At 41.2% G+C, this 72,089-nt stretch overlaps 1 protein-coding gene across 1 annotated transcript; it reads right to left on the reverse strand.

Annotated features, from left to right (window-relative positions):
- Nucleotides 1-271: 271 nt before the first annotated feature.
- dcbld2.S (discoidin, CUB and LCCL domain containing 2 S homeolog) lies at nt 272-41,287 on the reverse strand. The gene is made up of 14 exons (XM_018248830.2): nt 40,722-41,287; nt 23,163-23,390; nt 20,885-21,022; nt 20,086-20,137; nt 17,778-17,850; nt 17,032-17,165; nt 13,849-13,889; nt 10,296-10,511; nt 9,308-9,432; nt 7,833-8,112; nt 7,168-7,261; nt 3,784-3,833; nt 2,430-2,567; nt 272-1,080 (listed from the first exon to the last, which is right to left on the reverse strand). Exons 1-14 carry the CDS (start codon nt 40,819-40,821, stop codon nt 638-640), a joined length of 2,112 nt encoding a protein of 703 aa, XP_018104319.1. The 5' UTR covers nt 40,822-41,287; the 3' UTR covers nt 272-637.
- Nucleotides 41,288-72,089: the final 30,802 nt, after the last annotated feature.

Consider the following 72,089-nt stretch of genomic DNA (forward strand, 5'->3'; position numbering starts at 1 on the left):
GCCATTCAAGCACAGGATACACAGTAGATAACAGATAAGTACTACTATAGTTTATATAAACAAGTTGCTGTGTAGCCATGGGGACAGCCATTCAAGCACAGGATACACAGTAGATAACAGATAAGCTCTGTGAGTATACAATGGGATTCTACAGAACGTATCTGTTATCTGCTGTGTAACCTGTGCCTTTTCTGTTTTCAGCTTTCAATGGCTGCCTACATGGCTACACAGAAATCTGTTTATATAAACTATTGTAGCGATTCTGAAGCAATCGCACCAGTTTTACCAGTGCAGCATGACAGTACATTATATTTTCATTACTTTAAAAGACTTTAATTTTGTGTTCTGTTAACAGTTTCTTTAAATTCCATATTGCTTCAGTCACAAAACAAACACAAGCACCTGCAGTGCACCAGCTAGTGTTGTACTGCAACTCCCAGCATCCTCAGTGTGTGAACTGAGCTTATTATGATGGAAAGCCAAAGGCAGTAGATACCCAGTGTACAAGAAGTGAACAGTGATTGGAATATTTGTTTCATGGTGAAATGGTTTCATCGATATGATTACAATGCAATGTGCTCATAGAAATAAAAGCCATTTTGTGGAACGTGGTTGAAGTCTGCAGTTGCCGTGTAGCTTAAGGGGGCACCTCCCTGTTTGTGGTTTGCAGTGGAACACTCTGTGGCACTTGGTACACCATTTCCTCCACGGCGCATACTCCCTGTGTCCCTTTAGGGGTGTCGTATAGTACCTGTGTGGAAGCTGAACTGGCCGTCCTAGATAAGAGCTTATTGTAAGTTCCCACTAATGGAGGGGCTTGGCTCCCTGGGACTTTAAATGTGGATGTGGAAGGCAAACCCATAGGTCCAATTGGATGGCCCGACATATCCATAATGATAGGGGTTGCATATTCCGGTCCGTTTGTCGGCAGCGGCTCTGCATAGGCATGATAAATGGCATCCTCTGGGTTGGTATAGGAATCCAGATCAGCGTAACCAGGTTCTTTGCATTCTTCTGGTTTGAAGGTTGATCTCTGATGTAGGGTGCCCACTGCTACCCCCACTAAAGGCTGGGCATATTCTGTCAACCAGAGAGCACAAAAGATCTGTCAGGTAACATTCAATCAACGTAAAAGCCATGTTTTATAGATCCTCTCTAGCTGTGATCCCTGCATCGGATTGGCCAATTAAAGGAACACCAAAAATGATAGTGTTTTAAAGTAATGGAAATATAATGTACGGTTGTACTGTACTGATACAACTGGTGTGTTTGCTTCAGAAACACTACTATAGTTTACATAAACAAGCTGATGTGTACCCATGGGGGCAGCCATTCAAGCACAGGATACACAGTAGATAACAGATAAGTACTACTATAGTTTATATAAACAATCTGCTGTGTAGCCATGGGGGCAGCCATTCAAGCACAGGATACACAGTAGATAACAGATAAGTACTAAAATAGTTTATATAAACAAGCTGCTGTGTAGCCATGGGGGCAGCCATTCAAGCACAGGATACACAGTTAAGTACTACTATAGTTTATATAAACAAGCTGCTGTGTAGACATGGGGGCAGCCATTCAAGCACAGGATACACAGTAGATAACAGATAAGTACTACTATAGTTTATATAAACAATCTGCTGTGTAGCCATGGGGGCAGCCATTCAAGCACAGGATACACAGTAGATAACAGATAAGTACTAAAATAGTTTATATAAACAAGCTGCTGTGTAGCCATGGGGGCAGCCATTCAAGCACAGGATACACAGTTAAGTACTACTATAGTTTATATAAACAAGCTGCTGTGTAGACATGGGGGCAGCCATTCAAGCACAGGATACACAGTAGGTAACAGATAAGTACTACTAGTTTATATAAACAAGCTGCTGTGTAGCCATGGGGGCAGCCATTCAAGCACAGGGTACACAGTAGATAACAGATAAGTACTACTATAGTTTATATAAACAAGCTGCTGTGTAGTCATGGGGGCAGCCATTCAAGCACAGGATACACAGTAGATAACAGATAAGTACTACTATAGTTTATATAAACAAGCTGCTGTGTAGCCATGGGGGCAGCCATTCAAGCACAGGATACACAGTAGATAACAGATAAGTACTACTATAGTTTATATAAACAAGCTGCTGTGTAGCCATGGGGGCAGCCATTCAAGCACAGGATACACAGTAGATAACAGATAAGTACTACTATAGTTTATATAAACAAGCTGCTATGTAGCCAATATTAGGAACGTGCAGACCTGAAGGGAAGGAATGGTTCAGGTTATGGAATATGTATGACCCCTCCTGGTAAAGATGCTGGCACGGTATTTCTCTGTACAGTCTATAGTTGTCCCTGCTATGGAGAATTCTACATCTAGTGGCAATAGCCCGAAATTCCACTATAAGTGGGGGACAAAACTGTACCTGCAGACTCTGCCTGCAACATGGTCGCCACCTCCCTGGGTCTCACTCGGCTCGATTCACAGCTGCTGTAGCGTACGGGGGTCTCCTCGTGTTCTGCTGATTTAGCCGGAAGAAACTGCTTCATTCCCTTCCACCAGCCTTAGGGAAAAGAAATACAGTACAATGTTGCATGGGAGAAAACGATTTTGCCAAATAAGCTGTACGAATCAACACAAACTGCAAGAAATGCAGGTACTGGGCAGGTATAGTAGATTCTGGTCCAACCCCCAATAAATGCATTTTTTTCTTTGGAGAGGTGCAGAACCACGAACTTGACCCTGGGCTGAATAGTGCTGAGGAGGACAGGGTATTCGGATACATAAGATATTGCACCCAGTTAGACGCACATAGTAGTGACCCCTCTCCGACCCCTCCCAAACTGCACCCGACCTGGGCCCACTACTGTCCTCTATTTATAGACCCACCCCGCAGTGACATCTGAATTCTGCACTGAAATCTATTTTTAAAAGAGCATAACAGATTTTTTTACATTTCATTTTGAAATTCGGAAAATTAGGTGTTAGTACAGGCATGGGACCTGTTATCCAGAATGCTCGGGACCGGGGTTTTCTGGATAACAAATCTCCGTAATTTGGATCTTTGTACCTTAAGTCTACTAGAAAATCATATAAACATTAAATAAAGCCAATAGGCTGGTTCTGCTTCCAATAAAGTTTAATTATATCTTAGTTGGGATCAAGTACTGGGCACTGATTTATTATTACAGACAAAAAGGAAATCTCAACTTGTTTTCATGTTTTGATTTGGAATAGAAAGTGCAGTGTTCCCAATGCATTCATGTGTATAGAAATAAAAGCTATTATAAGAATTTTGAGCTGCATTCACTTTTTTAAACACACTGCTATTATTCTGAACACAACTGTATATTATATAGAGCAGGGGTCCCCAACCTTTTTTACCCGTAAGCAACATTCAAATGTAAAGAGTTGGGGAGCAACACAAGCATGAAAAAATCCATTGGGGTTCCAAAAAAGGGCTGTGATTGGCTATTTTGTAGCCCCTATGTGGACTTGCAGCCTACAAGAGGCTCTACTTGGCACTATACTTAGTTTTTATGCAATTATCACTTGCCTCCAAGCCTGGAATTCAAAAATAAGCACCTGCTTAGAGGACACGGAGAGCAACATCCAAGGGTTAGGAAAACAACATGTTACTCAGAAGCTACTGGTTGGGGGTCACTGATATAGATATTTGTTATTCAAAAATCTGTATAGTGTAACAGAGTTCAAGATATTTAAAATCCATTTGCACATCTTCAGAACAATGTGAAATAAATGACAGTTTAGCTTTGTACCTGCGCGATCCCAGTAAGGCAAGTCGTATGTTCCTTCTGCCTTCTTCTTCCTGCAACGAAGCAGCAACAAAACATCACTTTTCCAGTCACTGCTGCATGACTCAAGGAGAGCACAATTTTAACAGTAACAGTGTAAGGATTCTGTATCATACTAAGATATAAGGGATTTCACAATATCCAAGCTCCTCCGGCTTTTAGTTTGTAATAAAATCCTGGATAGAAGAAAATTCTGTTTAGGAAAAGCAAAGCCAAAATACCAGCAGTGGAGCAAGATTGGTGTCTGGTATGTTTGGCAGCATCCCAGCTGGTGCTCAAATCCTCTGATTGTCATAGCTAAACATGAGCAGGTATTCTGGAAACCAGTTTGGTCCCGGGTTCTACTGCAACTACTTCTGGTTGTTAATCACTGCCATTTTACAGATGTGATGTTACCAAACAAATAGTACGGGAGGTGGTGCCTGAAGTAGCAGCTGTAGTAGTAGCAGCAGAGGGATAATAGTCTCTGGGAAGGGAGTGTGACTGTGGGATAGCAGGTATAGTAGGGAGAGATGGTGCCTATAGTAACAGTGGGATAATAGTCTCTGGGAAGGGAGTGTGACTGTGGGATAGCAGGTATAGTAGGGAGAGATGGTGTCTATAGTAACAGTGGATAATAGTCTCTTGGAAGGGAGTGTGACTGTGGGATAACAGGTATAGTAGGGAGAGATGGTGCCTATAGTAACAGTGGGATAATAGTCTCTGGGAAGGGAGTGTGACTGTGGGATAGCAGGTATAGTAGGGAGAGATGGTGTCTATAGTAACAGTGGGGATAATAGTCTCTGGGAAGGGAGTGTGACTGTGGCATAGCAGGTATAGTAGGGAGAGATGGTGCCTATAGTAACAGTGGGGATAATAGTCTCTGGGAAGGGAGTGTGACTGTGGGATAGCAGGTATAGTAGGGAGAGATGGTGCCTATAGTAACAGTGGATAATAGTCTCTGGGAAGGGAGTGTGACTGTGGGATAGCAGGTATAGTAGGGAGAGATGGTGCCTATAGTAACAGTGGATAATAGTCTCTGGGAAGGGAGTGTGACTGTGGGATAGCAGGTATAGTAGGGAGAGATGGTGCCTATAGTAACAGTGGATAATAGTCTCTGGGAAGGGAGTGTGACTGTTGGATAGCAGGTATAGTAGGGAGAGATGGTGTCTATAGTAACAGTGGGATAATAGTCTCTGGGAAGGCAGTGTGGCTGTGGGATAGCAGGTATAGTAGGGAGAGATGGTGCCTATAGTAACAGTGTATAATAGTCTCTGGGAAGGGAGTGTGGCTGTGGGATAGCAGGTATAGTAGGGAGAGATGGTGCCTATAGTAACAGTGGATAATAGTCTCTGGGAAGGGAGTGTGACTGTGGGATAGCAGGTATAGTAGGGAGAGATGGTGTCTATAGTAACAGTGGTTAATAGTCTCTGGGAAGGGAGTGTGACTGTGGGATAGCAGGTATAGTAGGGAGAGATGGTGTCTATAGTAACAGTGGGATAATAGTCTCTGGGAAGGGAGTGTGGCTGTGGGATAGCAGGTATAGTAGGGAGAGATGGTGCCTATAGTAACAGTGGATAATAGTCTCTGGGAAGGGAGTGTGGCTGTGGGATAGCAGGTATAGTAGGGAGAGATGGTGCCTATAGTAACAGTGGATAATAGTCTCTGGGAAGGGAGTGTGACTGTGGGATAGCAGGTATAGTAGGGAGAGATGGTGCCTATAGTAACAGTGGGGATAATAGTCTCTGGGAAGGGAGTGTGACTGTGGGATAGCAGGTATAGTAGGGAGAGATGGTGTCTATAGTAACAGTGGCTAATAGTCACTGGGAAGGGAGTGTGACTGTGGGATAGCAGGTATAGTAGGGAGAGATGGTGCCTATAGTAACAGTGGATAATAGTCTCTGGGAAGGGAGTGTGACTGTGGGATAGCAGGTATAGTAGGGAGAGATGGTGCCTATAGTAACAGTGGATAATAGTCTCTGGGAAGGGAGTGTGACTGTGGGATAGCAGGTATAGTAGGGAGAGATGGTGTCTATAGTAACAGTGGGATAATAGTCTCTAGGAAAGGAGTGTGACTTGGTATGATACAGAATCCTTACACTGTAACTGTTAAAATTGTGCTCTCCCTGAGTGCTTCAGCTCCTCTTCACAGCCAGCTATTCCGATTATTCATGTGGTTTGTCCATATGCTCGGAACAATAGAAAGTAGGCCGTCTGTCATAGAGTGTAGCCAATCGGTTTCTATATGGTTATATTGCAATCTTTTTTGGTGCCATATTACCACATCACCATAATGCACTTTTTGAAATCTCAAGAAGATTACATTAAACATTAAAATACACCCAGGGTGTCAATTTCTTGTTTTACTTGCCCTTTAATGGTTTAGCCTTAATTCTAATATAAGGAATTGTCAGATGGTCCCTAACTGCTCTGCAGCGAAACAATCATACTTATGAACAGCAGGGGGAGCCCCCGCCTTACTTCCCAGCCATGCAGAACTCAAGCGGCTTTGCTTGTTTGCCTGTAGAGCAGTCGGCGACTGTGTCGAGATTTGCATTGGATTTTATATTTGCCTTTACATCCCCTTTACTGTTTCCAACTCCAGCTGCAGGGACAAACATCATGGAGCCAGATTTAAACAGATAAATTGGGATTCTGTTTGGAGGATTATTTTGTGGCAGCCACTGGTTCTGCAGAGTTGGAGAAAGTTTGTATTAAATAGGGATGCACCGAATCCACTATTTAGGATTTGGCCGAACCCCCGAATCCTTCATGAAAGATTCGGCCGAATACCGAACCGAGCCCTAATTTGCATATTCAAATTAAGAGTGGGAAGGGGAAAACATTTTTTACTTCCTTGTTTTCTGTACGTGATCGGTGCATCCCTAGTATTAAACAATACAAAAACTATAAAATCCACATTAGATTACATAACAACACAGGACCCAGTGCAGTCTGTATATTCTGATTATTAATCAGTCTTGCTGTATCGGCTTCTGGCAGATATTATTTGACTTGTGCTGTTTTGATAATTGATGACAATCCCTAAGCAGCCCAGACCACACTGAGCATGTGCACAGTCTTGGTCTTGCAAAGATGTATAACAAGGTTACAAGATGGTGACCCCCTGTGGCCAACTTTGAAAGCATAAATCATTTGTTTGATTAGGCTTGTGGTGCAGTAAGTTCATGTTTATATTTAGGATACAAAATACAGCATTTCTAGCCTTATTCTATTTTAGGCTTTACTTCCCCTTTAAGTATTTTTAAGCCATAAAAAACAGAAACAATTCTGAATGTTCCAGCAAACACGTTGGCTTCCCCTTTAGAAAAGAGGGAGAATCCCAACACAATAAGGTTATAGACAGACCTGTTCCTGCAGTGCCAAGCGCAGACTAAGATCAGGATGATGCTGGTGAGAGACATGACTAACACAGGAACCAGGATGGTGACCAGAGGCAGATCTGTAAATCCATTAAAAGAAAAACACAACATTTACACGGCGATTAGTCAACACATTTTTGCGTAGGTGTTGGAAAGCTGTTTAAGTCAATTGGAGACATGCAGGGATCAATTTGGAGTTGTTTGCAGCCTTCCTGACAATGGATTTTTTCGGAGAAACAACTTGAATCGAGTTTTTAAAACTTGAATAGAATGCGATTCGAGTTTTCGGGTCGATCTAATTCATCAGAGTTTAAAAAATTAGATTTTATTAAAAACCATTTCAATTGGTCGAATTTCAAATTTATGGGAGTTTTAAAAACTCACATGAATTCGAAATTCGAGCTTTGATAAATGTGCCTCTAAGTGTTCTTGCCAGCAGGGATAGGGTTGTTAAAGGAGGCCCCTTTCCAAGCTCACAGCCTGAGTCAGGCCAATAGCTGTTGAGACGAGAATCGTCTGATGTCAAACCCAGAATTCCTGACCAGGCGCAGGCAGCTGATATAAGGCAGAGTCAGTATCTCTGCAAACAGAACAAGTCAGGATCCTTCCCCTCCTTCTTTATAAAGACTGCATTGCTCCAAGTCTCTGTACCTTTGCTTATAATTGGTGTAACGGTGGTATTCTTGATTTCGGGTGGGAAGGTGGTTTTGTCTATCCGTACACGGGAGTTGTTGTTGGCTCGCGGCTTCAGTACTGGACCCTCAGTCATCGTTAGCTTTGGAGGAGCATTAAACTGACATCCAAGCAGTTCAACTTTCATGGCAATTTTTTTATGCCACTGCAAAGGATGGATCTTAACGAAGCGGGCCACGATAGGCGGTATGAAGTTATTGCGAACCTCATGATTGTAATCTAAATTCCCCCGGAATATCTGAGAAAAAAGAAATAACATGTTTTTGTTAGTGTCCCATCAATATAATAATTCTCTAGCAACACTCATGGCAGTGCCCCGAAATCTGCCTTGCTCCCTCCATAACCCAATAAATATATACCTTCTCTGGCAATACTCCCACCAGAAACCCCAAAAATATCTGCTGTCTCTGGCAATATTTCCTCCGAAACGCCAGTAAATAATCAACATTCTCTGGCAATATTTCCTCCAGTACCCTCTTAAAGGGATGTTTCACCTTTAAAGCATGAGGAAAGGCTAAAAGTAAGTAAGCTTTATCAGAAAGTTCTATATAAATACACCAGTAAACCCTCAAAGTAATGCTGCTCTGAGTCCTCTGTCAAAAGAAACAGCACATTTCTTTCCTTCTATTGTGTACTCATGGGCTTCTGTATCAGACTTCCTGTTTTCAGCTTAAACCTCCTTGCCCTGGGCGTGAGCATGCTCAGTTTGCTCCTCTCCCCCCTCCCTTCTCTGCTGTAATCTGAGCCCAGAGTTATTAGTGAGCAGGGAGAGACTCAAACAGGAAGTGGTGTCGCACCAAGCTAATATGGCAGCTGCTATCCTAAACAAACAGAGAGAGATTCTAGAGCTGTTTACTCAGGTATGGTAAAGCATTTTACAGAATAAATATAACATTCTAGCTTGCACTATTGCAACTAATCTATCGGCAATAAAATGCCTCCGTAGCTTTCCTTCTCCTTTAAGGTAACCTTTAATATGTTATAGAGTAGCCAATTCTAAGCACCTTTTCAATTGGTTTTCATTATTTATTTTCTAATAGTTTTATAATTATTTGCATGTTTCTTCTGACTCTGTGTAGCTTTCAAATGGGCATCGCTGACCCCTTTTAAAAAGCAAATGCTCTGTAAGGCTACAAATGTATTGTTATTGCAAATTGTTATTATTCATTTTTGTAATCTGGCCTCTCCTATTCTTATTCCAGTCTCTTATTCAAGTTGGGACCCTAGCAACCAAATACAAATTGAAGAGCTGCTGAATAAAAAGCTAAATAACTCAAAAACCCCAAATAATAAAAAATGAAAACCAATTGCAAATTGTCTCAGAATATCCCTCTCTACATCATACAAAAAGTTTTCTCAAAGGTGAACAACCCCTTTAAAATGTAATACTGGGAAGCAGCTGCTGGTAGAGAAATATGGTTTGGTAGCGGTACCTTGTCTTGCCCCACATGAGGCTGCCTGTATACAGTCCATTTCATGCCATCTTCACTGTAGACAATCTTGTAAGAGGAAACATAGTAATTGAATTTGTCGATGGTTGAGCCTGTTGTTATAATGCCTAGAAAAGACATTTGCAAAATAGCGTTAGAATACAATTAACACTGACACTTCAATTGGCTATTCCAGGCCTAGAGTGTATTGGTGTTATTTTCTTTATAATTATACCAGTGAAGGAGATATATAGATATATATATATATATATATATTGTAAAAAATAAGGTTATATTCATATAATATTAGATCCATGACCAAATAAAGGCGCAAGGCTAAATGGTCTTATACAGTTCATGAACTCAAAGGTGGTGTTTATAGGAACAGTAACACCAAAAAATTAAATGTTTTAAAGTAAAATCTAATGTAGCGCAGTTGGGTGTCAGATATTCATTGACAGTTAGATCCAATATATCTTATAGGGGGCTCCTTTCCTAGCAGATGAATTAGAGCTCACTCAAATAACGGATTTCAGTAGAAACAAAATCTAACAAAATAACTGCCTTTTGCACAAATTCCTGCATGTAGAGAGACATGATGTCTCTAGGCAAAATCTTATAAGATATATTGGATCTAACTGTCAATGAATATCTGACACCCAACTGCTGCATGAAGACAGAATGAGAAGAAACAGATGCTGAGAGAGGAATAGTGAAGATAAACTTGATTATTTCATAAAGGATGCAGATTTTTTTTATTGATTGTATTTAGAAGGTTTCTTATTTCAGTATGCTGAAGCGTATATTAAATTTTCATTTTCACAAGAGTTGCCGTTTAAAGAAACGTTTCTATGTACTTTCACATAGAGAACTGTGTTCCAGGTCCAGTCCTGAGCTTGATCCTATTTAAATGGCAGGACATCATCATGCATAAATACATAATCATAACAGAGAAATGGGGCAGCGCCATCGGAAACCCATCAATACCTACCTGTTAATTTTTTTAATTTGCTAAGGTCGATTTGAAGCCACTGAAACTCATTACTGATCGAGGCCACCCAGGGGGGCCCTAGCTTCTTCAGTCGGGCCCTTTCAGATCTCCAAGCATTATTTTGCCCTGTGTTGTCCGTCCATTCCAGGAAAGATGAGGCATTTATCTGGGCATCTGGGATAACGCCAGATTCCATTCCCAGAGTTCCATAGCAGCCTAGCCAAGAGGAAGCAATAAAGTCATGTTATTCCACTAATTATGGATCTTGAAAACAATAGTCTATTGTATGTCTTTTCTAGCTCAGTAACAAAATACAGGCATTGTTCAGCCAGCAAACATTTAGCCACTGGGAAGAGAAGGGAAATCTGCAGCTCATACCACAATGTTAAAGGACCAGTAACAACAAAAAAATGTTGAAAAAATTTCGTTAGTATGCTACGAAAAAAAGACAGCAACACATATTAAACTTTAAAGTCGCTAAGTCTTTATTAAGTAATAACTTACCGAAACTCCGCTTGCGCTCCTCTTCAGAAAATGCGATCCATCGTGCAGCGCTCCATTCTCCTCCCTGCCTTCCTTATAGGAGATAGCCAGGGAGGATGAATCGAGTGTAGCGCGATGGATCGTTGCGCTGTCGAGCATAAGCGGAGTTTCGGTAAGTTATTTCTTAATATAGACTTAGCGATTTTAAAGTTTTTCTTTCGTAGCATACTAACAAATTTTTTTTTAGAAATTTTTTGCTGTTACTGGTCCTGTTACTGGTCCTTTAAGCACCATTCATGAGGATATATTTTACAGGTTATTCATGCCTCTTCTGTATTATGGTATAGGTATGGGGCCTGTTATCCAGAATGCTTGGGACCCGGGGCTTTCCGGATAACGGATCTTTCTGTAATTTGGATCGCCATACCTTTAGTCATGTAAACATTAAATAAAGCCAATAGGCTGGGTTTGCCTCCAATAAGGATTAATTATATCTTAGTTGGGATCAAGTACAAGCTACCGTTTTATTATTACACAGAAAAAGGAAATCATTTGGATAAAATGGAGTTTATGAGAGGTGGCCATTCCATAATTCTGAGCATTCTGGATAGCGGGTTCCTGGATAACAGATACCTGTATATGTTTAAATTGTAGAATATGGCTACCAGTTCAGAATAAAAGTAAAGCGACACTAAAGCCTATTAAAACGAGCTAAAAATAAAATTTTAACAGTTTTGTTTAACGAGAGGGGGGGGGAAAACGAGTGGTATCAGACAGCTACTCAGTTCCACACACATAACAAATGCTCAGTGTGAGAGATTCCAAGTGGCTGTCAGCACATTTGTAGCATGTCAGGAATCTGTGCCACTAATTGTATAGCGGAGATGATAAGACTGTAATTGTCTGGCTAAGGCTGGAAGCCTACCCTGCATTTATTTCATTCACTTGCTAAACCACATCTCGGATTTCATCCCGGAGTTGCCATACGCACAAGTGATCGGACCCCTGATATGTGGGACAGCTAAATACACAGTCTAAACCTTTACGATCCAAACTCTGCGGTCAAATACTGGATGACTGAGGTTTATAGCTGGAAGAGATGCAACTCCAGGGCTGGGTATGTTTAGTACAGAAAGGAATCATGTAACATAGTTAAAGGGATTGTTCAGTGTAAAAATAAAAACTGGGTAAATAGGCTCTGCAAAATAAAACATGTTTCTAGTAGGGATGCACCAAATCCAGGATTCGGCCTTTTTCAGTAGGATTCGGAAATCACGTGACTTTTCACCACAAAACAAGGAAGTGAAAAAATGTTCCCGCCCCTAATTTGAATATGCGAATTTGGATTCGGTTTGGCATTCGGCCGAATCTTTCACAAAGGATTCGGGAATTCAGCCTAATCCCAAATAGTGGATTCGGTGCACCCATATTTTCTAATATAGTAGCCAAAAATGTAATATATACAGGCTGGAGTGAGTGGATGTCTAACATAACAGCCAGAACACTACTTCCTGCTTTTCAGCTCTCTAACTCTGAGTTAGTCAGCGATTTGAAGGGAGCCCACATGGGACATAACTGTTGCTTTTCAATCTAAGCTGAATGCTGAGGATCAATTGCAAACTCACTGAACAGTTATGGCCTATGTGGCCCCCCTTATAGTCACTGACTAACTCAGAGTTAGAGAGCTGAAAAGCAGGAAGTAGTGTTCTGGCTATTATGTTACACATCCAGTCACTCCAGCCTTTATACATTACATTTTTGGCTAAATAACTATATTAGAAACATTTTTTTATTTTGCACAGCCTATCTATTTACCCAGTTTTTATTTTTATACTGAACTGGTCCTTTCAGCTACAAAATGAAATAATGGCTGGATAAGTTTCCTTTGCTGACTTGGTGCACTGGCAGATTCAATTTTCATACCTGCCCAAACCAAGTGCTACGCATAGAATATGGATGTCAAGATCAGCATGGTACTACACATGTACAGATATAGGACCTGTTATCCAGAATGCTCAGGACCTGGGGCTTTCCGGATAACGGATGTTTCTGAAATTTGGATCTTCATACCTTAAAGGAACAGTAACACTAAAACATTTTATGTAAAAAATTAATTCCACCCCCCTCAAATAAAAAATGTGTCTTGGACAAAGTTAATTATTTTTAATATCTAGGTAAAATCACTTCCGGTTGTGTGCTGCATTTCAAAAAAAGCGATAGGGCGACACGTATTTTAAGCTCTTCTGCTTGCTCCAAACTCTCTTGTTAAAACTGATAGTTGCTTCTGCTTCACAAAGGGTTTTATGCTGCTCTGTATCTTTCACCAGCTTCATTTACTTCAGTACCGGCTGCGAGAAGTAAGGCAGCGCACAGGTCAACCCTGTATCTTCCAAATTAGACCGGAAACTCAGACAGAGAGTGCAGATCGCGCTCTTTTCTTTACTATCTAACCCTTTTAGAAATAAATCTTGCTAAGGGTAGTGCTCCCACACACTCTCTCCCTGATACAAACAGTTTGATACAAACAGACTCGGAGAATAAGACAGGCAAATCCTTCCTGAAGCAGAAGCCACTAACTTCCGGTTTTAAAGATGGAGCGCATGCATAAGAAAATGTATGTCGCCTCATTGCCTTTTCAGAACACAAGCGGAAGAGGGATTTTATCTAGGTATGTATGTATAAAACAAAAAAACTAATTATCTTTGTCCAATATAGAGGAGTTATTTGAGAAGAGTGAAATTATTTTTTTTACATTAAAAAATTTAGTGTTACTAAATAAATCATCCCTTTAGTTCTGCAAAATACCATCTCCTAAAATTTGTTAAACCTAAATATTATTGGCCACGGTCACCTCATTTAATCCTATTTACAGCCCTATAAACCTGCCACATTTTGTTTATCCCAAAATTTACTAGATCCCTTTAATATACTTGTAAATTGCAAACTGTGCAGAGCCATTATTAAGATGAATTACAGCATTTCCTAATACGAATACATCAGTATTCTATTGGGGATTTTATATTATTAATGAATGCCCTTCATACAACAATATAACAGAAACATTACATACCGCTGGTCTTGAATGTAAACAGAGTTGTAGACAATGAGCCCCTGTAAAGATGAAAGATAAAACTGATGAAAACTGTTAAATAAAGCTGGTGAGAAAGAAAACATTACAACAAGGTGATGTTTAATGTTTACATTTGAATGTAATTTGTAAATTCAATATTCTAAAAAAAATTTTTGGGTTAAAGGAACAGTTCAGTGTAAAAATAAAAACTGGGTAAATAGACAATGTTTCTGATATAGTTAGTTAACCAAAAATGTAATGTATAAAGGCTGGAGTGAGTGGATTAGAGTCCCGCGCAGAAACAATTTCTAAGACCCGGACCCAAACTTGCTGCCCGCGACACGAACCACAACCCACATATTTACCAGCTTTGATCCCGGACCTGCAACTGCTTTATCCGCAACCGACCCACAACACACTGAACAACATCAAACAGGAAGTGATGTTGCTGCAAACCGGAAGGGATGTCATAAAAAGTGGGAGGGACAGAAACAAGTTGTGTAAAATTTTAAAAGGACTAAAAACTAGACAATATAACATAAGATAAGAAATTTAGATGAGACCCGCAACACGCATCTATACCCGCACCTGAAAATCTTACCCTCAATCTGCAGGGTACCCGACCTGCTGCAGGACTCTAGACTGGATGTCTAATATAACAGAACAGAACATTACTTCCTGTTTTTCAGCTCTCTAACTCCGAGTTAGTCAGTGACGTGGGGCATAACTGTTCAGTAAATTTGCAATTGATCATCAGAATGCAACTCAGATTTAAAAGCAAACGGCTATGAACCATATGACCCCACCCCCCTCGAGTCACTGATTGGTTACTGCCTGGTAGCCAATCAGTGGAAACCAAGAGAGCTGCAAAGCAGGAAGTAGTGCTCTGGCTATTATGTCAGACAACCAGTCACTCCAGCCTTTATACATTACATTTCTGGCTAACTAACTATATTAAAAACATTGTTTATTTTATAGAGCCTATTTACCCAGTTTTTTATTTTTACACTGAACTGTTCCTTTAAGTCAGTTTAATCATTGTTTCATTATATGTAAAGGAATGCATATACTATGAAATATGTGAAAAAAATCATATTCTATTTTCGAGATTTATCATACTCTAATTCGAATATTAGCCACCTAAAACCTGCTGAATTCCTGTATAAGTCAATGGGAGAGGTCCAGAGAACAATTTGTAGATGTTTGCAGCCTAGAGAAAAGAGAAAAAACTTGAATCAAATTCGATTCGAGTTTTCGGGTTGTTTAACTTCATCCCAGTTTTCAAAATTCGATGTTATTAATAAATTTCTAATTCAATCGAATTCACAAGAATTTCAAAATTCGACCCTTGGTAAATGTGCCTTACAGTGTATATAGAATATAAATGTCACAATATAAGGCTTATTAGTAATTAATACAGATAATTACTACATGGCAGCACAGAAACCAGTGCAATTAGCATCAGAATTTAACAATCAGCAAACCTGTAGCATCAGCTTATATTACAGACCAACCTTATTTTTTGCTTAGCTTCTCAACAGCTGCTAAAAGACATTGCTAAAAAATCCAAGCTGGAAACAATTTTGTGACAGCTTTGAATGCCTGGACTTGGATAGTAGTGGCCAGACTATTCTATAAGTTTTAGAAATTTCATGGTGAGCACAACATCCATCACGTAAAGGCAATTGTGGTGTGCCCCAACAGACTTGCGTTTCACAATCCTTTTGTGTCCTAATAAATGATTTTGTACTTTTAATCCACTCTGGTTTTTTTGGGGGGGGATGGGAAATCTCAGTATATACCCTTATTTTTCTGTTGTTTGGCATGCACCCTTACACTGGGGTGATAGTGGGATTTTCCTCAACTCTACTTTATAATTGTACTTCTGAATATAAACAGTGTGCTGCCCCTATTCAGGTTTTTGATGTGGGCTTTGTGCACCGTTCTTTATTTTTTTGCTCTTTAGATTCAATAATGGTGTGCCTATCATGACTTTTTTTTTTCTTGGTCTTTTTTTTTTTAACTTTTTATTGTTAATATAACATATTGTGAATAATAATATTCCACATAATATTGGCCTATGCATTGGCAAATGGAAAAAACAAAGATTATATTCTTTCAAACTATTTCCATGTCCCGTGTTTTCTTGATTTTCTGTTATCAAAAAGTTGTAATGAGAGGGAATAGCAGTTCAGTTGTTTCCAATGGTAAATTCATGGATTTCTTCCAGTTGAGTTTCCGGGATTTGTAAGGGAGGAACTCCACGGGCGATTTCAGCAAGATCCGACGGATGCGACAGAAATAAGGCAAGCAATGGGAACGTCGGATGGTGTCGCAGCATTCGTCCGGTGCAAAACGATGGTCGGATTCAGACCCTGTGTTTTTGCGCAGCGCGGAGGATCGCAGAGAAATCGCCCGTGGAGTTTCTCCCTAAGACTCGCATTTACCATTAGGACTATTATCAAGTCTATCTGTGCATGTTAAGTACAAAATATAAACAATATAGAACTATGCAATACAATATAATACGGTGCCTCCTACTTTTCTTCTCTCTGTCTCCGGCTTCTCTAGACGGGAAGCAGTAATTTTTCCATTTTGGTTACCAATTTATCATGACGTTTTACAGGAAATCACATGCAGGAAATAGATTGCAGGGGTATCAGGCAATTTGTAAATACTGTTAAAGAAAATTTTCCTCTTCGATACAATGCTAAAACTCAAGACACTGTAAGTTTGTTTTTTTTACATGATAAGGGCAGAGCCACATGAGGAGATTCGGGGAGATTAGTCGCCTGGCAACAAATTGCCTCTTCTTCGGGCGTCTAATATCTCCAAACTTCCTTCGCAACAGCTAGAATCTAAATCGGCGGGATGGCACTCGGAGTGCTTCAATTTCCGAAGTTATCTCTCGAGGAAACTTCAGGCGACTTCGGGAAAACAAATTGCTCCGAGTGCCATCCCTCTGCCGATTTCGATTCTAGCTGGCAGGAAGGCAGTTTGGGGAGATTAGTCGCCCGAAGAAGAGGATATTTGTCGCCAGGCAACTAAATCTCCCCAAATCTCCACGTGTGTCTCTGCCCAAAAACCACTGAAGTGAAAAAGTCATGACACTTTGCACTACAGGCTGAAGATCCGATACAGAGTAAGACAGGAGGTGTGTAATACAATAAGGCTAATACTTACACTTTTGACGTGATGTTGTTTGCCAGGGAGCCCTCATAAAAATCTATGCCTTTGCTGATAACGACATTAATCTGGCCACCGAGGATGTTGGACACTACTCCCGCATGCACCCCAGCCATGCACAACGAGGAAGACTGGATGGAAGAAAAGAGCAATCCTGTTGATGTCTTGCCATTTACTGCTGGAACTATTCATCAGCAGCAATAACCAGTTTTATGGCACACACTAGAATTCCCAAACCTACAGGATAACAAACTCATATAATGTATTAAATGTCCTTGGATCTTAATAGAAACCAGCAGCAGTGCTGCATTTATAGCCTCTTGGGCTTGAAGTAAAAAGAGACAATGGCCTATTTATTGACTTTTTAGAGACAAAGAACAAAGCTTTCATGCTAATAAAGTGTCATCTTGTAATTGGATGTAAGCAGAAACAAAGATGACAGCAAATCTGACATTGTTTGGCTAAAATGAACAAGGCATAGTAAATATAGTTACTGGATGTGTATGTATGTATGTATGTAGATACAGTTCTGTACTTTTTAGCAAGACGAGACTGTTGTTCAGACAGTGTGGGGGGGGGGGCAAGGAAAATGGCACCCTTGTTTGTTACAGGCACTATAGCTAACAAAACTCTCTGTATAGACGATAACAGTCTTGATATTAACATTCTGCTAAGGTTTCAGAAGCACGTCAAAACAAAAGATCCGTCAAAGACTTTCCCGCATAGCAATAAAGTGTACCTACGTCTCTATATCCCAGAGGAACGGTGCCTGAAATTTCCCCAAAAGGTGTCATGCATCCAGCTGGGCAGTATTTGCTGCAAAATAAAAATCCAATTAACCACAAGCCTTAACTTTTAGCTGATTAACAACTGTAATGTTTCCAAAATGCTCACTTGCCCATCACGGGTCACTAGATGCAAACGAATAAAAGTAGGGATGCACCAAATCTACTATTTTGGATTCGGGCGAACCCCCGAATCCTTTGTGAAAGATTCGGCCGAATACAGAACCCTAATTTGCATATGCAAATTAAGGGTGGGAAGGGGGAAAAAAATTCACTTCCTTGTTTTGTGACAAAAAGTCACGCAATTTCCCTCCCCCACCCCTAATTTGCATATGCAAATTAGGGTTTGGATTCGGTTTGGCCAGGCATAAGGATTAGCCCGAATCTGAATCCTGCTGAAAAAGGCCGAATCCCGATTTGAATCCTGGATTCAGTGCATCCCTAATTTAAAGATCAATGTTTTTAATTTTTCCAATACAGTATACTAAATGAAACCGTTAAAGGAGAGACAACAGATACAGTCATATGAAAAATTTTGGGAAACCCTCTTAATTCTTTGAATTTGAATATCATTGGCTGAGCTTTCAAAGTAGCAGCTTACTTTTAATATTTAACATGCCTTATGGAAACAGTAGTATTTCAGCAGTGACATAAAGTTTATTGGATTAACAGAAGATATGCATCATAACAAAATTAGACAGGTGCATAAATTTGGGCACGCCAACAGAGATATTACAACAATACTTTGTTGAGCCTTTTGCAAATGTAACAGCCTCTAGACTCCTCCTATAGCCTTTGATGAGTGTCTGGATTCTGGATGTGGGTATTTTTGACCATTCGTCCATATAAAATCTCTCCAGTTCAGTTAAATTTGATGGCTGCCGAGCATGGACAGTCTGCTTCAAAACATCCCATAGATTTTCCATGATATTCAAGTCGGGGGACTGTGACGGCCATTCCTGAATATTGTACTTCTCCCTCTGCATAAATGTCTTTGTAGATTTCCAAGTGTGTTAAGTGTCATTGTCTTGTTGGAATATACAACCCCTGCAGCATAACTTCAACTTTGTGACTGATGCTTGAACATTATCCTGAAGAATTTGTTGATATTGGATTGAATTCATCCAACCCTCGACTTTAACAAGGGCCCCAGTCCCTGAACTAGCCACACAGCCCCACAGCATGATGGAAACTCCACCAAATGTGACAGTAGGTAGCAGGTGTTTTTCTTGGAATGTGGTGTTCTTCTTCCGCCATGCAAAGCACTTTTTGTTATGATCAAATAACTCAATTTTTATCTCATCGGTCCAAAGCACTTTGTTCCAAAATGACTGTGACTTGTCTAAATGAGCTTTTCCATACAACAAGCGACTCTGTTTGTGTTTGTGTGAGTGCAGAAAGGGCTTCTTTCTCATCAACCTGCCAGAGATGTTCTTTGTGCAAATTGCACTGAAATGTAGAACGATGTACAGTCTTTGGAGGTGATCTTTGGGTTGTCTGTAACCATTCTCACAATCCTCCTCATATGCTGCTCCAGTATTTTTCTTGGCCTGCCAGACCTGGATTTTACATCAACTGTGCCTGTGGCCTTCCATTTCCTGATTACATTCCTTACAGTTGAAACTGACAGTTTAAACCTCTGAGATAGCTTTTTGTAGCCTTCCCCTAAACCATGATACTGAACAATCTTTGTTTTCAGATCTTTTGAGAGTTGCTTTGAGGATCCCATGCTGTCACTCTTCAGAGGAGTCAAACAGAAGCACAACTTGCAATTGGTCACCTTAAATACCTTTTCTCATGATTGGACACACCTGCCTATGAAGTTCAAGGCTTAACAAGCTAATCTAACCAATTTGGTGTTGCTAGTAATCAGTATTGAGCAGTTGCATGCATTCAAATTAGAAAAATTACCCAACTTTTTGCACAGCCAGTTTTTCACATTTGATTTTATTTTATACAACTGAATACTGCTTCACTAAAAATCTTTGTTTAGAAACAGCCCAGTACTCAGATGTTCCTGGGAAATGAAAGACATACCACTGTTATCTTTTTTGTTGAAAGTGAAGTAAATTATTATGCAGGTTGAAAGGGGTTCCCAAACTTTTTCATATGACAGTATTCTGACCTGCACTCCTCTAAATGTCGGCTACAACTAACCACAGGCTGTGTATTACACTATAGGAGACTACCTACACTAATGTACAAGTAAATGAGCAGACTGCAAATTCTCTGAATTTTATACCCTCCCAATCAGAGACCTTCTCACCTGTATTCAGGTTCAGAGAAATGGCTTGCTTTTTGCAAGCATGTAATAAGATCTAGGATAAAAGAAGAGAACAGAACATGGGTATGTGAGCAGTTGAAGGCACAAGATAAATGACATGTCAGTGTTCCTTTAAAGGCATGAACTTTTGATTACGATTATATATATATATATATATATATATATATATATATATATATATATATATATATATATATATATATATATATATATATATATATATATATATATATGTGTTTAGCACAAATTAATTTGTTGTATTAAATGCATTAGTGAACTTTTGGAGCATTGTACAATTTTTCATGCGTGATTTAAAGTGATCAATTTTTTCTTTTCTCTTACTACACTTTATTTACTTTAAACAGATGGTGCAACAATAATAAACTCTTCTGATAGTTCCTTCTTTTGGATAATTTAAAACTTCCATGGTAAAAACTTTGGGTACAGAAGAATGAAATCCAGCAAATCACATACGGTATTTGCTCTTCCCCAGAGCTCTTATAAATGTAGCCATCCCCCTGAGCGTTATGTAATCTCATCTACCAGGGAGAAATAAACATCTCTTCTTGGAACAGAAATAAGACATTTTTTTTGTCTTCTGCAAAAACACTGAAAAGGACTGCTTAGATAACATTCATATAATAAGAAACACACAGGGGCAGATAAAGGGGTAGAGCATAAATAGATAATTTAGAGCTGCGGCTAAGGATACAGAACACATGGGTATGATTATTACGGTGATCGATGCATTAGCATTAATAGAGGAAGTCTATACCTGTACCTGTTTTATTAGTGGTAGAATAGGAAGCCAGAAATCCACGCCCAGAAATGTGTGTCCCACTCATGAACTGGACCGTGACTTTGTTTGTCCTGGACTCGATGGGGCTTTCTAACTGCAAGGCTAAGCCACAATATTTAGCTGTGGAGAGAAAGCAAACATAGATATGATTTAATGTTGACAAACTAAAAATCTAAATTTTAGGGCATTCTGCCAGGATTCGGCCTTTTTCACCAGGATTCGGATTCAGCCGAATCCTTCTGCCTGGCCGAACGGAATTCTAATTTGCATATGCAAATTAGGGGCGGGAGGGAAATTTTGTGACTTTTTGTCACAAAACAAGGAAGTAAAATATGTTTTCCCCTTCCCGCAAATTCAGATTCGGTTTGGTATTAGGCTGAATCTTTCACAAAGGATTCGGGGGTTCGGCCGTATCCAAAATTGTTATTGTCACTTTTTATTACTCCTCTTTCTATTCAGGCCTCTCCTATTCATATTCTGGTCTCTTATTCAAATCAGTGTATGGTTGCTAGGGTAAATTGCACCCTGGAGAGCTTCTGAGCTAAATAACTCAAAAACATAAATTAAAAAAATTGTCCCAGAATATCACTCTTTCCATCATACTAAAAGTTAATTGAAAGTTGTACAACCCCTTTAATTTAATAATTCCCAACAGTAAGGCAACTATACAAATTTGGTAAGATGAAATAGTGGCACATCATTAGAGATTATTTGCTAAATAAAATATATATTTGTAGGGGGGATAGGTTGCATTTTATTGAGGCCCAATATAGCAATTCTATGGTATACATAAGATCATTACATTAGAATGTTAGTTACAACGTGTGCCATTCCCAAGTTCAGCATGGAGGCACAACAGCTATATGCAATGACAGTCTGGACAGCAGAGAGATAAAATGGGAAAACCCAAAGCCAGTATTTTGGTGCTGATCTTCCCACGCACCAAGCAGGGTTTTCCTTACATCGTAAATTTTTATGGAGAGCAATTTCAAGTGGTTTCAGTCGCATACACGGCAGATCCTTTATCTCTGAGTGAAGGCTGCAATGAGCAGATCAGATTTCGGAGTGACATTAATGGACGCATTTAAGAACTACGATTTATGGTGGAATTGAACACTCCTGGCACTGTCTGTGTGATCCTTCCCAGGAGATGTCACTCAAAACAACACAAGAAAGATAAATGTAGCGCTTGGAGGCTGAAGCAATAAGAACCAAATGTGGAATAAAAGGTAAAAAAGACTACTGTTTCATCAGTTTTTGGGTTTGTAAGGGCAGTGGTAGGCATAGCAATTCCAGGCCTTCACACTCGATTGATAACAAGGAATTCAGTACAAAAAAAAGAAAAGAAAATGGTGCAAAACACTATGCCTTTCAACAGAGACATAAAGATTTAGAGGAGGCCATAATAGTCTGTAGCTGACTCGCAGGGACCAAGGAACTCCCAGAATCCATCACTATAACAAGGAACAAGTGTTTCGTTTTTTAATAACAAACAATATTGTACTGCTGCTATCTCTGCTGATTAAAACGGTAGTTCACCTTTGACAACTTTTAGTATGATGTAGACTAGCGCTTTTCATCTGGCAGCCTCTGACCCCCCGTCTTGTGAGGCTCCTAGGGTTGCCACCTTGCCGGTATTTTACTGGCCTGGCCGGTAAAAATGATGGTTGATCCCAATGTTATTAATAGGGAAAAAAGAGAAATATATAGGAAGGCCGGTATTTTTTTTCCAGAAAAGATGGCAACCCTAGTGGCTCTCCACATGAAAGTTTGCCTGCTGTGCCTTTTGTAAACTTTAAAAGGTATCAGTACTGAGATTATCACTCTCTACGTCATAATAAAAGTTAACTCAAAAGGTGAACAACCCCTTTAATTCCTGCTTTACAAAATGTTGTATTTGCAGCTTCTAAAATGCTTCTCTACATTCTGATGGAAATAATTTCAATGGGTTATGTCACATGGTTTGGTCCTTTATGATTTTACCTTTTTTTCCCTAATGGAATAAATTGAGAACAGCAATGGTTTATTGTTTAGCCAAGGTGAACGAGAAATTCCGGAGACTGAACCTAAGCCTAAGTGTCAGTATCATCAACACTACATCCCTCTGTCGATCTTCCATGACAAAAAGCCGTTAAGAAGGGATTGTTTCAGACTATAAGCAGTGATCCCCAACCAGTAGCCCGTGAGTAACATGTTACTCTCCAACCCCTTGGAAAGTGCTCCCAGGGTCCTCAAAGCAGGTGCTTAAAAAAAATCCTACCAATCTCAGTGCGGGATTCCCGAACACCATCATAGATCCTCAAATAGCTTGAATGGCAAGAATCAGAATTTTCAATGTCGAAGTCTCCGAATTTGATCAGGATCCTCTCGCCAGGTTTAACATGGATGTCCCACTCGCACACAGTGTTATTGAGATAGGTCTTGGGATAGTTCATCGATGTCAACGTTCCACTTTCTGGCCCCATAACGGTGTAGCCACAACCATCACCTGTAACACAGAGAATAATTATGGGAATACCACGATGGGTTTAATAACAGAGAGACTCATCAAGAAATGTACCGTATACAAGAGTGTGGAAGTTTGCCAAATAGAGGGCTAACCCCATAGGAGGGCCCCATCTGTCAGAATAAAGAGAGACCAGGTTAAAGGGGAACTATCACGAAAATGAAAATTTAATATAAGCTTCAGCATACCGAAATAAGAGACTTTCTATATACAATTAAATATTCTGTACCGTTTCGGAAATAATCAAGTTTATCTTCACTATTCCTCTCTCAGCATTTGGTTTTCTTCTTTCTCTCTTCATGCAGCAGTTGGGTGTCAGATAATCATTTGACAGTTAGATCCAATATATCTTATAGGGGGCCTCCTTTTGCCTAGATGTATTAGAGCTCACTCTATTAAAATCATCAGACATCATGTCTCTCTACATGCAGAATTTGTGCAAAATTCAGTTATTTTGTTAGATTTTTGAGTGAGCTCTAATTCATAGGCTAGGAAATTAAGCCCCCCCCCCAAAGATAGATATTGGATCTAACTGTCAATGAAAATCTGACCCAACTGCTGCATGAAAACAGAATGAAGAGAATCAGATGCTGAGAGAGGGATAGTGAACATAAACTTGATTATTTCAGAAATGATGCAGAATATTGATTGTGTTTACAAAGTTTTCTATTTCAGTATGATGAAGCTTATATTAAATTTTCATCTATTAAGGTGGCCATACACGGGCCGATAAAAGCTGCCGACAGACCGAAGTCGGCAGCTTATTGGCCCGTGTATGGGGCCCCCCCGACGGGCTTCCCCGATCGAGATCTGGCCGACTTTCTCGATTGGATGGGATCTGTTAGTTGATGCGGTCCTGCGATCCGACCGCCCGTTCATTAGGATCCGATTGTTGGGCCCTAGGGCCCACGATCGGATCAGCCCGATATTGCCCACCTCAAGGTGGGCATATCGGAGAGAGATCCGCTCTTTTGGCGACATCGCCAAACGAGCGGATCTCTCAGTCTATGGCCACCTTTAGTTTCCCTTTAAGCATTTGTTTTTTTTGGGAAAGCTTCATCATACCTGCTTAACCAATACCTGTCATTTACACACAGTTTCTGGTAGCTAGAACATAACCAGTAAAGAAATGCTGTGACGGTTAAATATACAAATTGGCGTTTCCCCTGCTGATGAAAACATCTCCAGATTCATAAAATTTAATTGAATGGGCCCCAGCCTAGTAAGACCTAATAGAAAATGCCCGAACACCAGAGGATGAGATGTAAAATGAAAGTATAAACAAGAGAAGCAATAATTCATAACAGATGTTTGAGTGACCTGAAACTGGATATCCTTAAAGGACCAGCAAAACTGCCAGTTATTTATATCTTGTACATATAAAAATGTTGTATTTGCAGCAGAAGTATCGTTATGCAACTACTGAATTATGTGGAGCCTTAGATAATATATTCATGATGTGCCTTTGCAAAAATGAACTACAGGTAAATCACTCTCTCTCTCTCTCTCTAGAAATTATGTTTTTTTTAAAGTATAGATATTTAGGAGTGTATGTATCAAAATTTGCAAAAATTCTTTTCAGCTTTTTTGGCGGTGATGCAATACTTTTTATAAAGTTCGCTAATTTTCGCAACCATATTTATTTTTTGACGATTAAAAATATATAATGTGCCTAGAAAGACTTTTTAATAGAAAAAGAATTATATTAAAAATTGTCCTAAAGTCTGCTTTTATAACTAAATAAAACTACTCTAAAGGGCAGTGGCTGGCAGGGAGATTTGTCACAAGTGATTATTATTGCACAACTGCGGGCGACAAATCTCCTAAAAATACATCTTCATTGGAAATAAGTGAAATCAGCGATGGTAAAACTTACATATTGCAAAGTCGTCCCAAGTTTCCTCCCAAGGCAACTTCGGAAGAACAAAGCAATGGGTTGGTTTTACGTCAGCGATTTCAGTTATTTCCAATGAGACATATTTTTTAGAGATTTGTCAGAAATCTCCCGGTCAGCCATTGTGAAAAAAAAGACAATTTGAACTCAAATTTAGGTGTGAATGTACCCAATGTTACAGGCATCTTAACTTTTTGCTATTAGTCAGAATAATTGCAAGATAAGGAGAATGTAAATAGATTGCTGCCTAATGCATAAAAGCTAATGCAGAAGTATGAGATTTAAATTGGTATTCTTTATTTCTTTTTTAAACTTTTTTAATTATTTGCTAGAATACGACCGCAGGTCCTCAGAAACAGATATGAACGGATTACTTAATGATTTTCTTAAAGCGCAATGATTAGTTTTCCCATTAGCCCCACAGCAGAGTGCAGAATTCTCCATGGATCCTCCCGTTCTTATGCTATCAAACACTGCAGCAGTTACCAGGGAGAGGGCCCAAATACTGAGCAGTCACATGAGAAACGGAATGTTGGCTTAGGCCCAAGGCAAGGGTTTTCCTCAGGAAATGACATAAATGTATATATTTCAGGAGGCATGCTTTTCATCCTTTGAAAGAGAGTCGATTCACTTTCTTCTCTGCTCTTATTTATAGTCATTGTTTCTCTAGGGCTGCCTAATTATAGCAGCCACTGCATGTTCTTGAGGAGTATTTTCGGCGCAAGCCTGGCAGGAAGCTTCCCTTTCCATGCATTTAATAGATCAAAGCAAGTGTAATGCATAACTTCCTCCATAACTTCCCACAATTGCTATGACAGATGCCCCGAGCTGCCATCATAGGGCTGTTAAACAGACAGACGGCGACAGTACGGACATCTCTGATACAGACAAAGCTGCGGACGTGACTGTCACTGCAATTGGGCATTTATTAAACAGAGCTGCCTTGAAAACTGCATTGTAATTCAAGCAATGACCCTAGTAACACCACTTATCCCTCAAATCACAATAGCAAGGGCCAATAATTGTACCTTAACAGCCAAAGAGCTTTCAGCTTATGCCACATTGAGTGGCTTCTTGGCCGATGCTTCTCTGGCAGAGAAACCCACTGACCACTCCAGTCATCGGCAGTGTATCACTAACCTCACAGACCTGCACTCTGCCATATTTCTCTGCTCACTTTCTACTCTGAGTAAAGGGCCCCCCCATACACGGGCCGATAAAAGCTGCCGACTGAGTCAGCAGTTTATTGGCTCGTTTGTGGGGTCATCCAACAGGCTTCCCCGATCGATAGCTGGCCGAAAGTTAGCCAGATGTCGATCGGGCAGTTTAAAAAATCCCATCGGATGGTGGCCGCATCTGTGCGTTTATGTGGTCCAGCAATCTGACCGCCCGTATCGGATGCATGATGATCCGATCGCTGGGCTGCGCTAAAGCACACGTGGCGCTTCGTTTTTTAGAAGCCACCTGAAGTTTCCTTGTGAGGCAAATTCGGGCAACTTGGGAAAATGAAATGCCACATGTGCTTTAGCGCAGGCGACTTTTCATTATAGCGGATAGGAAGACGTGAAGGTAGTTCGAGGAGATTGTCGCCCAGAAGAAGAGGCGACTAAATCTTCCCAAATCTGCCCATATGTCACAAACCTAATAGTTGCCTGGTCATAACTTTGGACCAAGATGATTCACAAACATACAGCTAGTGTTCCCACCTGTAAGAAGTAGTATTGTACATAGGAAAGCCAAAACAATCAACTAAGACAAAGGTGTCCCTACTTAGCATTTATACAACCAAATTACTTTTATAGTGTAGGGCTAAATAATTCCAAGCAGCTGGATGCAATAAGAGCAGAAGTAAAGCTGGCCATAGACGCAAATAAAGTAAAAAAGAACAGATCAGCCGATGTTCTGCCCCTGACAGCAATCGTACAGAGTTATGTCCGTCCAAAGCTAGTGACAGTCTCCCTCTGAAAATCATATGATTGGCAATACATGCAGAGATATTATCGGCAGCCGTCAGAAATCTTTTATCCTGTCCGATCGACCAAACGACTGATCTCTGCCGGACGAAAAATGTCAGGGCTCACCACACACGGGCCGAAAATCGTACGAATCCTCGATTTGTACGATCAGATATTTGCGTCTATGGCCAGCTTTAGTCTGCCGCATCCCCTTAATCACTAAAGTATTATCAAAGTATCTTGTGCCTGTGTAAACCTGCATTCTGCATTACATGAACTTTACAGCATACATGTATCAATGTTGCTGATGATGTGTCAGAGGGAAAATGGCCGCCAGGTGAAAGCTGCAATTTGTTTTAGAAAATTGTGATGGTGCTGGCAAATGGAGGGGGTATATACAGTAAAAATGATGTGGCTTAGGTGGGGAAGATATGCCCAACTTATACAGTGCATCTACCCATGCACCAGCTAAAGCAAGAGAGGGGGCGGCCCAGTTGAAACTTTCAGTTTGAGAAGTCCAACTTCGACATGATTTGCTGCATTGCCTGTCGAAATAAACCCATCCCTATGTCCGTTCCCACACAATAACTGTAAAATCCCACTTTACACAAGCACAATCTAGTTTTCCCCTTTTTTTGTCCCCCGCCCAACCCAAAAGAGGGAAATAGGAGGTTGTTCCTATGACTTGTTTTCACAATTTGTTGTTAACCACTGCCACCCGCACCAGTGAAAGCCCATACCTCCAGACTCGGACCTCACCTCCATACGCGCACACTGCTAAACATATAATCAACCAACACCTACGTACACATACTCTGCGACAATATCAACACCAATAAATAACATCACCCAAACCCTATGAGACACACCACCTACACACTAACATCAAGCTCATACGTCAAACCGATCAACAACCCCACCCAACAAACCACAACGACCTCGGGACACCACCACAATAAACACAAGATCCCACAGAAAAAAATCCCGAACAAAAAAAAACACTAAGACAACCTAAAACACCAAGCCGCAAAAAAACCACACTAAGGCACAAGGACCGATCACAACCAATACAGAACATAACATGCCGCGCAATTCAACCCAAAATTCACCTCCGACGCATTAACCCCTCAACCACTCAACAAGGATGCGAGGAACCAAGCCCCACCTATTCGAATCCGTCTCCTCACCGATACTCCCTCCCGGAAACTGCTGTCCAATTGAGGAGACAGAGCTAGCAAAATATAAAGGATAGAGCTTCCACATAATGAGCAGGCAGTAACATAAGCCCCATCCTCAATACTAGGTAGAAAGAGAAAAAGAAATGCAGCAAAATATGTGCCAAATGCTTAGTTGAAAAGTGCAAAGTTCATCTTGTGATCACACAGGGAACGCAGCGGCAGAAACAAAGAAAACATTCTGTGGTACAATACATTTCCCTTTCATATGCTCGTTGCCTGCTGCCAAACCATGTCAAAATACGCATTCAGCTCACTTTGCCAATTGCGTGCCTTTTTGACCCTGCGAGGGTGTTTGCTGACTAAAGCTCTGCCGTTTCCCTCACAGACGGGAATGTTTTCATGCACAGTGGCGCTCTACTGAATCTACACGGCTGAGAAACAAGCGCGTTCTGCTTTAACATGACACCAGCAACCCAAAATTCCAACTTTATTCACTACTGTTAAGCAAAGCGGAGATTTCTGTTACTTAATAATGCTAGTGTATTCCTGCAGTGGACTTGTTTTTTAAACTTGCCATGGAGCTTTCTACTTATTATAATATTAGTTACTGCTGTGAAACATATAAACTTGCATTTTTGCCAATAAGTATCAGGAACATAATCAATGCTGCTGCTCCATAGAAGATGGATTTACTATGTACACTATATGGCAAAGGATGTCACACATGGGGGCAAATTCACTAACAATCGTAGTTTCGCCAGGCGCAACTTCGCCGCGCTTCGCCACACTTTGCCAGGCGTAGTTTCACCAGCGCTTCGCAAATTCACTAAAATCCGAAGTTGCGCACAGGGGTAGCGTAAGGTTGCGAAGTTGCGCTAGCGTTGATTCGCTAAGTAAAGCGAAGTTACGCTAGCAAAGGCTAATTTGCATAGGGCGCCAAATTCAAATTTCAATGGAGGAATACGTATCAGCACTACAAATGCCTAGAAAACCTTTAATTCATCAAATAAAATTTTTATTTTGCCCTACACATGTGCCCACTGTCTAGGTAAGTTGCCATGAGTCAGGAAATGTAGGGGGAAGGAGGGGAGCCCGAAAATTTTTTTCGATCTTTTTCAGCCTATCACCCATAATGTAGAAAACACGCCAGCGTTTTTTTGGACTTAGAAAAAATTTTGACTTTTTTTGAAACAATCCCTATCTACTCTATTGCGCTTTGCCAGGTCTGAGGTGGCGAAGGAAGTCTAGCGTAAAAGGTAGCGTTCACTACACTGCGCGCGTTTGTAAATTTGCGTAGTTAAGTCGCTAGCGAAACTTCGCCAGGCGTAAGGGTGCGAAGTAACACTAGCGAAACTACGCCAGCGTTCGTTAGTGAATTTGCGCAGTAACGAAAATGACAAACGCTAGCGAAGTAACGCTAGCGTTCGGCGCTTAGTGAATTTGCCCCATGGAGTTTTCACCACCATCCAAAAAAGACTAAAGTCAAAAATTGTCATTTAAACATTGTAAGGATTTAACAAAGACCTGCATGAATGTATCTGAGCTAGTATTTGGAAAGCAATTCTTCCCAACATTGGGTTCTTGGCCTGAGATTGAGAAGGGAATTAACGACCTGTGCCTGACTCGCCTTCTATGGTGACACCAGAGATGATGTCAGATGGGGCAAACTCGGAACAATGCTATCCCATGAATTAAGCTGCCCATAGACGTGCAGATTTACCTTCATATTGAACGAACTTGTTCGGTGCCATCTCCCGACCTGCCACTAACCATTCAGATCAAATAAAGTAGTAAAAGAACAGATCAGACAATGATTTGCCCCCGACAGCAATCGTACTAAAGTTATGTCCGACAAAAGCTGGAGACAGTCTCACATTGATATTGTCAGATAGGCAATACATGCAGAGATATTGGGGCAAATTCACTAAAGTGCGAAGCGCCTTATGCTAGCGCAAATTCGCTAACGGGCGCTGGCGTAAATTCGCTAGCGAAGTGGACCTACTCTAGCGCTACTTCGCACCCATACGCCAGGCGCCATGGCAAAGGGACATAACTATGCTAATTTACTAACTTGCGCATTTTACTGAACGTTACCTCTTGCGCCAGACTTGCCTTCGCCATTTCACGAAAAATGACGGGACACTGCACAAGGCCCAAAAATCGTACGAAACGGAGATTCATACAATCAAATCTTTGCGTCTATAGCAAGCTTAACTGGAAGAAGGTTGAGTATATGGCTAGAATCTGCAGATGGAATTCCACAGGTATTGGAGCCAGTCTGCACATTACTACCTACTAAACATAAAGCACAAAATCAAACTTCAGTTTTGCTAATGTGACACGGTATATTTTCTATAGGCATAATGTGAAGTGGCCATAAATTCCACGCTGCCTCCCTTTCAAGCCAAGAAAAGCTATATTTAATATGCTGTCTAAGACAAAGGCAGAAAAACAGTATGCAAAGCTACGGTATGTAGGATAAAATGGCGAATATATCAAGGTGTATGTTTTATTTAATGCTGCCCAAATGCTGGATTTTTAGGCTATTTGACACCACTTCAGACCTAGTGTAAAGTAAGTTCTGGTGTAAGGTGCTCTGGAATTAACATAAAAACGGATCAACGCCATGTTTTCCCCATAACATTTACAAGCAGCTGCTTACTTTAATGCCGGATTTTTACCCAGCCGTATGAGGTATGAGATCGCTGAAAATGTATACACAGCTTGATAAGTACATAATTCTTTATTCAGCAATGCCTTGCAATGTGTGGTCAGGGTTGCCAACTGGCCTGTACTTTATTGTCCTGCGTGGTAAAAATTATGTTTGATAAAGTTATTAATAGGGGAAAATGCATATAAAAATATAAAATAAAGGCTGGTGTTTTTTACTAGCAAAGATGACTACCCTATGTGTCGTGGTTGCTGTGTTTTGACACCGCATGTTAAATATTCCCTCATGTGTTTTTATGCTGACAAGAGCCAGTATAGTGGATGTCATATGAATGAAAAGGTGGAAGTGGTAGCTTTGGGTGCTTCTCCTCTCGAGTGATAATGCAGCCTGTCTGTCCTAGTTTTGGATTTCAAGTTGGTATGTCAGTCATGCACAGCTGGCCACATTTTTCAGAAGTACCTCAGACACAAGTTGTACAGAGCAGACAGAAAGAGTAGAGACTGTGCACTGCTGACAATCTACTGAGCTCTAGAATATCCAGAATCCCTTAGCAGGACAGCTGCTGCATACTGCAACAATATCCCAAACAGCAGGAGCAATAGGCTGTAATAGCTGGAGGCCCTATGACAACCAAACAGCTGCTGACGGTGCAGCAGCACAACTCCTAAAATGTTATTCCTTGTTCAGTGTTCCTTACCAATCAATAATTTTACTGAGGCACAGACTCCACCATGCGCTCGGGCACATCCAGCAGAGGTGTCATTCACACTGCTTAAAGGACATGTAAACCCGCTCAACAAAAATGTAATCAGTAAACAGCCTCTTTGAAATCTTTAGATAACTGCTACTCTGGTTGTTAAAAGGTTAACAGTAAGGGCTCTTACAGACGAGCGTTTTTACCTGCGCTCCCCTGCGTTCCGTTTTTCTGCGTTCAGCCACAGGGGAGCGCAGGAATAGACGCATTACATTTTTTCCAATGGAGCTGTACTCACACAGACGCGTGTAGGCGCCGAACGCAGGTTGAAACGCAACATGCTGCATTTTTCCTGCGTTCGGCGCCTAAATGCGTCTGTGTGAGTACAGCCCCATTGGAAAAAATGTAATACATCTATTCCTGCGCTCCCCTGCGGCTGAACGCAGAAAAATGGAACGCAGGGGAGCGCAGGTAAAAACGCTTGTCTGTAAGAGTCCTTAAGTTGGCCATAGACGCAAAGATCCTCGAACGATCGGACTTCCCCATCTCCCAACTTGCCACTAACCATTCAGATCAAATAAAGTAGAAAAGAACAGATCAGCCGATGTCCTGCCCCTGACAGCAATCGTACGAAAGTTATGTTCGACAAAAGCTGGTGACAGTCTCCCACTGAAAATCGTACGATCGGCAATACATGCAGAGAAATTATCGGCAGCAGAGAGAAATCTATTAACCTGTCCAATTGACCAAACGACCGATCTCCACCGGGCGAAAAATGTCGGCACTCTCCACACACGGTCTGAAAATCGTACGAATCCTCGATTCGTACGATCGGATCTTTGCGTCTATGGCCAGTTTTAGGCTGCCGCATCCCCTTAATCGCTTAGAACGTTTTATCAATGTATCTTGTGCCTGTGTAAACCTGCATTCTGCATTACATGAACTTTACAGCATACTTGTATCAATGTTGCTGATGATGTGTCAGAGGGAAAATGGCCGCCGGGTGAAAGCTGCAATTTGTTTTAGAAAAATGTGATGGTGCTGGCAAATGGAGGAGGTATATACAGTACAAATTATGTGGCTTGGGTGGGGAAGATATGCCCAACTTATACAGTGCATGGAAGCAAAATGTAGGCTTTACATGTCCTTAAACAAGATAATATTCTCTCACAGAATGGGGGGAATTAATAAGGCACATATACAGGCTGCCTCAGATTCCATAAGTCCTCTCCACAGACAGATTTATGAGGGAATAAAGCAAAGCTCTCTATGGTTATAAGACAGTTTCTTATATTGGAAAATTTGATTTAGAATAGTGCATTGAATAAAAGTGGCATAATCTTTTGAGCAACAGCTTTTTCACCATTACATAAACTTCCCTCCAAAAACACATTTACCTCAGAGAAATAAAGCTCCTCCCCCAACTACATGTGTACACAAAAGAGCAATCATGACACACACTAATCAGAAAACCTGTGCTATACTACAATAGCAGCCAAAGAAAGTGCGTCAGTCTGTGACCCCCTTGGCAATACCAGCAGGCCCGGAACAGGCAATCTGTAGATTCTGGAAAATGTATGATGTCTCTTTGTATTTAAAATGTCAGGGCTTGTTTTAAATCCCAGTCCAGGGGACCACCATTAACCTCTGTCAGGAAAAGTTAGTGAGGACAAGTAGTGGAATGTGGAAGGGTAAGAAAAGAAAAAGCTGCTGGTTAAAAAACATATGTTGCTGTGCATACTGCTGTAACTTCTGGAATTGCGCCACATGCCATTTACCAATATGGCTGACCTAGACAGGTTCTCCTATCCTCTACCCCTGGTTCCAGCTATGACATGAACAAAGGAAAGCCAGTCAGTAACTTCAAATAAATTGCTTTCCACAAGACATCATATAACTAAAAGCTGTACATTTTCAACACAAGGACCATTCTGACATTCACAAGTGAGAGGACAAATGGCCCAGTGCATTTAAAGGGCCCCTGCTGCAAAGACGTAAAAGGCAAATCTCATCTGCTTCCCAGAGGGACCCTGAAAAGACACATTATGTGTCGAAATCATGTGCCCACAGCTGTTAGCAGCATGGTGCAATATAACATGTGCCATAGACTGTCCCGTGGCATATGGTGTGTCCGATTCATGTATTGAAGGCCATTACAAATGAATGGCATGTGGAAATAAAAGAAAAAACAACAACACACATATGCCGCAAGAAAGCCCTTCCTTTGTGTGGAATTATTATCTACTACTTAAGGTGGCCATAGACGTAACAATTACGATCTTTCTTGGAAAAGATCTTTCCAATAAAGATTGTTCGTTTCAATACACACGTGTAGAGCTGAATCGTCAGATATACAGGTAGATAGATATAGAATTCTACCTGTATCTGAAGATTTAGCACTAACAATGGCTGATGTTTGGGTTCCTTCAAAGGCACCCGAACAGAATTTTAAGTCCAGCCTGATTGACAAGCCGATATTCTTCTGCCGATATCGGTCAGCTCTTTTCCCACCATACACGCACGGAATATCGTACGAAAATTAGTTTTGTACGATATTATCTTTGCGTCTATGGCCACCTTTAATCTCTCCTCGTATGCTCCTCACACCTGAAAAAAATTAAATGGTGGAATCTGCTTTTTTTAGGCAAAGAAATGGCAACGTGTTACCCTAGTGGGCAGTTTAAATGAGTTAAATGTGAGGATCAGTTTCTAAGGAGTCTTAGTGAAGTAATCATACTGTACTTACTTTCATGCTTGCACTCCCGGTGCATGTGTCCTAGTGCTGGCAGGGGGGCAATTTAAACAATAAAAATACTGTTACCCACAACCGGAGTGCCGGTTCTATTAGCCCACACCTTTGGTTGGGGATAATATAATTTGGCAAAAGGTGCCCTTTAACGATTAAATGTTAAACAGAAGCTAAAAATATTTCTAATCCTGCCATTCTGAAAATCCTACTAAAACGCTTGCACTACAGCTCACTTTTGGAATAAACAAAGCCTGGCTAGATTTAGCAAGCTGCAGCTCTAGGGGCCCATTCTCATCATTTCCATTATTTTGTTGCCTGTGGCAAAACATTGGTGATCCCCTTGTCCAGGGCCACATGAGAAGGAGACCCCGCTGCCCCACTGCTCCTCTTCTTTCTTTTCTAACTTCTTTCTTTTGAGTGCGAAATGTAAAAAAAAACAAAACAAAAAAAAAAACCACAATCTTGTACTTCATCTGTCAGTACCGGAGTGGAAGTAATGATTCTGGAAGCAGGCTGAGCAGCAGAGGAGAAGCAGCAGGGAAGCGGATTTTCAGCCTGCGTTTCTCGCAGGCTGAGATCCATGATAAACAGCCTGAGGCAGTTCTGCACGATAGCAGGAGGCCCCAGTTTAAAAACAAATGACCCAACACTAAAATGTGTGTTTTAATTTGTCCCTTGCATGGAACGCGATTACCATGGTCATTTAAATGCTCCAAAGGGCAGATCTCAGAATAAGAATGTCACACAGCTTACTTCTTGCAACTACTGCTGAACTGTGTCTTGTTTTATTATTACTATAGTAGTAGACTGGTCTAGTAACCTTTTGCAACCAAAGATAAGGTGGCATTTAATAGGCTTGGATCAGGGAATGGCATAAGCTCTTTTGGGACAGGGCCCCGCTTTACCTCTTGTACCGGATATCTCCTGTTTTTGTATGTAAATCTGTATGTATAATGCATATGGAAAACATTTACTCTATATAAATATACATGAATCATATTAAAAATGGTGCGGGGGAGGACAAAATCTGAAAGGTCTGTCAAAACTCAGCCCTAACCTAGCATACATGCCAAGATAGTTGGGGGCTGTGGTAGAAAAAGGCCAAATTGCCCAACCCAATCTGGTGCATGTAAGGTCTGATTAAACAATGAGCGAGGCAGGGATTGTGTTAAACCCCAGGAGAACAATGGTCTGAATGTGCTTATTGCAGATTTTAGCATTACTTGATTTAGAGTCCTGTCGGGGCCCATTTTTTTCAAAACCAAATCGTACCTGCAACCCACAACCCGAACCCGCAATTTGATCCGCATGTTCCCGCTACCCAACCCAACTTGCAATAGGCATACTAACCTTTCGACCCAGGGGGGATAAACAAAACCACAAGTGACATCACATTTGAGCGGAAGTGATGTCACTCCAGCACAGAATCTTCGCAAAAAATTTTTTTTACCTGCAGAGATTGTCATGATTTTTATGTTATTAGACCAGAAAAGAGGAGAGCACTCGGATGCAGATTTACTGCTGTGAATTAGTGTTTATTGCCGACTGACAAACACAACATGTTTCGGGCCCTCAGTGCCTTTTCTCAAGAAAGGGCACTGAGGGCCGGAAACCCCAGCAGGACCCTGTTGGGGAGGGGGGGGGCAAGTGTCTTTATGTCAGTGGGTAACAAGTTCTAAGAAAAAGGAGCACCTTAAGAACTAAGATTAACCCAATGGTGGCAGGAAAGCCTTCAATAAGCATCACGTGGGCACAGGTGGTACTGAGTACTAAACTGATGTGGAAAATAAGTATCCCCGGGGGAAGGGCAATATCAATGAATGAGAAATGGAGGAATTACAAGCAGCTTCCGTGTGCTAATGATCTGTCAATAAGAAACAGTGGTCAGTAAAGGTGGCCATAGATGCAAAGATCCGCTCGTTTGACAAACATGGCTATATCGGGGGTAATCTGATTGTTCGGCCGTATGGCGATTACGATGTGCCGTGGGCTCCGGCGGGATCGGTCGGGTCAAAATCAAACCTGACCGATCGACCAAACGACCGATCTCCGCCGGACGAAAGATGTCGGCACACGCCACACAAGATCCGAAAATCGTACGAATCCTCGATTCGTACAATAGGATCTGTGTGTCTATGGCCACCTTTAGTGTCTGGAGAGACTATCTATAGCAGGGGTCCCCAACCTTTTTTACCCGTGAGTCACATTCAAATGTAAAAAGAGTTGGGGAGCAATACAAGCATGAAAAAGTCCATTGAGGTGCCAAATAAGGGCTGTGATTGGCTATTTGATAGCCCCTGTGTGGACTGGCAGCCTACAAGAGGCGCTGCTTGGCCCTATACTTAGTTTTCATGCAATTAAAACTTGCTTCAAAGCCTGGAATTCAAAAATAAGCACCTGCTTTGAGGCCACTGGGAGCAACATCTAAGGGTTTGGAGAGCAACATGTTGCTCACAATCTACTGGTTGGGGATCACTGATCTATAGTAATACTGGCTGGAAGGATAAGAACATAAGTTCAATTCCCAAGGCAGCAATTTATGAGGTTGGATACAAAATAACACTAAACACTGTAGGGTAGAGATTACCTTTAAAACGTATTAGCAACCCTGATCCATAGTAGTTTATTAGAAAAGGAGGCGGTAAAAGATCTGCAGCCTCTATGCAGAAATACAGTCTGTGACAGCATATTTACACTCCTCCTGCTGTCAGTATAATGGGGTTCAGTTAATAACAGCTAAATGGCCACAAATTGGACAAACGTGCACTTATCTGGGCATCAAGCAGGTATCAGCTTACGGTGAATAGTATGCAAAGTATAATTGCTGCTGATACATATATGGGACCTGATATCCAGAATGTTCGGAACCTGGGGTTTTCCTGATAAACAGCTCTTTCTGTAATTTGGATCTTCATCCCTTAAGTCTACTAGAACATCATTCAAATAAGGACTAATTATATCTTAGTTGAGATCAAGCACAAGTTATTGCTTTATTATTACACAGAAAAAGGAAATCATTTTGGATTATTTGATTATAATGGAGACTATGGGATAACGGATCCCATACCTGTATTGCATACAAAAAGGTAAACATCAACAGAACACCCTGAATGCTGCTCTGATGAAGCAAATTATAAAGGCCGAACAGCAAAACCAGGAGCTGTCAAGCTTTTACACTACAATTCCCAGTACACAGCACTTTAGGGGGCAAATTTATTAACCTTCAAGGGACGGCTTAGCTCACATCGCAACAATTCGCCAGGACAATGCTAATTCACTAAAATCTGAAGTTGCATCCAGGGCGCCGAACGATGGCGAAGTTGCGCTAGCGTTACTGCGGCAAGCGAAGCAAAGTTGCGCTAGCATTGCCTCATTTGCATATGGCGGGAAGTTAAAGTTGAATGGACGTATATGTTGCAGCAAATACATTACATTACACAAGACAGGGAACCTTAATAAAATAAAATAAAGTTGTTATATTGCCCTACACATGAGCCCAGTGTATAGTTTATGTGCATATGTTAGGAAATGTAGGGGGAAGCCGGGTACCCCAGAAAATATTTACGCTCTATTGCAGCCTATCACCCTGAAAAACAAAAAGACGCCAGGATTTTTTGCCCCTAGGAATCTGCAGAGCATGTTTAGACCATTATAAATTCTAGTTTAATGCCTTGTTGTAGGTATAAAACATACAGTTTACATGCAAACACTGGCTGCTACACAAGCAAAGAAGGCAATGAGGGCCTTGCTCATAAGAGCTTACAATCTTGCCAATATACATGGGGAGGCACATTTATCAAATGTCGAATTTCAAATGTGATTTTTTAAAAATCCCTGAACGTCTTTTATTGACCCGAACAGCAATTCGGCAGGTTTTAGGTGGAGAATAGTCGCATTCCAGTTCTTAAAGGGCCAGAGTATGATAAATATTGAAAATCTATTTTTTTTTTTAAAAACTCAAAATGAATTTGAATAACTTCCTAGACGAATTTGACAGTTCTGACCATAAAAAACCCTTGATAAATCTGCCCCCTAGACTTTGCATATTCCAGCAATTAATACATGCCAGAGATCTGTTGGGAGCAGCACCCCAGCAGTCCAAGCTGCTTATGTCGGGCTTCTCCTTGGAAAAGGGCCAATAAGGGGAGAACAACACACCCTTTATAGCTACACGACCCAGTACGGAGCAATCATGTTCCTCAATCTGAGTTTGGCTTTACATGAACAATAACAGTTGTCCTTAGTGATGGCAGGACCCGGGGGAATGGCTCGGAGCTGCCAATTTTTATTTACACTTTAAAGAGCCAGTGATTCTGGGGGTGCAGAACACAACAGACAGTCAAGGTTAATATTGGGGAAATTTGGGTCTGAACCCTTATTTGCTGTTCTACATATGATTGGCATGATGCTAAGGTGTTGTATGTTAATGGGGCTTTAGCCAAATGCAGGATCTTAAAGATGGGGAGTGGGCAAATGATAAGATAGAGTGAGAAAGCCCTTCTGCTGCTAAACGACAACACTGGAACACAAAGGCAGCCACATGTGCTGGGAGTTGTACAACAACAAATACTACAGGAATTGCCGCCTGTGAGTCCTGTGCACTGCTGGGTACTGACTTTGTATGGACTCCCCACGTCTGGTCTGCTCAGCGCTGTCACCTGTTTATTTCTACATATTGTGTGCTACACTATGCACCTCTGCCCCACATACCCCCCAATTATCCACTGCTGCTCCAGTTACCCTCCAATTACCCCCTGCGGCCCCACATACCCCCCAATTCCCCATTGCTGCCCCAGTTACCCCCCAATTACCCACTGCTGCCCCAGTTACCCCCAATAACCCACTGCTGCCCCAGTTACCCCCAATAACCCACTGCTGCCCCAGTTACCCCCCAATTCCCCACTGCTGCCCCAGTTACCCCCCAATTACCCACTGCTGCCCCAGTTACCCCCCAATTACCGACTGCTTTCCCAGTTACCCCCAATAACCCACTGCTGGCCCAGTTACCCTGCCCCAGTTACCCCCAATAACCCACTGCTGCCACAGTTACCCCCCAATTACCCACTGCTGCCCCAGTTACCCCCAATAACCCACTGCTGCCCCAGTTACCCCCAATAACCCACTGCTGCCCCAGTTACCCCCCAATTACCCACTGCTGCCCCAGTTACCCCCAATTACCCACTGCTGCCCCAGTTACCCCCCAATTACCCACTGCTGCCCCAGTTACCCTGCCCCAGTTACCCCCAATAACCCACTGCTGCCCCAGTTACCCCCCAATTACCCACTGCTGCACCAGTTACCCCCCAATTACCCACTGCTGCCCCAGTTACCCCCCAATTACCCACTGCTGCCCCAGTTACCCCCCAATTACCCACTGCTGCCCCAGTTACCCCCCAATAACCCACTGCTGCCCCAGTTACCCCCAATAACCCACTGCTGCCCCAGTTACCCCCAATAACCCACTGCTGCCCCAGTTACCCCCCAATTACCCACTGCTGCCCCAGTTACCCCCCAATTACCCACTGCTGCCCCAGTTACCCCCCAATTACCCACTGCTGCCCCAGTTACCCCCAATTACCCACTGCTGCCCGTTACCCCCCCATTACCCACTGCTGCCCCAGTTACCCCCCAATTACCCACTGCTGCCCAGTTACCCCCAATAACCCACTGCTGCCCCAGTTACCCCCCAATAACCCACTGCTGCCCCGGTTACCCCCCAATAACCCACTGCTGCCCAGTTCCCCCCCCCAGTTACCCACTAATGCCAAGTTACCCCCCCAGTTACCCACTGCTGCCCCAGTTACCCCACAATTATCCTCCCCTGCCCCACATTAGATATATAAAACTGCCAGCCTGATTGATAGGGATAGTGATACCCCCAGGCCTGACTGTACTGCTCCCCAAACAAGTGAGAGTCAGGAGAGGAATATGGAGAGTGGACAGAGCGGTGGAACGTGACTTCAGGCCCCTCAGCACATCACTAGGCTACAGACAAAGCGGTGCGTCTGTCATTCAGTCACAGGAATATCTAGGGGAGCAAATACGTTTTCGTCCCAAACGTCACGCTTTACGCTGAGCTGCCACAGCCAATGTAACAGGCACCCTGGGGGCAGCCAACAGTCTGGAGTAGCCCAGCCAGTAGCCCAGCCAGTAGCCCAGCAAGCACACTTACCCTTCTGCGCCCCCGCGCCCCTGAGCAGCAGCAGGAGGGAGACAAGACAGCGGGACAGAAGCCAAGCGAGCCGCCCGCTCACCATCCCCCCGGTCTCCATCCCAGCCGCCAGTCCCAATGCATTATCCTGTGGGGGTGTCCGGGCCGCACTATTCCGCGCACTGGTGGGGGTGGGATAACAAAGTGCAGCAGAATAATCCAAGAAAAGCTCCAGCGGGATAAGGACTCTCAGCTCAGCACAGCGCTGCCCATCGGATCGTTCTGTACAGATGCCCCGAGGAACGCAAGACTTCCGGCGCCGGGATGCGGATCCCTGCGCGGCTCCAGTTAACTCCTAGAGGAGCGAGCGAGAGCGTCAGAGCCCAGAGTGGCAACTTGCTCCGCTCGGCGCACGCTTGGTTAAAGGGGAGTGACGCGAGAGTAAGAGAGGGGCGGCGCGAGCGCGAAACACCGCCCACCGTGTGAGGAGACTGTGCCTGGAAGAACTCCCTCCCGCCGGCCTTGAAGTAGTAATAGGAACAGTCAAAGCTTCTGCACCGATTTATCAACTTGTTATGTGTCTCCTGTACAAGTACAGTTCCCAGCAGCACCCGCGCCCCATTCCCTGAGCTTCCCCATGTGACAATACAATGCTGGGATACAAGCTGGGACAACACTTTTCTCTGGACTCACATTAAGCCTGGGAGTGAGTTTCATGGCAGATAATACAGTGACAGTTTTGGGAGTTAAAAGGATATTGAAAGTGGGACGTTTTTTTCAAAACATATCAGTTAATAGTGCTGCTCCAGCAGAATTCTGCACTGAAATCTATTTCTCAAAAGAGCAAACAGATTTTTTTATATTCAATATTGAAATCTGACATGGGGCTAGACATTTTGTCAATTTCCCAGCTGCCCCCAGTCATGTGACTTGTGCTCTGATAAACTTCAGTCACTCTTTACTGCTGTACTGCAAGTTGGACTGATATCACCTCCTCCCTCCCCCCCCAGCAGCCAAACAAAATAACAATGGGAAGGTAACCAGATAGCAGCTCCCTAACACAAGATAACAGCTGCCTGGTAGATCTAAGAACATCACTCAATAGTAAAATCCAGGTCCCACTGAGACACATTCAGTTACATTGAGTAGGAGAAATAACAGCCTGCCAGAAAGCAGTTCCATCCTAAAGTGCAGGCACAAGTCACATGACTGTGACTCCTATTAAAATACCAAAATCAAGACGGCTATTTCTTACAGGGGCAGTTTCTGCTGATTAGAGCACCGACCCGGGATATCAGGTAAGTGAATACAATCACTGTGGGGAGCCCTAACTTTTCATTTGTTTTCCTTCTCCATTACAGAGTAAATATTAAAATTGATATTAACGGCTTTCTACAAATAATAGTGGATTTTCCCAAATACAGTTTGTTCTGTTTATTTCTATTTATTATTTTAGAACTTTGTCTGTAATTAACGGCTCCTACTCTCTAAGACGGTCTCCCCCCTGTCAGTATACTAGAAACTAAACAATTATGGACTGAATGCATTTTTCTTGAAAAACAAAACCAAATAAATCAAATTAATACCAATAGTTTGTTACTTTTCAAACAAATAGATGTTATTCTTTCTTGGATTCCATATTTCTTTCTTGTAGGCTGCCATCGGGGAACAAGATGTTATACTGGGGCCCAAGATGACAAATGGGCCCCTTATGCCCCCGTCCCTCCCCCCAATGGTGCCTTAGTGCTTCAGTTCTTTAGTTCTTTCACCCTATGGAAAGAGAGTTCAGCGTCAGAGATGGAGTAGGAATGTGCAAAAGAATTCTGAAATTCATTTGCATTTACAATTTTGTCAATATCATGTTTTAAGTCCCATGCTTTTTTCTTCCAATTTAAAGGTCAACTATAACCATAATAACATTTTCTCCCATCTCTGCGTGTGGGTCTCTCTCCTACATTTATACATATATACCGTACATTGATATATAGATCTCTATAGATTATAATGGATCTTTATACCTTAAGTTTACTAGAAAATCACATTAAATAAACCCAATAGACTGGTTTTGCCTCCAATAAGGATTCATTATATCTAACAAGTACAAGAGACTGTTTTATTATTACAGAGAAAAAAGGAAATCAGTTTTAAAAACCTTGCCATAATTTTATAAATTATGGGTTTCTAGATAATAGATCCCATACCTGTAGTCTCCTAGACTTTATATATTGGGCTCAGTGCAGTTGTGGCCAAATAAAACCCACAGGAGATTTAGGGCTCAGCACTAATAATCATTAGCGAATATTCGCAAAAGGCTCGCAAATAAGACGGGCCTAAGGTGCAATGTTTTTGTGCGTGAAAATAGCAACGACAGTAATCTATATTCACAAAGTTTTTGTCGACTTACCCACTGGGTCTAAAAAGTCTGGGTCAGTTTGGACTTAGAACTATTCTTCATACCCTTTAAATTTCTTAGGGATTTCCTTCTTTTTCTCCTCCTCTACTCCCAGCTGGCTTGGGCCCCTGACTGTGAGATGTGGGGTGATTCTGGCAGGTCATTCACCTTATCAGAAGGAAAATGAACCATCATCAGGCTGAGGGAATGTCTAAGAGACCTCTTCGGGCACAGTCTATCCAGACATTTTAATTATTTGGAGATTCCTGCAAAGCCCAATATTTTTCTGTGGTCAGTGTGGCTGTTCCTGCTTGAATCCTATTCACTGAGAGTGGTTGTGCCCCCTCCAGTCACGAGTTCTGGCCATACAGAGGCCAACAAGTCGCAGCTTATTGGCCCCATGTATGGCCAGTTTAACCCAGAGAAGACTCAGATGGAGCAAATAAATGCACAATCTGGCAGATTTATCAAGGGTCTAATTAAAAATTTGAATTCGAGTTTTCTTATAACCAAAACTGTCCAATTTGACTAGGGAAGGGTTCAAATTAAATTCGAGTTTTTTAATTTTCTAAAGACTATGAGCAAACTTAGGGACTGTTCCTGCTGAATTGTGCTTAGTACAGAGGAATACCTAGGCTGCCATAGTTTTATGGGATCTCTCTGTACAGACTATGACCAAACCTAGGGGCTGTTCCTGCTGAATTGTGCTTAGTACAAGGGAATACCTATGCTGCCTTAGTTTTATGGGATCTCTCTGTACAGACTATGACCAAACCTAGGGGCTGTTCCTGCTGAATTGTGCTTAGTACAAGGGAATACCTATGCTGCCATAGTTTTATGGGATCTCTCTGTACAGACTATGAGCAAACTTAGGGGACTGTTCCTGCTGAATTGTGCTTAGTACCGGGGAATACCTATGCTGCCATAGTTTTATGGGATCTCTCGGTACAGACTATGAGCAAACTTAGGGACTGTTCCTGCTGAATTGTGCTTAGTACAGGGAATACCTATGCTGCCATAGTTTTATGGGATCTCTCTGTACAGACTATGAGCAAACTTAGGGACTGTTCCTGCTGAATTGTGCTTAGTACATGGGCAGAGGTACAGTTATGCTATTCTCTATGAACCATGTAAGAATTACAGGTGAGGGCTGGGGTAAGTAAAAAGTTAGGGGCATTTGCCGGGGTAGCAGCTAGGCTGGGGGGGGAAGGAGGGGGGTCTATGTGGGGTGGGGGTTAAGGGTTTTTAATAAGGGGTTTGTTTCTCCTTTAATGTCAAACCTGCAGCCCCCAGCTGTTCTATAGAAATTGCATACCGGTCGATTTCTGGAGTTTGGGCTACCAATGTAAAGCCCAGGCAGGTGTTGAAAGTACAAATTAGCCAAGGTACTGATTTTGGCTACTTTTTTGACCTTTGGCATGCTTTGTACTTTGGAAACCAGCCAAAGTATTTTCTTTCCCTAATGTGCCAAGCCTGCGTCTCCCAATGCATGCTGGGTAATGTCGTTTTTGTTTAACAATTTGCCGACTACCAAGTTTAATGTAAGGCTACAATACCCAGCATGCAATGGGACTGACTTGCGTAGAAGTCGGGCCCCCTCTGTAGTTACACCCCTGGTGACGGGCAAATCTGGCGTATTTTCACATATATTCACTTTACTTTTTTTTTCAGTGCCCATATTGTGCTATTTTTTGGGCTACTTTTGAAGGGCCTCTTGGGATGGTTTTGAAAATTAGACTGTTGCCTGTTGAGCAGGGGTTTAGGGAGTGGGTCTGGGTTTATTGGTGCTACTGGGTTTTTCCTGGTATCCTGCTAGCCCAATCCGACCCTGGTTTTGCCACCTGAGTGATTTCCATTAGAAGTCCTTGTGTGCCATAGACTGGCCTGGACTCAATTCAAAATAGGCCAAGGCATTTCAAGTATACAGAGGCCAACTTAGTAGTGACTGTCTTTGGCAGGGGTCCTGGGCCACAGCTTAGCTGAACTGGGCCACTGAACCGGGTCGGCTCTTCAAAGCTTCCCAGTGCACAGCATCTTGCAAAGGGTGCAGATGCGTCGCAACTTCAATCCATGCGTGAAGCTTTCTATGGATCCCCAAAAATGCAAGGAAACAATCTTGGGTCTCCCACTGATTCTCTTTTATAGTGAGTTGTATTATATTTTCTATATTTCAATATAATAATAATAGAAATGAAGTGCATAATATAAAATGTAATCATTACATTACAATCATTATATATATGTAATAATTAAATTATATATGCACTGTGACTAGTTTGTGTTTAAATATACAACTAGGGTTGCCACCTTTTCGCCCAGTGCAATCCACGCAGGGGGCGGGACCGTAATGCACAGGGGCGGGCTATGACACAGAGTTTGCCGAATGGCTGGTCGCCAAGTCAATCATAGGGAATCCTGCCCAGTTTTCCTAATTTGGAAAACCGGGCAGGCAATTTTGACCCAGGCAGCCCTTCGGAAAACCGGGCAGTCTGGCTCAAAACCGGGGCGGGTGGCAGCCCTAACCCAAATTTTTATTTTCCCAGGGACCGCTTTCAAGCAAGACCATTTTTATAAGTAATATACGACAACTCCCTTTCCCCCTGGGTCCTTATAAAAATGGTCTTGCTTGAAAGGCAGTCCCTGGTAAAAAAATTTGGGCATCTTACAGCAGCACTTCTGCCATTCGCCAAAGCCCATAGACCTGGCAATAAGTATGGAAAGTAAGAGTAATTTACCAATCTTGTGCCCAGGTTTGGACTGAGATTTAAAATTGGCCCATTTCAGGTGCACAGAGACCCTAACAGCCCGTAGAGGCCCAATAAATAGTGACTGTCTATGGCAACTTATGGCAGAATCTACAGATCGCCAGTCCAGGACTGCAACGTGACAAACTTTCAGCCTTCTTTTTATTAGATGACAGCTTTCACTATCCCCTGACTGCTCTGGAGGCTGAGAGTTGTAGTTTATTCGCTGGAATGCCATGCCTGGGTGTAAATATTTAGCTTGCTGTTCCAATGCACGGCTGTTCAAGTCCCCGGATTTCCCTGTGGGCTGGTGGTTTATGACATCTTTTCCAAGAAAGATCGTAATTGTTACGTCTATGGCCACCTCAAGCTATGGTAAAAACATGGTTCTCAAGATGTTTCCATATTCCAGAAAATAATAATCATACATATTGTTAAGTGAATTCAAACATTTCATGGACGTCAGTGTCTTCTATCACCATTATCAGGGGTACTATACTAACAAGGGTTACAGGATTACAGGCCTCTGCTCCCTAGATCAGATAATCTCAAAGGGTGAAACATGGGCTCCCAGAAATCAGCAAATGTTATCAATACTGAGGCTTCTTGAGAAGTTCTTGAGTAGATTCCCATCATCGTCATCCCTCAATGAACTAGGGGTTTATTTTTTTAGGGTTTTCCCCAATACATCACTTGAAGCTGTTCACATTCCAGGAAGAACTCAATTCGTTCTAGAGGGACACAAATAATTAGGACTATTATATTGACAGGTCTAGATTTTGAACTTTTCTTGCTGGGAAAAGGATGGGTACCCAGCCCTCAGCACGATTTGCAATTTGGTCAAATTGTACTAGTACTGGACCTATTATTATACATGTATGTGGGTTGTATATGTTGGAATTCTTCCCTGGCTGGCTGCCATTAATCAAGCTGCCTTTTATGCCAAGTTTATTGCTTCACCAAACTGATCAATGGCCTGGTGCCTGCCTCTAGTTACTTGCATACCAACTAAGGAGCATACAGTAGACATGGTAACAAAACTTGTTCTACTTGCTGTTTGTTTTCTTATTCTTGTGTATTGTAAGAGTAGGATGTAGACGTGGTTTATCATCAACCACACACACAGTTACTTCTGGTGTGCATGTACGCCAAGAAATTATACGCTTGACCACCGGGCCACAAGTCTGGACAGTTTGCTTTTGAGTCAACACCCAAAAAAAATGAGCACTGCATGACAGTTTGACTGCATTTGCCAAGATGTGTTTCCCTCTCTGGCCAAAGATATCGTATTTGCAGTTCATTAAACTCAAAGAGCCCCAGGCTGGATTCTTCCGTGTGTATGCAACCAGCTGGAACCTAGAAAGAATGCACAGTTACTGGATTTTCCCTGGGAATGCTCTTTGCAATGCATGACTGTGTGTTACGTTTAAAGGCCACATTTGGAATATTTATGAAAACGTACAATGCACTGTAAAAGCAGTTCCCAAGGTTACGTACGAGATAGGGTCTGTAGGTTTGTTCTTAAGTTGAATTTATATGTAAGTTGAAACATATACATTTACTTAATTAAATGCAACAAGACAGATGTTTGACTTAACATAGTATTTATTTTTACCTTTCTGTGCTCTGCAGTAGACGACACACGCCAGAGGGGATTGAGGCAGGAGGTTTATTAAAGCTAAATTCTAATAAAGGCCAAGTAAAGCACAGTATGTTGCTGTAATAGCCTCTGTTTGTAAGTATGGCTTGTATGTAAGTCGGGTGCAGTGTCGAACTGGGGGGCACAGGGCCCCCACACCATCCTCAGGGCCCCCCACACCATCCCCGGGGACCAGCCAAAACAACTCTGTGCTACTGCCGCCACACACCCCTGCACATGCACGCTTTTGTCAGAATGATGTTTCTCTAGAAAAGTAGTTGCAACAAAAACACTGGTGTCAGAGGCAGGCCGGGCGCCCTAGGCAGCCCAGCCAGCCTGATCGCCCCTTCCTTTTTCCCCGTCACTCGCGCATGCGCAGTAAAGGTGTCCCGGTGCGCATGCACAGTAAAGACGTTCCGGGAGCGCATGCGCAGTAAAGACTTTCCCGGCGCACATGCGCAATAAAGACGGTCACGTGAGCCGAAACACCACTGGAGCGTGCATCGCTTATTGCTAACAGATTCCCAGGTGGGTTCGATCTAGGGGTTGGCAGAAGAGGTAGCTGCCCAGCGCCCCCCAATCATTGCGCCCTAGGCAGCTGCCTCTTCTGCCTACCCCTAGTTCCGGCCCTGACTGGTATTGAGCAATACTTCTAGCAGCTGAGCCCTTGTGCCACTACACACTGTGTACCGCTAAAAGACTCCTCATCTACACTACTCATTTACGTGTTGACTTCCATGATTTTATTAGATTATAGTTTTGCTTTAACAACAGGGGCGAACAGACTATTAGTCTATTTTATAGGAGCCTATAAAGGAATATAAAGATTGCTTGGGGAGCAGAGGGAAGACTTTTATGTCCCTTTGGGAAACTACAGATTGAAGAGTTGTCTCTGTATTATCTCATTTATAATTGGGAGTGTGATGAGACATGTCACACATTTTGCAGACGCCTCTCTGTCTCCTCGAGGTCCCCACTTCACGGGCAAATTGTCTTGCGAGTTAATGCACTTCCTAATCTCTTGACAGGTCTCGTAGGCTTCTTATTGCATTACCTCATGCACTCTGCTATTTACTCTGCACTGTACACTACCATTCACCTACTATCAGTGTCCCTCAGGGGATGAAAAAATGATATTATATGCACAAGCGATGCCTGTAAATATTTCATGAGATAGATCTGACAGTTTAATGCTGTTGCAAATGAAAAACCTGCCCTTATCGGCGGCCCGAAGATATCCGTGTGGCTGCGCCAGCCATGTTAATCGCTCATTTAGCTTTACCTCACAGAGCATTTATAACAGAAAGTAGTTATTAAATTGCACTGACATGCATTAATGGTATCTATTGAGGAGAGTAAGACACATATAATGCTCACCGTTTTATTGAATTTAAGATTCATAGGATGATACATTCATTTATATTTTCTGGCATACAGTTAATAGTGCTTTGCTATAAATACATACAACACCTCCATTAGTATTATCATGCTTCATGAATATATATAGTGTCCCCTGTGCTTTAAGAAATTTTTTTTAAAAATTAAGTGTTTGTTATAATACTTCTTAAACCCCAAAAAATCAGAACAGAAAGGCTCCCACAGACTCCATTTTATCCAAATAATCCAAATTTTTAATAAGCATTTTTTTCCCCCTATAATAATAAAACAGTGCCTTGTACATGATCCAAACTAAGATATAATTAATCCTTATTGGAAGCAGAATCAGCCTATTGGGTTTATTTCATGTTTTCATGATTTTCTAGTAGACTTAAGGCATGAAGGTCCAAATTACGGAAAGACCCATTATCCAGAAAGCCCCAGTTCCCAAGCATTCTGGATAACAGGTCCCATACCTGTAGTAATAAATCAGTACCTTGTACTTACAAGAACTAAGATATAATCCATCCTTACGAGAAGCAAAGCCATTTAGCTAGGTTTATTTGATGTTTTAATTTTTTTCTAGTAGACTCGGGCACATTTACCTAGGGTTGAATATCGAGGGTTAATTAACCCTCGATATTCGACTGCCGAAGTCGAAGGATTTTGCGCAATCCATCGATCGAAGGATTATCCTTCGATCATAAAAACCTTGGAAAGCCTATGGGGACCTTCCCCATAGGCTAACATTGCACCTCGGTAGGTTTTAGGTGGCGAATAGGGGGTCGAAGTTTTTTTAAAGAGACAGTACTTCGATTATCGAATGGTCGAATAGTCAAACGATTTTTAGTTCGAATCGTTCGATTCGAAGTTGTAGCCGAAGGTCGAAGTAGCCAATTCGATGGTCGAAATTCAAAGTTTTTTTTATTCTATTCCTTCACTCGAGCTAAGTAAATGGGCCCCTTAATGTATGAAGATCTGTTATCCGGAAAACCCCATGTACCGCGCATTTTGGATAACAGATCCCATACCTGTACATTGCAACTCCATATAAATGGCCACCAAGTTAAAACCCAACCAGTTAATTTTTACTCCATTGCTGATTTATTTCAGCCATCTGAGAGTTAAATTATACATCACATCCTATTATCAAGCAGGGTTCTTACAGCGATCCCTTCCCAGTAAGGGCTCTACACACGGGCGTTTTTTCCTGCGATTTCTTCTGGTCAGCTGCAGGAGAGCGCAGGAGTAGGGAAGCAGCTGTGATGTGATAAGTCAAGCATTTCATTTGATACATTTGTGTAATTCTTGATGCAATTAGCAGGGTAACGTGATATTAATCTGGAACGAGTCCATAAAATAAAACATATCCTTCTGCTCTAATACTGGGGATGAATTCACGCAGCTCAATCTTTCCACAAACATTTAATTCTCGTGGCTACCGGCCAGATCTTCTGTCTATAAGCCTCATGCTGCCATAATTGCCTTTACATTTCTTTCAGCAGGATGTCGCTATCAATTTATTTCTGTGCATGTTTATTGTTTGCAAAGCATCCAAGGGTAAACAGATGAATGGTGGATATGTATATTCATATTAAAGAGATATCTTTATCACAACTTGTGCACTGTTTGCCAAGTATGTTGCTTTGGGTCAGCCTTATGACCTTTGTGTAATGCATTTGGTCATAAAATAAAATATTTGTTGATGGGAGTAGGTCACGGTATAGGATGGGTCAGGTTTTTAGCACAGATCTGCTTCTCTGGGAGCCCCAGAATGAATAGCTTAATGGACTTATTGGAATAATACTTAAGCTAATGTTACATGTTATGTTTCCTTCGCTAGAGCATTTCCATTGGCAAAGAAACACTTATAGTCACCTTCTGCAGTCAGTGTCGGACTGGGACACAAGGGGCCCACCAAAAACCTTAGACTAGGGGCCTACTTTCAGTACTATTACTCTTCCACTCCTCACTCAACCTCTATTCTTCTAGTCTCGTTTCTACTATAATCTATTATTCCATGCATTTAGCCTCTTTGTTGAAATATGGAATGGCCATGAAATAGGTCAAATGACACCTGGGCCCACCTGGAGTTTTGCTGGTATCCCTGTGGGCCAGTCCAACATGGGGTAAATTTACTAAAGGGTGAATTTTCACCAGTGAATGATCCACCACACTTTGCACCAGATGCAAATTCGTTACTAGTATGCTAATTCACCAAAAAAATGCGAAGTTGTCTCAGCAGCCAAACACTGGCGAAGTTTCAATAGCATTAATTCGTCAGCGCAAACATTTCATAGTGAACTTTCGCTAGCGTTCAATTATTAGAGATGTTGGTGGCCACTTATTATTACACATGTCCAAGGAAGCAAAATAAAGACAAAAGAGATCCTCTAATGCTCTAGACACGAGCCCACCCTAAAACAAATGTGGCATGCCCCTCAAATGGTTGTAAAAAAATATGAACACAAAAATATTTAATAGTTAGGACTTTTGAAGGCAATCCTGCTTTAAAATATGAAAAAACGGACTTTCCGGCGTACAGGATATGATGTCACTGACATAAGATTGAGGAGGATGTAGCTTCATCTTATCAGTTCACTAGATCTAAGGTGGCAAAGGAAACTCAGGTGAAAGAGAAAACGTTCTGTAAAATTCACACTTTAGTGAATTTGCGGAGTAACAAATGTGCATGGCGATAGGGCGCGAAACTACGCTAGCGACAGTGTCTTTTGCTAGCGAATTGTCCTCTACACCTGTTAGTAAACTGGCAATGTCCCTGCCGATGAGATTTTTGATTAATTTTTACTAGCGATGGCCACTTCGCCCTTTAGTAAATCTGCCCTATTGTCTGCAGTTCCCTGACATCTAGACATTGCAAGAAAGCATGGGGCTGCAACTCCATATCAAGTTTTTGGCCATCAATGAGTGTGGTCAAACTCTAGAATAAGGATCCCCGACCTTTTGAATCCTTGAGCAACATCGAGAAGTTAAAGAAGTTGGGGAGCAACACTAGCATGAAAAATGTTCTTGGGGTGCCAAATATGTGCTGTGATTGGTCATTTGGTAGCCCCTATGGGGATTTTCATACATTGAGACTCTGTTTGGCAGTACACCTGGTTTTTATAAAAGTAAAACCTGCCTCAAAAATAAACTCCTGCTTTGAGGCCACTGGGAGCAACATACAAGGGGTTGAAGAGCAAATATGTTGCTCATGAACTGGCTGTAAAATTGATGGCGTTATAAATCTCAGACAGCATTCGCTATTTCCAGGACTTTTGTTGTGCTCCATGTATATACCCCTTTAATCTAAAATCTACTACTGTGAAGAAAAAGTAATTCTGTGTATTTCTTACCATAACTGTCCATAGTGTTACAGTTGTTCCTGTAGTATATTTGTAAATGGCCCTTTTTTCATACCTACGGTTATTTTCCTTCTTAATGAACTAGTTGACATGGAGGCCAACACAAAATGCCCTAACCCTAATGCTTTATATCCATCTAAAATCAATATCATCTAGACATTAATGTGAAAATCATCTAGACACCTCGGTTTTTATGTCTAAGCTTCTCATTTAATTGCTTTATAGACTGGAGTTTCTACTCCCCCCCCCCCCCCCCGCTGATATAAATGAACTGTTGTCTTGTGATCCCTTGTCTCAGGTGTCTGGATTTTCAAATTATTCCGGTGAAGGCCCTGGGAAGGCACTTGTTCTCTCCCGGAGGAGGAAGCTGCTGATCATGAAGCAGACAAAATGCAAATAATGAGCTTAGCTTCAGCTGCAATTGCTTATAATATGGGATCCATAACAATAAAGGGGGATGGGTGGACAAAAATGAGTTGCAGGTGTTTTCCGATGTAATGCCTTATATCTGAACAGGGGGTCCTTTTACACTGGGTGGATGGGAGGAGGTTGATGAATTTCAGACAGGAAGAAGAAGTGCATGCACTTGGCAAAGAAGTTCCATTAGGGGTACCATTTATCAGATCCTGCAGATGTCTTCCTCAGTGAAATGGGAGTCATAGGGCAACTTCAACTACCCAGGCACACCTGGCACATGATGAAAACAATATCAATTAGGGATGCTCCGAATCCACTTTTTGGGATTCGGCCGAATCCTTAGTGAAAGATTCTGCTGAATACCGAATCAAAGGATTCGGTGCATCCCTAATTTCAATACAGGTATAAGACCTATTATTGCCGCCAGGGCTTTTTAATAAAATGTACCCTGTTTTGACATAGGGAAGTGTTGGACTGGGACACCAGAGGCCCACCAAAAGACCTTAGATCAGGGGCCCACTCTCAGTACTATTATAATCCCTCTCCTCACTCAACCTCTGCTAGTCTCTTTTCTTTACATGCTATAATCTATTATTCAGTCTATTTAGTCTCTTTGTTCTCATAGAAATATGGAATAGCCACCAAATAGGCCAAACGGATTGAAGCAAGAGGCCCACTGGGAGTTTTCCTGGAATCCCAGTGGGCCAGTCCAACATTGACATAGGGTTTTTATCTTGTCATTATTTTACCTTACTGGTATATACAGCTGATTACAGGTATGGAACCTATTATCTAGAATGCTCCGGACCTGGGATTTTCTGGATCTTTTCATAATTTGGATCTTTGTACCTTCAGTCTATGAAAAAATCATTTAAACATGAATTCAATCCAAAATGCTGGTTTTGCCTCTAATAAGGATTAATACATCTCAGTTGGGATCCAGTGCATGGTATTGTTCTATTATTACAGACAAAAGGGAAATCTTTTTTAAAAACTCTAATTATTTGGATAGAACGGAGTCTATGGGAGACAGCCATTCCGTAATTCGGAGCTTTCTGGATAATGGGTTTCCTAATAATGGATCCCATAATGGGATCTATAATGTGCTGAAAGTGCTATGTATTTAATGGAAAAACAGTCTTCATGCAGCATGTTGTAAGTTTATTTTATGGAAGTTTATTACACATAGGTTGCCTCCATCATACCAGGATGCACCTATTCAATCCAAAAGGTAGGTAAGACATATGAGTCAGTTCATTATATTAGCAGCCTTCCTTTAGCTCAAGAACCTGCTGAGTGCCATTATTTATTCCCTTTTTCTATCTCCCTTGCAGGTTTACTGACAGTGGTTACATGTATAGTATTAAGTCAGGTGTAATCATTTGACACTAATGACAGCCCAGTTTCTAAATCACAACACACTCATTTTTTTTCATCTTTTTATAAAAATGTTCTTTCCCAGTGTTTCTGCTTTCTGAGGAAAGAAAAGATGGAGGGTTGGACACTTGCCATTCATTTCTACTCTGAGTAATTTCTGTCTGAGAAAACGCTGCCCGATTGAGTTAAAATATAATTGTTTTAATTGTTATTTTTCTACTTCATGTGCAAAATAAGAATAACATTGATTCAGCCCTTTTTTCCTTGGATAGATATGGCTATGCAATTTGGACTGTCAGATGCCAGGCTAGTCACTCTCTAATGTCTTCCCAAACATTATTATCCATAGTAACATAAATAACATTGTAAAACACCCACTCACATTCCTATGTAGCATCTAGCTCATTCTGCTTGCAAGAAACTAAAGAGAAAATAGCAATAAATCTGTATTCAATTACAACACCCCATGATCCCCAACACCCTTATTTTTGGTTTAGAATGATTATTATGAGCTGAGTGGTTTCCTTAGAGAAACTCTCAAATAAAAACCGCCTTATGGTGGCCATACACAGGCCTATTTACACTGCCGATTCAGGCCCTTCACACCAAGTCAGCATCTTATCTGCCCTTTGTATGGGGCCCTCAGAGGTTCCTTGATCCGACTCATATTTGGCCAAAAAATGGTCATATATCAATTGGGCAGGTTTAAAAATTCTGTTCCCTCCCAGACCTACTTCCTTCCGGGAACTTAGGCAAAGGAGAGAAGTTAAAGGAACACATTGGGCAAGGGAGGGGTGAGGGATGTGGTGTGGGGTACGGCCTGTGGAAGAGCTCATGACTGGGGTGTAGGGACCCCTGAAGTGGCAGCCCAAGTGGGCCCTGTACACCCCAGTCTGACGCTGGGGGGCGAGCAAAGTCAGCATAGTGTCTCAGTATCCCAGTGCAGAAATCATGCAGGGGGACCTCTTGTCATTGACTTTGGGGCAATATTTATGTGATTATCACATATATAATCTTGGAAAAGCAGTCAGCACATCGATTATCTCTCCTTTAGAATAACCGTGAGTAACCTGCATTAAATATAAAAGGAATGCCTGTGAGTTTGTCTATAGTAGAGAAAACATCTTCTCGTTGCCACTTGGGACCATATATCCATCCTTTTTAAGTGCAAATATGACTTCCAGTCATCACACTCTTTGTTCACTGGATGTAAGTGTAGGCCCTTTGTTCCGGAAAGTCCCAGGCTAGCATCAGATGGATGTATTTAGCATTGATTGATGGAAAGGGATCATGCTTTATTCATCTCAACAAACCACAAGAAATCAATACATGAGATATATTACGCAAGGCTGCATATTAGTCTAATCTCAGCTTGATCAAAACAAACCATTCAGAATACAAGGTCATGGGCTATTCTCGGCAATAAGCAATTCATCTATTTGATTGTCCTTCAGGATGGAGTTGATTCTGCAGTGCCCAATGGATTGAATTCCTGCCTGACAGCGCTGGGGTTTCACATTTACTTCCAGTCAGGGCTCTATGGGAATGGAGTTTGCTTGTTCACCCCTTGCTTGCAGGGTGCTCCAAATGTGTCCCACTCTCTAAAAACATACACACTTAATTGGCTCCAGAACTAAATTACCATAGTGTATGCTGTAAGAATGTGGAAGCTCCACTAAGCAGTTACTGATGTTTAATTTACTTGTTTGGTTATTGTTTAAAAATGTTGGATAAGCCCAGTTTTCAAATATGTTTAAATACCAGTAAAGGGTGAATTTCTATAGGCTCCTTGAACTGTAGAGAAGGTAACTCATTTGATTGTATGGGGCAGATTTACTAAACGACGAAGTTACCACCTGCAGGGACATCAGCAATTTACTAACGGGTGCAGGCACCAATTCGCTAACGAAATAGATAGGCACTAGCGCTCATTCGGACTCTATCGATAGTCGACAATTCGCTCTGGCAAATGAACATTACTCCACAAATTCACTAAGATGCGGATTTTACTCAACGTTACCTCTTTCGCCAGACTTGCCTTCACCAGCTCAGACCAGGTGAAGTGCACTGGAGTGCATGGGGCTTCCTCATTCTTCTGTTACTTACATCATATTCAGTGAGTGGAAAAAGCATCAAAGTTCAAAAGACATTCCTTTTTTCAGAGTGATAGCCTGCAAAAGTCCTAAAAAATTTTTTTTGGGTAACCGGGGTCCCCCCTACAATTTCTAACATATGGAACATTAACTATACATTGGGCTCATGTGTAGGGAATTATAATAACTCTATTGTCTATCAGTGGAAATTTAATGTATTTGCTGCAATATATAACATCCAATTTCCTGCCATATGCAAATTAACCTGAGCACAAGACCTCTAGCGAATTTGCACTAGGCAGAAATGAACGCTAGTGCATCTTCGCTTTGAATTGCTCGCAGTAACGCTAGCGAAAAGTCACGAGCATTCGGTGCCCACGATGAAACTCTGCATTATAGTGAATTAGTGTTACGTGCTACGTAATATGTTGGCGCTATATAAATACATGTTAATAAAATAATAATAGTGTTGTCCGAGCGAATTTTCACCTGGCGAAGTGTAGCGATTGGTGCGAAGGGGGGTGCTGGTGACTTTTCGCCGGTTAGTGAATCTGTCCCATTCCTCGGTCAATAATGCAAAAATCGTTCACAATGCGAATAAATGTTTTGCAAAGTGAAAAAATGTCGCCTTTGCAAACCCTTTGCCCCTCACACGACAGAAGGATATCGACTGTGAATTTTATAGTTTACGATAGTGCGCATGTATGTAATAAAACAAGAGTGTAATGAAACAAGCCATGGTGGGTACCTCAGAGTTACTACCATCTTCAAGTTGACTGCAGCATGACTGCAACTTCATTAGCACTTTACAAATATTGGTTCAAAATCACACAGACCTTTGAGATGAAAGTAGTGGAACGGGGGTTCCTCAAAGATGTCATATCAAAGATGCCCATATGTGAGAAGTCAACAGCTATTAGGTAATGCTTGAGGTTGTTCCACCCAACATAACTCTAATGGGAGCCTATTGGTCTAGTGCAGGGGTCCCCAACCTTTTTCACCCATGAGCCACATTCAGATTTAAAAGAGTTGGGGAGCAACACAAGCATGACATATGTTCCTGGGTGGTGTCAAATAAGGGTTGTGATTGGCTATTGGTAGCCCCTATGTGGACTGGTAGCCTACAGGAGACTCTGTTTGGCAGTACATCTGGTTTTTATTCAACCAAAACTTGCCTCCAAGCCTGGGAATAAAAAATAAGCACCTGCTATGAGACAATTGAGAGCAACATCCAAGGGGTTGGGGAGCAACATGTTACTCATGAGCTACTGGTTGGGGATCACTGGTCTAGTGCCAAATGTGAATGTTACAATTCAGTCATCTATGTGTGCTGCTAATAACAATATGACCACTAACTTTATTGTACACATTTTTGGTTAAAGTAGATTTTTTTTTATATCTGTGGAGTCAACAAGGTACAGTACCAATGACACTATTAATACATTCATACAGTTATTAGGATCAGTAACACATAGGAATGTTTGTATAGTATTTGCTCATTCTTCCTTTCCCTTTGACATTACATTCTTTTCATTGACCTTCACCCTGTGTTCCAAGAGATATGGAGATTTCAGAGTTGTCATATTCATTACTTTGTGTGTTGCATGACTATGAGCGGGCTGTGGTTAGGCACATATCATTGTGAATCATTTAAGCGACTGGATATTATTTTCATCTGCCCTGTTTATTTTACACGCACACTTCCCATTCCCATTAAATTTGGCGCTCCCTTGATTACCGTGACCGGTGGCTGAGGTTTTTCCTGCATATTTTTGCCAGCTCATAACCTTTATTGGAAAACATTTTTGCAGTGGAAAAAGATACTGCTCCAAACAAGGCTGTAAATCATGAATCAAAGACTAAGGGGCCTATTTATCAAGCCTCGAATTTTTCTGGTCGAGTTTTAAAAAAGTCTGACTTTTTAGAGGAAAAAAAAAACCTAGATATTTTTGAGATTTATTATGCTCCTAAACTGCAAAAAATCAAAAAAAACCACTCCAGATAAAACCTGTTGAAATCATTTAGAAGTCAATGGCAGATGGTCCCTTATTAGAACATGCATTTTACCTTAAGGATTCTCAATAGTTTTGGGCTGTTTGCGCTGGTTTTGGTTCAATAATACGATAAATTCAAGTTTTTGGAGAGACAATTTGAAAAAAGTTGCAGAATTAGATGCTCAGTTTTGTCACAACTTTTTCTCCCACTGATTTTTATCGAGAATAATTATTGCTGAATTAAGGTTAGGACAAGTGATAGCCTCCCCAGACCACACCAAGATCACACTAAGGGGCAGATTTATCAAGGGTCGAATTTCGAAGTAAAAAATACTATGAAATTCGACCATCGAATTAAAATACTTCGACTTCGAATATTGAAGTCGAAGGATTTTCCACCGAATTTGGCAATCGAACGATCAAAGTAAAAACGTTTGATCGGACTATTAAATCGTTCGAATCGAACGATTAGAACAATTTTAGCGTCCGATCGAACGATATACTTCGAGGTGTAAAGACTTAGAAAAATTTTTTAGAAGTTTTTTTAAAGAGACAGTACTTCGATTATCAAATATTCGAATATTCAAACTATTTTTACTTCAAATTTGAAGTAAATTCGAAGTCGTAGTATCCTATTCGATGGTCCAAGTATCCAAATAATTACTTCGAATTTTGAATTTTTTTATTTCTAAAATTCCCTCAAATTCACTTCGACCCTTGATAAATCTGCCCCTAAGAGAAAAGCGTGTAATATTCCAGAAGATTTCAAAGGGCCTCTTTTGTATTTGTCAGTATCAGGACCCCCAACATTCAAACTCCAGTGTATCGGGGATATGTAATAAAAGTCACTAAGTTTGCCCAGGTGCAGTAACCCATAGCAACGAATCAGCAGGTAGCATTTACTGATCACCTGCTTTAAAGCAAACATCCCATTGGTTGCTATGGGCTACTGCTCTTGGGCAAACCTAGTGCTTTTTATATATAGGGGTATGTCTTCTATGCCCTTCTGGATGCCCTCTGGCATCATTCTGACATATGAAAGCAATTTGGCACCCAGACCCATCACTCGATTTGACCAAAATGCAGATTTCAGCATTCTATAGAGTGCAACTTAATGCAGAAAAACATGGAGTTTTTGAAGGTGCTGGGTTTCAACCTGCACTCTATTTTTATAGAGATAAAATTGGAATATTTGGATCTGTTCTGGAAAACAGATCCCATACCTGTACTTGATCCAGACTAAGATATTATTAACTCTTATTGAATGCAAAACCAACCTATTTGGTTTATTTTATGTTTACATGATTTTCTAGTAGACTTAAGGAATAAAAATCCAAATTACAGAAAGCTCCGTTATCCAGATCCCGAACATTCTGGTAACAGGTCCCATACCTGTACTTATTATTTCACCTTACACCCTTTGCAGCTGTTATTGTTTTTTCCTGCAAAATAGCACATTGTTGTCTTTTCTCATAGAATATACTGATGTGCCAGACCCTGTCATCTCTCTGTGCCAGACAGAAGTGCTCAGGAATGCGAATCACGTAAAGCTACTTAAGTTGTGATTTCTAGGCAGTAGCTGTCAGTCTGCAGTGAATCTTCTGCTGGTTGCTTTCAAAGATTTAATGGTGCCCAAGGTAATTACACATCTTCCTTCGCCTGTCTCTGATTATTGTTATGCCGAGTTATCATTCATCTTTCCATTTTGTTCGGAGCACTATAATTCCTCAAGTGGAAAGCACTGCATTAAGGACTTCATTAAAATCTCACTCAGAAGAGAATTAGCCAGTGCACAGTTATGCCGGCTTTCAAGGCCAGTGTAAATTCTGTAGAGTAGTCTGTATAAACTGCTTTTTTTTCCCACTCTTGTACCTGTAAGGGCAGAGACACACAGGCAGATTCGGGGAGATTAGTCCCCGGCGACAAATCTCCTCTTCTTCGGGCGACTAATCTACCCGAAGTGCCTTCCCTGCCTTCCCGCCGGCTAGAATGAAAATCGCTGGCGGGAAGGCACTTTGGGGAGATTAGTCGCCCCAATGAAAAGGAGATTTATCGCCGGGCGACTAATCTCCCTGAATCTGCCCGTGTGTCTCTGCCCTAAAGATCCACAGGATTTTTTTCTGAAAAACAATAAAAACCAAAGAAGAAACAATAGGCCAAGAATGCCTGCTGCAATGTGTAGAGATAAGCTGCATGATAAACTAGAGATCAGCACTAGTCAGACCAGTGGTAAACTAAACAGCATTGGATTGGGGGCCCGGAGCCGCAGCGACGACTTGGAGCACGCATGCACAAATGGACGCTAGCGTGTATGGATGATGGCGCGCATGCGCCAATGGATGTGCAAGCGCGAGCCGACAGTCTAGAGAAGAGAGGGAACTGGACTAGGGGTATGCATGCGGCAGAGAAGGTAAGTGCCTGGTGCCCCCCAGGCACTTAGGCATGTGCCTACTCTGCCTACCCCTAGGCACTTAGGCATGTGCCTACTCTGCCTACCCCTAGTTCCGGCCCTGCCGGACCCATTGTGGCTGCAACCACAGGGCCCCACATAGTGCCTAAAACCACTTTAATTCCTTGTAGCAATATCCACTCTCCACACTTCCATTTATTTTCACTCAGTTCTTCCAACCTTTGTTCTGAATCAGGCACCTCTGCACCTAATGACGTAGAAAAACTCTGGAACTACCACCACCTCCTGACCAGTCAGTAGCTCCCATATCCCTTCTCCCCCAGCATCAATAGATATAGCACACTTGCACCTAAAGAAGCAGACGTCACATGCGGAGCACCGGAAATTATGCCAGGCAGACTTCCTGGTTGCAACTGCATCTGCGTTGTAATGTAGCACATGTTATTGCGGTAGGTGCAGCATCATTGCAGCATGAGAATTGCATATATGTGTCCGTAATGATGTCAAAATTCAGAGATAAAAACGGTGTAGGAAAAAAACATGTCAATTGTGTTTGAAATTGCAATCTCACGGGGTACAGGCAAGCAGGTGGTGAGATTGTCTATTGCCGTTTCAGACCGGCTTTTTTCTTCGACAACCGGAAGTCATGTCTGCCTACCCTTAATGGCGTTCTGCATGTTTGCTTCGCACGCACGTGTTTGAAATTGCACAGTGTGTCTCCAAGTGAATGCTCCATGATTTTTCTGATTTTTTTTGTGAATCTAACACAGATTCCTATATATCGGGCCCTCAGTAAGCAGTGGGTCTGCTGCCTGTAATTTTGCCCCCATAATAGCAACTTTTTACTCCATGTCCCATGCAGCCATCCCTGGCATTTCTATCAGTCGATAAACCCAACGAACTTGTGTGCCATAGCCATTTCTCCTGTTCCTTAGCCTGACCCTGGTCTATCTTTATCTCCTCAGTGATGGTGCATAGCTCTAGGGTGAGTCGATTGGAGAAGCAGTGAGTGATTCATAGTGTGTCATACTAGTTCCCATTGCATCACTGACAGGAAAAGTCAGTTCCAGGTTTAGATTCCATGTTGCTTTGGTAATGCAAATCTTATTATATGGACATACAGCTGGTGGGCTTCCCAAAGTGACCCCCTTCCACTCCTCCTGTCTGAGATTCTGTGGGTAAAACACAGCACAACTTGCATTTCCCATCTGAATATCTCACCCCACACAATCTCTCACCCATTCTGCATGCCCCATGCTATTTGGTTTATCTGATCATTTGAAATATACAGGCTGACCTTTGGGCTATCCCACTAATTGGACCACAGATAGATATAGTGCAGCTTATCTATCCTTTAAGTCTTTTGTGTAGGATGACAGGAAACTATGGGGAATTGTGGTTCCTTCCACTTCTGTATCTGTAGACACACCATCCACCTTCAGCGAAGGTCATTGCAGATGATATTCTCAGTCTTACTGAAATCCTATAAACTACTCCCTAAGTGCAGCCACAGCAGGCTTAGGGTAAGGTCGAGAGTACAATTGGCCTTAGTCATTAGCATCAGCAGCACCCATTGGGGTAACTCACCATAAAAAAAGAAAAGAAAATATTAAGGGGCAATACCTCTTTAATTTGTTTTGAACAGTCTACTACAAAGTAGAATATGAAAACAAATATATAATTGGTTGTTAATGGCAATTTCACTTAAAGACGCCATTATATAAAGGCTGGATAAACCAACCCCATTCTCTGTTACTTACTTACTAAGGGGGTGATTTATTAAAGTCTGAATGCCAAAAACTCAAAAAATGCATGTTTTTTTACTATAAAATCAAAATTTTTAGTGAATCTTGAATTTTTAGAGATTTATTATAAATATATTATTATGGAAAAAGTCTGAAACAAAGTCTGAATCATAAAATCAGGCATTTCAGACCTACTGAGGTCCCTATCCTATTTGGAGGTTTTAATGGTCTGCACTGGAATTAGCCCAAAAATCTGACTATTTTGGACGTTTTGGGCAAAAATCCCAAAAATGTGGGCTTTTCTGGAAAAAGCACGATTTGGATTTTCGCAAAATTTTTTCGTGTTTGCCCCTGATCTGATTAAATCATGCTTTTTTTTAAAATAATAAATAAGGTCTAGTTGTAGATTCTAGTTTGGTCAGACTTTTTTAATTGAAAAATTCAGATTGTGATAAATAAGGCAACAACTCAGGGGCAGATTTATCAAGGGTCGAATTTTGAATTACAAAAACTTCGAAATTCAAATAAAAAAAGACCAACCGAAATGTATTAAAAATAAAATCTAAGTTTTTTTTCTGGGTGAATAGGCCGTTTTTGGTCTTACAAATGGAAGTAACATGGTTTTCAATCGAATTCGATTCAAAGTTGCCTCTCATTCCTATAGCAAGCTATTAGACATCTTTCCTGACACTAAATTCTCCTACTGAGACCTACCTCCAACTCAGGCTCTGACACCAACCATCCCTTCCAGCAAGTGGGGTACAAAGAGACACATGGTGAATTCCGTTTTTAAAGACTATGAAAACCAGACACCCCATACCAACTATAGAACTGCCAGGAAAACAGGTTGACCTGTATAGGGAAAGAGCTCCCCTCCCAACTGCAATACAGAAGCAGCTCTCAGCTGGCTTAACCCTTATGCAAACTGCCTAAAGTATAGGTGTGCAAAACATTTACCCACCTGCAGATATTTCCAGTATATACTGTAGGTAAGGTTTGTCCAACCTGGTGCCACACAGACTCCAATGGCCACACACACCTGATGAATACTTGTCATAGGTGTTTAACCACCAATGTCTTTAATCAAAATTCTGAATAATGTCTGGGGCATGCTGGGGGTTACAGTTTTCTTTTTAGGTATCAAGTAATGTAAAATCACAAAACTGATTCACATTGGGATTGGTCATTTCCTTATAAATAAACAGCTATATGTCAATATAATCTTTGGAGTCGGACTCTAGATTGGGTGCATCCTGAACAGCTACACCCTTATGTATTGTATAGTGTAAGGCTATGGCAACATCACGTGACTCAAGGCAATAACACAGCAGTGTCTCACTATACTATTGTCACAGAAGTTCAGCTTTAGAACATCATCCACAAACACCAGCCTGTGACAATATGTAAGTGAATGATGAATTTGTTAATAGGATAACCCATTAGTTCTGCCTCGCGTGGTAGTGTTTTCTTACAACAGACAGACTGTTGGTAATAGCACTGTTTTCGATATGAGATTAATGAGCAGAATATTATTCTGGCACTGCAGACATATATCATGATAACAACAACAACTGTTAAAAGCAGTAAATTCTGAAAGATGGATATTTCTCTCTGCTGCTGGAGGAGGTGAGGGCTGCATTAACCCAAACATATACAGTCAGAGGCAATGCAAACAGTTTTGGGGTTAGGATAGTGCAATTAATATATTTTTAAGTGGACCTTTCCATCACACCGGGCCCTTAGGCATAAAATGTCCTTGGTAAAATTGCCAAAAAAAATTTGCATTGTGCAATAATTATGTTTTTTTATTATTTTTGTATAAATGTCCAATTGTCAAGCTACCACTCTTATTACATACAGCAGGAGGCTGTCAATTAGTGGCGAGACTTGCAGACTTGCAATAACTAGGCTGAAGAACAACTATTTTTCATAATTCTCTCATTGGGGCCCAGAAAGCAAGTTCTAGATACTTCAGTACTACACATCGAGTTTTGACAACCTTTATATCAGGTAATCTCCTAGAAGATTTCTGGCAAGCTAAGAGTTGTTGCCTTTTTCCAGGTCAAAGTATTTCCCTGGCAGGTCAGTATTTGGCCAGTGGGTATCAGAATTTCCTAGTCTTGAAGAACGTGGAGGGTAGGGGTTTCATTAGTTTGGGGTTTAGTTCTCTTTTAAGTCTACTAGAAAACCATGTAAACATTAAATGAAACCAATGGGCTGGTTTTACTTCCAATAAGGATTAATTATATCTTAGTTTGGATAAAGTACAAGCTACTCTTTTATTATTACAGAGAAAAATGTGGATTATTTGATTATAATGGAGACTATTGGAGATGGCCTTTCAGTAATTCAGAGCTTTACCGGACAATAGGTTTCCAGATAACGTATCCCATACCCAGGGTCGGACTGGAGGGCCCAGGGCCCACCAGGGCTCCTGTCCAGGGCCCCCCTGCTGACCCTCCAGCACCCCTGCACACAGGTTCGCGCAACCGTCACTGCAGGAAGTAGCCGCTAAATCTGGATCTGGGTGCGGATCTGGGCCCAATCCAACCCTGCCCATTCCTGTATATATATTAAAGCACTCACGGCATATATCAGGAAAACTCGACAAAACGCATCATGGTCATTGACACGTTGCAAACCCTCCACTATTTAAATGAGAAAACTAAGCACTGAGCAAAGCTGCTGGACATTCCAGTTTGCAGGGTGACGCATGATTCTGTGGGTTGCCTTTATCCAGCAGGATGGAGAACAATGTGGCACAGTCATGTCACGAATGATGATTAATTGTGCAGGCTTTAGTGAATCACAGACCCATATCTGCAGGATGGTTTGTCTTTTGTGCTTTTTCTCTCCACAAATGGATTCCAGGCCCCTTGCTTACTCCCACAATAGCCTGCTCACATTCCCCATCATCCTCCCGCATGACACATACACAGCAGAACTATGCTAGGAATAAAACAGGGCAACTTGTTGGCAGTAAATGCATTACCCTTGTGATTATTATCCCTTATTTGTATAGAGCCAACATGTTGGCTGTGAAATTTTGTCTTGGTCAGATTTAGCTTTCCTGGCACCCAAAGCCACTTATGATGTGGTACATTATGTCCCTCAGCTCTAATCCAATAGGTCATCTTATTTATACAAAATAAAATAAATTATTTACAACATCCCATTGCCCCAGCAACACCCTACAGAGCAGATTTAAATAGGAATATTCCTTTCTGGATTTTCCATGGAGGGTACGCTTTCAAGAAACAAAACGTGTGTTTATCCCTTTTTACTTTTTTTTTCAGTTTTCCTCAGGGTTTTTTCTTTGCCAAAATTGTCACTAACTTGTCATAATAATAATATGATTGTGAAGTCTTTGCTGCAATGGTGAGAACAGTTGTAATACCCATCTGGTGACAGAGTTTAGTGCTGTGTTTTTGAATGGAGAAAATAATTTGTTGGAGATCTGAGCCATGGAACCAATAAAGACTTTTATTCTTATTTCTATGGACGGTGCTGTGATTCCTTTTTCTAATGGAGAAAATAATTTCTAGTAATAGTATATTTGTTTATTTCCCCTCCAATTAATGGTTAATGTAACTTTTTTCATTTAGTTAACTTTAAAATCTGGCATGGGGCTAGATATATTGTCAGTTTCCCAATTGCCCCCATTCATGTGACTTGTGCTCTGATAAACTTCAATCACTCTTTACTGCTGTACTGCAAGTTGGAGTGATATCACCCCCTCCCTTCCCCCCCCCCAGCAGCCTAACAATAGAACAATGGGAAGGTAACCAGATAGCAGCTCCCTAATACAATTAGGGATGCACCAGATCCACTATTTTGGATTCGGCCGAACCCCCCGAATCCTTCGCGAAAGATTCAGCCGAATACTAATCTGAATCCTAATTTGCATAAGCAAATTAGGGATGGGAAGTGGAAAATATTTTTTCCTTCCTTGTTTTGTGACAAAAAGTCACGCAATTTCCCTCCCCTCCCCTAATTTGCATATGCAAGTTAGGATTTGAATTCAGTGTGGCCGGGCAGAAGGATTCAGCTGAATCCGAATCCTGCTGAAAAAGGCTGAATCCTGGATTCGATGCATCCCTAAACACAACAGCTGCCTGGTAGATCTAAGAACAGCACTCAATAGTAAAATCCAGGTCCCACTGAGACACATTCAGTTACATTGAGTAGGAGAAACAACAGCCTGCCAGAAAGCAGTTCCATCCTAAAGTGCTGGCTCTTTCTGAAAGCACATGACCAGGCAAAATGACCTGAGCTGCACCTACACACCAATATTACAACTAAAAAGAATACACTTGTTGGTTCAGGAATAAAATTTTATATTGTAGTGTGAATTATTTGCAGTGTAAACAATGTAATTTAGAAATAAAAAATACATAATACCAATCTTTAAATGCTCTAAACAGATTCCCCTCTACTGGTGGGATTAACCAAACCTTTCTAGAACGGCTTCAAATCTCAAATTGCGGTTCATCTCCTACTCAGCCCACCCAGTTCCAAGCCAAGTTGTATGGGTGCCTAGGTGCAAATTTGCCCAGTGTTTATAAATGAGCCCAAATGCAAACTGATCACACAAGGAGATGATATTTGTGATCACATTACAGTATAATGAGTTAAATGAAGCTGATAATGAACAGTTACAACAATACTCACTATGTGGCTCTCCTTCTCATGTTCATTCATGGCACCCCTGGATGCAGGGTAACCCAGTGCTTCACTGCATCCCTAAGACAGAACTCGTTCCTACACTTGGATAGTGAGGGCTGTAAGTAGGGTTGCCACCTTTTCTGGAAAAAAATACTGGCCTTCCTATATATTTATCTTTTATTAGTAACATTGGGATCAGCCATCATTTTTACTGGCCAGGAAGGTAAAATACCGGCCAGGTGGCAACCCTAGCTGTAAGAGATCCAGATAGAAGGAAAATTATGGCTCCATTGGGCAAATTCTAGGTTATGTCATGCAGGGCTGCAAACTATGAATGGTGGCATGTATGCCTCAGGATACATTAAAAAAAAGCCAAATTGACCAAGAAATCAGTTCTTTTTATTTTATAACTCATGTAATATATCAAAGTTAAAAAAACATTGAAAAAATCTCTGTTTGGCAGACATTTTCCATCAGACATGTTAAATAATTGACTGACATGCTAAAATGTAACACTTTCCAATAAATAGCACACGTGCCTATGGGCAAAATCTGATTTCAGATAATTATCTGCTGAGCTGCATAAATATAATTGAGGACCACATGGCTCCTCTGCTAATGGCAGTGTCATTTAGCTTCATTTCGACATCTGTTGGTGTTTGTTTGGCAGAACAAATGAGTCTGTTTATATTTGGCAAGTGCAGAACGAGCTCTGCTAGCCTCAAACCCATCGATGTCAGAATTCAAGGGCCAAACTTCTTATGATGTACCGTCATTTGAAACTTCATTAGCTCCCAAGTAAAGTAAAACACATTATTCAGTGAAAGATTAAGGCAGGAGCATCGCTGGGCAAGGTAATAGTTGCTACTAGATAACAATAACACCCTGCTGTAACGACAGCAATAAAAGAATAGTTATAAAGTTATAAGCTTTCTCCTGAGAGATCTGCTGGTAGAAAATACCGATTGGCTTAAAATGGAGTGAACAATTCCTAATAGGGAAATACATTGCTGAGCCCCTGACTGCGTAGAAGTGAACACCCAATAACTCTGTACAATATCAAGTCACTGACTAGTAAGAGATACATTTCCTATAAAGCTATACAATACTGGGTCACTGACTGCAGAGAGATAACTGCACTATAAAGCAGTACTGAGTCACTGATTAAGGCCGTTTATTGAAGAGCATACACAACGGGCCATTTAACCAACTTGAGATCATAGATAGATTGGCCCATTTTTCTGAGGACTGTTGCATAAAGTATCGCATATGGGTTTTATTATCAGTGTCTTAACAAGTCGTTAAATATTGTGTTCATATTAATGTATTGCATTGCTCTGTTAGTCATCCATTTCCATATACTGGACTAAATATCCAGTATGGAAAAAAGTGTGAGCAACGGCCTTTCGGGGGCTGTTGGGGCAGCATCCCGATGCCGTCCCCCTGATCTGTGCCATTTTTATTCTTTAGAATGCTTTACCATACCTGAGTAAACAGCTCTAGACATTGTCTCTGTTTGTTTAGGATAGCAGTTGACATATTAGCTTGGTGTGACATCACTTCCAGCCTGAGTCTCTCCCTGCTCATTCATAACTCTGGGCTCAGATTACAGCAGGGAGGGGGAGAGTGAGAGAGGAGCAAACTGAGCATGCTCAAGCCCTAGCCCTGGAGGTTTAAGCTGAAAACAGGAAGTCTGATACAGAAGCCCATGAGTACACAATAGACAGAAAGAAATGCTGTGTTTCTTTTGACAGAGGACTCAGAGCAGCATTACTTTGCCATATTTGTGCAGCAAGAGTCCATTTATGCATGAAACACATGTTCATATTCAAAGTTCCTTCTAAAAAAACAGACCCTTCTAGTGCCATAAAAGATGAGCTTTATAACAGAGATTAAGTAGATTAGTGAAGAGCACAATTTAGTCGGGGTTCAAGTGGGTGAAAGTGCTTTGAAGTGAAAAACAATTTGAGGCAAAGGGCTGCATGTTCAAAAGAGATGAGCAGTCATACTGGCCATGCGCTTCCTTCTATACTAAGGGGCCCATTTATTAAAGGTCGTATTTAAGTGGTATTAGAGCTTTTTGAAACAACAATAAAACTCTGTTTCTCTAGAAGGAACTTTGAATATGAACATGTGTTTTATGCATAAATGGACTCTTGCTGCATAAATATGGCTGCCCCCTCATAAAGGAACATGGGGGTAAGAAAGGTGTAAAAGCATCAGGCAAATACTTTTATGGCAAAATTATAAATATCATTCAAAGACAATGTTATGATAGATATAAAAAAGACAAGAAAATTAGTGATGAGCGAATTTATTCTCCAGCCATGGATTTGTGGCGAAATTCTGCATTTCAACATGTGCGACTGGCAAAAATTAGCTGAGAAAAAACGCCTATAAGAAAAAAAACACCCATTGACTTTAATGCATTAGGACAAAAAAGTCGCCAAAAAAAATGCCCATTGACTTTAATGCATTTGGAGCGAGAAAAATTGTTGCGTGCGTAAAAAACTGTTGAGCATAAAAACACCCTTTCACTTCAATACGTTTTGCGAATTTTCGCCGTTTCATGAATATATGTATAAAAGATCCTATAACAATCTGTTATATATTATTAAAATATATTTTTCAGCTTTTGATGTATTAGGACCTGTAATGTATCTGTAATTCAATTTATCTGTGCTCCTTCCGTGATAGAAAAAGGCAATATGGTCTGTTTCTAGTCTGACAAAATGATTGAATTTCTTTTTTTCTGGAGCAGACGCGAGATAACACAATTGTGTAATTTGATGAATCTGAAACCTTATTGGCAGGAGGCAAGCGGCCACCTGTGGTATGAATGAAGAAAAAATTCTCAATGTATTTCTTATTTTTATTTACTCTCACTCCCTACTAAATATCATGAATTCTCTTGCCTCATCTCATTATTCTGCAGACAAAGCACATGTCTGATCATATTACAATGTGTAATCACAGTCAGAATTCTCAATGTAGATGCATGCTTTTAGCTTTCCAAATGTATAATATATTTGTAAATAAAATCATGTGAATATTTATGTGAGAAATAAAAAGGGCCAATTAGATTTTACAAGATATAACATATTGGGCAATGTTAGAGAATAGAAACTGGATCAAGTGCAAGGTACTGTTTTATTATTACAGAGAAAAATGGAAGTCTATGGGAGATGGTTTTTCTGTAATTCAGAGCTTTCTGGATAACGGGTTTCTGGATAACGGATCCGATACCTGTATCTGGTGGAAAATGCTATAGGACTCTATACTGTTGAGTATTTATGTATGAAAACCTTTCACAGTGTCACTTGGTAAGACTGGGCTACAGGCATAACCTTGGATCATGTAGATGGAGGAGAGTCATCTAAGCAGGTTTAGCAGGTTGCATTTATTAAGAAATACTACTACAGGTATAGGATCACTTATCCAGAAACCCGATATCCAGAAAGCTCCGAATTACGGAATGCCCGTCTCCCATAGACTCCATTTTATCCAAATAATCCAAATTTTTAAAAAATTATCCCCTTTTTAAAACAGTACCTTGTACTTGATGCAAACTAAGATATAATTAATTCTTTTTTAGAATTCACATTTGTCGGGATTTATTAAAGTCCGATGCTGCAAAAAGTCTGGATCTGAAAATCCAGCATCTCAGACCTTCCGAGGTTGTATAAGTCAATGGGAGAGGTCCCTATCCTATTTGGAAGTTTCTGTGGTCTGCACAGGAATTAGTCTGAAAATCCAACTATTTGGGGCTTTTCAGGCAAGAATCCAAAAAAAATTATACGATTCGGGAAAAACCTCTGAAAAAAATCGGAGTTTCATCGAATTTTCCCCTGATACGATTAATTGTGCTTTTTTTAATAATAAATAATGTCCAATCGTGAATTCTAGTTTAGTTGGACTTTTTCTATTTAAATAATCTAAAAAATTTAGATTTTAGTAAATAACCCTAAGGGGCCGATTCACCAAGCTCGAGTGAAGGATTCGAAGTAAAAAAACTTCGAATTTCGAAGTAAAAAAACTTCGAATTTCAAAGTTTTTTTTGGGCTACTTCGACCATCGAATGGGCTACTTCGACCTTCGACTACGACTTCGAATCGAAGGATTCAAACTGAAAATCGATCGACTATTCGACCATTCGATAGTCGAAGTACTGTCTCTTTAAAAAAAACTTCGACCCCCTAGTTCGCCATCTAAAAGCTACCGAAGTCAATGTTAGCCTATGGGGAAGGTCCCCATAGGCTTGGCTAACTTTTTTTGATCGAAGGATATTCCTTCGATCGTTGGATTTAAAGGAAAACTATACCCCCCAAACAATGTAGGTCTCTATTAAAAGATACTGAGTAAAACAGCTCATGTGTAAAACCCTGCTTCATGTAAATGAACCATTATCATAATAATATACTTTTTTAGTAGTATGTGCCATTGGGTAATCATAAATAGAAAACTGCCATTTTAAAAAAGAAGGGCCGCCCCCTTAGATCGTAAGATTCACTGTGCACACATACAAACCACATGTAAGGTCACATGAGCCAATTAACAGACAGAGTTCTGCCTTTTGCTTCCTCACTACTTCCTGTTACAGTTAGAGTTGAAGTATTTCTGGTCAGGTGATCTCTTCCTGTTACAGTTAGTGTTGTAGTATTTCTGGTCAGGTGATCTCTGAGGCAGCACAGATAGAGTCACGAAATGGTGGTTCAAGGCAAGAGATGTAAAAGGGCAATATTTATGTAAATATATATTCCAGTTTGGTAAGATTCTTTAATATGTCATTCAATTTGATATAAACGATCTGTTGCTTAAGTATTCATTTTGGGGGTATAGTTTTCCTTTAAATCCTTCAAATCGTTCGATTCGAAGGATTTAATCGTTCGATCAAGGAATTATCCTTCGATCGTTTGATCGTACTATCTGCGCTAAATCCTTCGACTTCGACATTCGAAGTCGAAGGATTTTAGTTCCTAGTCAAATATCGAGGGTTAATTAACCCTCGATATTCGACCCTTGATGAATCGGCCCCTTAGTGTCTGCATATTTACATTTTTTCTGTGAGTTCTTCCTTAAATCCACCGTGTGTATATTATTGGCTTTACTGTAACAATGACAGAATAACATGAGTACAACAGCGTCTTCCCTCTTTGCTCTCTACTTCAGCC

The sequence above is a fragment of the Xenopus laevis genome, chromosome 2S (genome assembly GCF_017654675.1).
Source record: "Xenopus laevis strain J_2021 chromosome 2S, Xenopus_laevis_v10.1, whole genome shotgun sequence".
NCBI lineage: Eukaryota > Metazoa > Chordata > Amphibia > Anura > Pipidae > Xenopus > Xenopus laevis.

Bases quoted from the DNA above. Each gene is read 5' to 3' on its own strand.
- dcbld2.S (XM_018248830.2), bottom strand. From the start codon at position 40,821: ATGGAGACCGGGGGGATGGTGAGCGGGCGGCTCGCTTGGCTTCTGTCC. The intron at 10,512-13,848 runs GTATGTAATGTT...CCTCTTGGCTAG, and splicing joins GTTTACATTCAAGACCAGCG to GCTGCTATGGAACTCTGGGA. The intron at 9,433-10,295 runs GTAGGTATTGAT...TGTCTTTTCTAG, and splicing joins CAAATTAAAAAAATTAACAG to GCATTATAACAACAGGCTCA.